Source organism: Triticum aestivum, chromosome 1B (assembly GCF_018294505.1).
Source record: "Triticum aestivum cultivar Chinese Spring chromosome 1B, IWGSC CS RefSeq v2.1, whole genome shotgun sequence".
NCBI classification, from domain to species: Eukaryota; Viridiplantae; Streptophyta; class Magnoliopsida; order Poales; family Poaceae; genus Triticum; species Triticum aestivum.
This window is the reverse complement of record NC_057795.1, coordinates 75,269,802-75,341,348: the sequence shown is the minus strand read 5'-3', so window position 1 is coordinate 75,341,348 and position 71,547 is coordinate 75,269,802. Positions and strand designations below refer to the sequence as shown.

The following is a 71,547-nucleotide window of genomic DNA, read 5'->3' as shown; positions in this document are numbered from 1 at the left end:
AATGGCAGAAAAAGCTACAAGGATGCCAACTACTGAAGAGGCATCTCAAGTGTTCTTGAAGAGCAAACAAGATCAACTTGGATATCTGATCCAATCTACTTTGAGGATTGAGAAGGGCTTGGCCACCCTGACTCAGAATCAGGAGAGTTTGAAGAGGATCATTGAACAAAAATTCTATGATCTTGATATGAAAGTAAATGAGATACAGATAGTAGTTGAGCAGCTCCAGGAGGAAGCAGAGGAGAAGAAAGGGAGGGCAACTACAGAAGCTTTTCAGCGAGTGCCAAGAGGTCAGAGGTTAGCTGCAGTGCCAGTACCTGATACTAGAGCTACTACATCAGCACCAGCAGCTACAGCTTCAGTGACACCTCCAGCAGCCACTCCATCAGCTCCAGCTACAACGACAGAAGCTTTCGTCCTTGGAGTCATCTCTACACCACCTCACGAAGACCAAGCCTGAGAGACGCATAGCACTATGCACATTTGAACTTTTTGGTAACTTGTTGCCAAAGGGGGAGAAATATGTATATATCATAGGCTTCGAGAGAGAGAGTTGTTTTTTGTCTCTCTTGCACTTTGTTTGGTTGAACTTTATTGTGTGCTTGTTTGATACCTTATGTCCTTGTGTGAGATACTTGTATGATCATGTGTTTGATCATGTGCTACTTTAATGTTTGCTTCGATGATATTATCTCTTATATCCATACATGATAATTCACTTTGCTTGGTGATGAGTGCATGCTTTTAATTGCTATCATTTTGAGCGGTCCGCCAAGATGTATGTGACATGGAAGAGTAACCCATGATACTAATCGATTGTGCATTTGCATTCAAATGCAAATCTTAAATAATGCACAAATTTAGTGGGAGCTCTTGCTTATCACATACTTCTCAAAGCGATGATGTATTTCAATCTTATTATCATTTGTCGAAGCTTTGATCTATATGTTGTCATCAATTACCAAAAAGGGGGAGATTGAAAGTGCAACTATCCCTGGGTGGTTTTGGTAATAATTAACAATATATAGCTCATTGAACTAATGCTATTTCAAGATGAGTATTTCAGGAAAGTTCAATGATTGGCATGGCATGAACAAGAGGATGTGGAACCCCTTCAAGATGATAAGGACAAAGGATTGGCTCAAGCTCAAAGCTCAGTGTCGGTGTCAAAACCGGTGGATCTCAAGTAGGGGGTCCCGAACTGTGCATCTAAGGCTAATGGTAACAGGAGGCGGGGGACACGATGTTTACCCAGGTTCGGGCCCTCTCGATGGAGGTAATACCCTACTTCCTACTTAATTGATCTTGATGATATGAGTATTACAAGAGTTGATCTACCACGAGATCGTAGAGGCTAAACCCTAGAAGCTAGCCTATGATTATGATTGTTTTTGTCCTACGGACTAAACCCTCCTATTTATATAGACACTGGAGGGGGCTAGGGTTATAAAGAGTCAGTTATAGAGAAGGAGATCTACATATCTGAATTGCCAAGCTTGCCTTCCACGCAAAGGAGAGTCCCATCCGGACACGGGACAAAGTCTTCAATCCTGTATCTTCATAGTCCAATAGTCCGGCCAAAGTATATAGTCCGGCTGCCCGAGGACCCCTTAATCCAGGACTCCCTCAGTAGCCCCTGAACCAGGCTTCAATGATGATGAGTCCGGCGCGCAGATTGTCTTCTGCATTGCAAGGCGGGTTCCTTTTCTGAATACTCCTTAGAAGATTTTGAACACCAGAGTCGTGTCCGGCTCTGCAAAACAAATTCCACATGCCACCGTAGAGAGAACAATATTCCACAAATCTAATCTGCTGACAACTTTTCATAGCGTGACATCACGCCATGGCCCGGTCATTATTCGAACCGTTCTTCAAAACCAGCTACTGCACATACTGTGAGGCGGTTTCCTTGGCACGTCTTGTCGAAGCAGAGATCGTGTCCCCTTATGGCGGGATTCTCATCAATAAGGGCGTGGGTAACCCAACCGCGCCATCAATCGTGGCGCTTGGGGAATAAGCGATTTTAACGGGCAAGTGGGGAGGCGCACAGTTTCTACCGCCTTTATAAAGAGATAGGGATTCCCCTTTTTCACCCACGCCTTCTTCCTCCTTCGCTCATCCATTCTCGCACTCTCGAGCTCCAGCGCCCAAGTTCTCTCCTTCTCCGTAAAGCCATTCCAGACATGTCCGGAGCGGGAGGCAAGTGGATGGCCTCCTCCGTTATGGAGGGGGACATCACAAAGCTCCGAGAGGCCGCATACTTAGCCGCAAACATCGCACATCGGCTCCCGGACGAAGGGCAGATCATCCCTACTCTGAAACCCCACGAAAGGGTTGTGTTTCTCCCCCACTTCGTCCGTGGACTGGGATTTCCTCTCCACCCATTTGTCCGCGGGCTCATGTTTTACTATGGGCTAGATTTTCATGATCTGGCCCCAAATTTCATCCTCAACATCTTAGCGTTTATCGTCGTGTGCGAGGCCTTCCTCCGCATCAAGCCCCACTTTGGCATGTGGCTGAAGATCTTCAACGTGAAGCCGAAGATAGTGGTCGTCCAGCAAGCGGAGTGCGGAGGCGCCATGGTGGGCAGGATGCCCAACGTTACCTGGCTCGAAGGCTCCTACGTGGAGACCATGAAGGGGTGGCAGTCGGGGTGGTTCTACATCACCGAGCCGCACGACGCCAACTGGGCGGCGGCCCCCGAATTCCGATCTGGCATCCCCATGCGGCTCACCTCCTAGAAAAAGAAGGGCTTAGCCTGGGGTGCACCTGCGGAGCTGACCGGACTCCAGAATTGTGTCAAAAATATGATAAGCAAGAAGATCAAGCTTGTCAACATGGTCCAGGTCATGCTCTTCCGCCGGATCCTCCCGTGTCAAAGACGGGCACTCAATATGTGGGAGTTCGATTCGGCCAAACACCAGACGCTGCGAGAGCTCTTCGACACGATGCATAAAGACGTCTGGAAGGTGTTGTTCAAGGCCACCGAAGTACCTCCTCCCACTATCGAGGACCACGGACTCAGCACAAAGCGCCCCGCCAATCCGGTAAGTTCTCTATATTTCACAAGATGTGCCTTTCCCAGTATGTTCGTGGGAAGAATCTAAGCCACCATGCTGATTTAACAGGACTATGTGGCGACAGCGGAGCGGATCGACTGTCCGGCTCCGCTACCTGAAGATCTAGAAACCGCTCTCCTGACGGAGATGCTGGTTCCGGCGCCTTACGAGGTGCCAGGGAAGAAGGCCACGGGGGTCGGGAAAGGTCTCTGGCGCAAGGCTGCATCGGACACATCGTCCGAAGATGCCGAGGCGCACTCCTCCAACGAAGACGAGGAGGAGGAAGAGGAAATTCCTCCCCCAACCAGGGAGGAGAAGAAAAGGAAGGTCGCCCCATCTGGGGAGGCCGAAGGGTCCAAGAAGGGAAGGACCCTTCCTCCGGACCAATCCACAACAGCCGCCTACAGCGACGAGGAGTGGCTGCCCAGGGGCAAGCCCCGAGCGTAGTCGTAAGTATTCGGACACTATAATGCTTCCGGTATGTTTTGCTTTATTGCTTCTTATCATGTCAAATGTGATTGTGTAGTCCGTTCAAAGCGCACATCAACGTATCCTCCTCGGATGGGTCTTTGAGTCAGTCGGAGATGAATAGCTATTCGCTCCCGACGGCCACCTCCCCCCGGCCCGCGGACGACATCGAGGTGTTGTCTCAGAGCATACCGGAGCAGGGGGAGATGGTTTTGGAGATGCCCCAAGGTGAAATCCCAGACGCCGTGCACATGGGCGGAAAGACCCCCATGGATCTTGACGACGGGGGCCACAGCAAGTCCGGCCCCCGGCCGGATACTGCACCGGAACCTCCAATGGTTCCGGATTCAGGTAGGCAGCCCCTCGCTAAGGAGGGTGAGCTGCCTGTTATGATGACCTCTGTCCAACCAGAGGCATCGGACAATTTTCTGGAAGCACTTTGCAGCGCTTCCATTGATGAAGAGCACCGTACTCTTATGTGTACGGTGATTGAGAAGGTTCGGTCCGCCAAAAGCGGATTGACCGAAGCCTGCGCCAGCCTCCTAACAGGTTTTGAGGTAAGTAATCACATTACAAGGAAATATCATAGCATAGATAGTAGCCCCTGATGCTCTGTTTGGTGTTCGGAAAGAAAGGCCAAAAAGAGGATCAAATAACATCCATAGGAGTCTAATCATATTTTGTGTATGTGAATAAGCAGGCATCGCTACTGGCCGCTGCCGCCCATATTGCGGAGGTCTCCGGACTGAAGCGGGACCTAGGGCGGGCTGAGGAAGAGCTCGGCCTCGTGAAGAGGCATCTCGAGGAGGACAAAGGTAAGTGATACCCCATCCGTGTGTTATAGGAAAGCATTATCCGAGGCTGAAGACAAGGCGGCCAAGGAGCGCACCGAGCATGAGAAGCAGGAGGCTCGGGTAAATGAGGTCCAGCAAGAGCTCCAGGACTTTGTCAAAAAATTCGAGTCCTTGGAGCGTAACTCCAAGACACAAGAGTCCGAGAGCGCGGAGGCCCTCCAGAGCGTGCAAGACACCAAGGCCGAAGCCCAAAAGGCCCTCCAGGAGATCCACGCGGCCAAGAAGATAGTGGTGGGTAAGGCATTCATTATGCAAAGCAAGCATGTGAAGGAGACTTTCCTTTTACTTACCCGAATTCGGAGCTCTCCAGGAGCATTCACAGATCTGCCGCGCAGCATATCGGATGTTGCGGAGTTCTACCGTGCTGAGGAATGGAGAAGATGTTCTGGTCCCAGTATATTGGGGTCGAACATCTGATGTCCTTGAGCGACCAGCTGAAGCAACTGGTCGAACTGCACAAGGCGGCCGAACTGGCCATGAAGGACCTTATAGTCCGGCTATGGCCTGGCGAGCCCATGCCCGGCAGCTACTTCGGCCTTGTAAAGCAGATGGTAAATGTCTGTCCGCGGCTTGAAGTCATTAAGCGGTCCGTCTGCATTGAAGGTGCACGCAGGGCCTTCGCCCGTGCAAAAGTGCACTGGGCGAAGATGGACGCCAAGAAGCTGGTGACAGAGGGGCCGCCGAAGGGCAAGGAGCACCGTCACCCCGAGAAGTATTATGAGGGTGTCCTGAAGGGTGCCCACCTTGTGGCGAGTGAATGTGCTAAGGATGTAATATTTGAATGAATGTACTCATGTCATCCTGTAATAACGAGTTCATGTGCATTGTATAACACTTGTTGATTTAAAATATTACCTTCTGTGCGGCTGTTTATAAAATCTGAGAGTTGGCCAGTCGTCGGCTTCTGCCCCCATGTAGCTAGTACCGGGGTGTTTGGGATAAATCTAAACACTCTTTATCCAAATTTTTGGTCCTTTAAGGAGGTGTTTAGCGCAGCGAACAAGGCAATCAGACTATACAACTTTATCACTCTCACTTAGCCATAGAAGTTTACAACTTTAAATTTTGGCTAAGCCCCTAGTATTCGGAAGGCCGAACTTGGGGCGCTATGCACGCCTAAATCGGACAAGGCCGATTCCTTGCCCGAAGCAGAAAAAATCTTTAAGGATTTGAGACCTCTCGAACAGCGACCAACTCTCTGATGACCCACAAGTGTAGGGGATCTATCGTAGTCCTTTCGATAAGTAAGAGTGTCGAACCCAACGAGGAGCAAAAGGAAATGATAAGCGGTTTTCAGTAAGGTTTTCTCTGCAAGCACTGAAATTGTAGGTAATAGATAGTTTTGTGATAAGATAAATAGTAACGAGCAACAAGTAAATAAAGTAAATAAAGTGCAGCAAGGTGGCCCAATCCTTTATGTAGCAAAGGATAAGCCTGGACAATTTCTAATAATGAGAAAGGAGCTCCTGAGGACACATTGAGAATTATCGTCAAGCTAGTTTTCATCACGCTCAAATGATTCGCGTTCGGTACTTTGATAATTTGATATGTGGGTGGACCGGTACTTGGGTACTGCCCTAACTTGGACAATCATCCCACTTATGATTAACCCCTATTGCAAGCATACGCAACTACAAAAGAAGTATTAAGGTAAACCTAACCACGGCATTAAACATATGGATCCATATCAACCCCTAACAAAGCAACGCATAAACTAGGGTTTAAGCTTCTGTCACTCTAGCAACCCATCATCTACTTATTACTTCCCCATGCCTTCCTCTAGGCCCAAATAATGGTGAAGTGTCATGTAGTTGACGTTCACATAACATCACTAGAGGAAAAGACAACATACATCTCATCAAAATATCGAACGAATACCAAATTCACATGACTACTAATAGCAAGACTTCACCCATGTCCTCAGGAATAAATGTAACTACTCACAAAGCATATTCATGTTCATAATCAGAGGAGTAATAATATGCATAAAGGATCTGAACATATGATCTTCCACCAAGTAAAGCAATTAGTATCAACTACAAGGAGTAATCAACACAGCTAGCAACCCACAGGTACCAATTTGTGGTTTTGATACAAGATTGGATACAAGAGATGAACTAGGGTTTTTAGAGGAGATGGTGCTGGTGAAGATGTTGATGTAGATTGACCCCCTCCCGATGGGAGGATCGTTGGTGATGATGTTGGTGATGATTTCCCCATCCCGGAGGGAAGTGTCCCCGGCAGAACAGCTCTGCCAGAGCCCTAGATTGATTCCGCCAAGGTTCCGCCTCGTGGCGGCGGAGTTTCGTCCCGTAAGCTTGCCCACGATTTTTTCCAGGGTAAAAGTGATGATATAGCAGAAGATGGACGCCGGAGGCACACCAGGGGGCCCAGGAGATAGGGGGGCGCACCCCCTGTCTCCTGGACAGGGTGTGGGCCCCTGGCCTATTTCTTTCGCCCAGAAATTCTTATTAATTCCAAAAGGTTGTTTCGTGGAGTTTCAGGACTTTTGGAGCTGTGCAGAATAGGTTTCCAACATTTGCTCCTTTTCCCGCCAGAATTCCAGCTGCCGGCATCCCCCCTCTTCATGGTAAACCTTGTAAAATAAGAGAGAATAGCCATAAGTATTGAGATATAATGTGTAATAACAGCCCATAATGCAATAAATATTGATATAAAAGCATGATGCAAAATGGACCAACTCCCCCAAGCTTAGACCTCGCTTGTCCTCAAGCGGAAGCCGAAATCGCAAAATATGTCCGCATGTTTAGAGATAGAGGTGTCGATAAAAATAAAATACAAACATGACGGCATCATGATCATTCTAATAACAGCAACATATATAGATTTTGTCATATGATTTCCTATGCTCAAGTAACAAGCAATTCACAATGTCAAGTATGGTTCAAAAACTTCATTGGGAACTAACAAACTATAATCTCAGTCATTGAAGCAATTGCAATTTATCGTAAGATCAGAAAGAGTCAATAATAGAGCTTTTCAGCAAGCTCACATACTCAACTATCTCGTAGTCTCTTACAATTGCTAACACTCACACAGTACTTGTGGTTATAGAGTTTCAGCCGGACACTGAGAAAGATAGGGGCTTATTGTGTTGCCTCCCAACGTATTCACCTTTAGGTGATGTCAACAATAATAGCCCATGCTAACTTACATCCAATTGGATATATATATATATCATGATCTTTCAAACACGAGGAGCTTGCCAAAGGATAAAAATAAAAAGGAAAGGTGAGGATCACCTTGACTCAAGCATAAAGTAAAAAACATAAAGTAAAAGATAGGCCCTTCGCAGAGGGAAGCAGAGGTTGTCATGCACGTTTAAGGTTGATGCATAAAATCTTAATGCAAAAGAATGTCACTTTATATTGCCCCTTGTATGTGGACGTTTATTATGCAGTTCGTCGCTTTTATTACTTCCACAACAAGTTCGTACAAAGCTTATTTTCTCTGCACTAATAAGTCATACATATTTAGAGAGCATTTTTTATTGCTTGCACCGATGAAAACTTACTTGAAGGATCTTGCTTAAAAAAGTTCATGCATTTTTTAAAAAGTGTTTGCATATATTCTTTTATAAAACTTAGTGTAACTTTGTATTAGAAATGCATCCGCCTCCGCTATAATCCGAATCCGCCTCCTACTCTGCTATTAGTTCCCGCGCTCAAACCAAAGCCTCGGCCTAGCCTTTTTTTTTGTGAGAAAATTTCCGATCTATTCATCTTCAATCATGACAGTACAACGAATACTAGGAATAATAAAAATTACATCTAGATCCATATACCACCTAGCGACGACTACCAGCCCTGAAGCGAGCCGAAGGCGCACCGCCGTCATCGCTCCTCCATCGCCGGAGTCGGGCACAACTTGTTGTAGTAGACAGTCGGAAAGTTGTTGTGCTAAGGCCCCGTAGGACCAGCGCACCAGAACAGCAACCGCCGCAGATGAAGAATAACGTAGATCAGAAAGATCCAATCCGAAGACACGCGAACGTAGACGAACAACGACGAGATCCGAGCAAATCCACCAAAGATAGATCCACCGGAGACACACCTCCACACGCCCACCAACGGTGCTAGACGCGCCGCCAGAAGGGGGACTAGGCGGGGAGACCTTTATTCCATCTTCAGGGAGCCGCCGCCGTCTCGTCTTCCTGAGCAGAACACAAACCCTAGCAAAACTGAAAGAAACAACTAAAAACGGAGCCCTCCCGCCGGCCCTTACCGAGATCCACCGCGCCCCCATGGCCCTAGGGCCACCGGAGAGGAGGCGGACCTGCGGCGGCGACGGCGGGAGGCAGAAACTCTAAGCTTTTTGTGGAGGAAGGAGGAGGCGGCGGCTAGCCTTTCCGAGGGAAGGAAAGAACTTGTAAGGTTTTCTAGCCTCGGCCTAGCCTTTATAGAGTGTGGCTAGGACTCATCTAGATGCGACATAACTATGTCACATCTAAGCATGACATCACACAACATCAGCAAAAAAAACAATTAAAAAAATATTTTGTACAAATCTTGAAGATCCTTATTATGTGATGAACTACTTAGATATGACATCCTTGAAAAACACTTAGATGTGAATTAGTCATTCTGGCCTTTATAATCTCTCAATTCAAGAGCTAGGTGTCAGAAAATAAACCACGAGGTTGTCATCGCGCATGAGTCCGAGCTCGTGTTCGCGTCCAGCGTATAGGTCCAGGATGTCAGTGGCTGTAGAAACGCATCGGAGACTCGCATGCATGGCCAGAGAAGGACTGCTTTCGTTTGTGCGAAGAGGCAGGAGAGATGGCCGGGTCATCTGGTAGTGGCCGGTGCGGTGCGCGTACATGCAGCAGGCTATGGTGTTTTAAAAATATTTATGTAGTCTATGGTGTTTCTTTGATTTTAAAATGTTCGTATGATTTTTGAAATTATGCACGCATTTTTAAAAATACTCATGTAATGTAAAGTAGTATTACCCTTATAGGAATGTCCGTCTATTTCCAGAAAAATTCTTGTACTCTTAATTAATATTTGATGAATTTTAAATATAAAATTACACTAAGTTTTATACAAAATATGCAAACAGTTTAAAAAAAGCATGAGCTTTTCTAAAAAAAATACATGCAAACACTTGTTAAGAGTTGCATGAAAAAAGATTTCACTGTTTTGGCACAGTTACATAATTTGATAAGACGAAAATAATTTTTTAAATATACCTCCGTCCGGAACATGTGCATGTTTTACTTCTGAGAATTGCTTGTGTGAATTGCATGGATTTTACTTTATAAAATAGAGCACCTACAAAATGGACAAGTCGGTTCAGCTAGTCCAGAGGTTCATCTTTTGCGCATTACGCGAGAGTGCTTAGTTTCGATTCCCCTCGTTGTCGCGCACTGTTTTTGTTTTTGTAATTTAATAATAATAATTTCTTGGCCCACTAACAAACAGGCCCATTGCAATATTTGCGATTGTTTGACCGGTCAACAAAATGCCATACGATGTAATACGACAAGTCAGTGACCGTACAATCACGGCTTTGCATATATGATAACCGTAACGAGCGTATTCTAAAGTTCGATGACCATATCGTGCTTTTGTTTTAACTACGGTGACCATGAGTGTACTTATCTCAATAGGAAATCCCCCCCCCCCACCCCCCGCGGCTGTCACCACCGGCTGGGCTGGCCCATACTCTGGCCAAACAGGCCAGCAGATCGTCTTCCAAAACAGGCCCTCACTTCGATTTGTTTCTTTCTTTCTTCCCGACGCGTGCGGTCGGCCCGCCCCTATTGTTACCCTCGTCTTAACCCTAGCGCCACCGCCGCCGTCCCGCCCCCGTCAGGTTGTCTCGCAGCCGCGCCGCCTCCTTTCTCTCATCTCGGCAATCGACCCGCCGTCTCCCCGTCGTTCCCGGCTGCCTCCATCTGCACCTGGTGTGCCCAACGGGGCCAAGCTCCTCGCGAGAAGCTAGCGCGCGGAGTGCGGCGCTGGAGCCACAGAGTGCACCAAGCCGTGTGGCTTCCCAACAGGGCGTCTCCGCTCCTCCCGGCCGCGCTCGCGTCTCTCCTCCCCGCACAGCTCACCTTGCGGCCGTCGCGGTGAGCCTCCGCCTCATGCTATGGCGCGGCTGCCGCTGTCGCCATCTCCACCGGCTTTCACCCCCGTCAAGGAAGAGCCCGACGTCGACACCACCACCGCCGCCGCTCGCACTACGCGCCCACCGCCCCGCAAGAAGCGCCGCCGGGACCACCTTCCGGTAACCCCAACCCAGCCGCTGCTCACGCCCCAAACTATTCTGTCCGGGATTTCGAAAGCCGATTCCTTCCATGTCAAGCGGTGCGGGGAGCTGGAGGACCTAACGCCGACGACAGCGCCCGCCTCCATAAAGAGCGAGCCTGACGCTGACGACGGGACTGGCAAGGATGCAGGAGGGGAAACATTGGGCGCACCACCGCACAAGAAGCGCGGCCGTCACTCCCTGCCGGCAACCCCAATCCATCCCCTTTTCACGCCCCAAGCTACCCTGCCGGGCATTTCAAGGGCCGATTCCTCGGTGGAGCAGCCTAGCGCAACGCCAACTGGCACCGTCAAGGGCGAGCTTGATGCAGACACTGGAAAGGATGCGGGAGGGAAGGTGGTCCGGAGACGACGACCCTACCCCCAGAGGCCCATTACAGATCAAGGCCCGACCATGTGGGCCAATCGTGGACGCCTCGGCCGTCTCCTCCACAATCTAGTTTGCACGCACCAATGGCGAGATGCCGCTGGGGTCTTCTCCGTGCTCCTACCTGGCATCCAGCGCCCCGACTCCTTCGAGGAGGCCCGCAGCATTTTAGTGGTAAGCAGAACATGCTGGGTGTAATTTTTATAGTAGCTTGTTCTTTTGGTAGAGTTAGCGTTTTCTAATGAAGGCTTGTTGCTCGATCAAGGATGCGATGGATATTCATAGACGCCTTGCTCAGGACAGCGGTGGCAGGAGAACCTACTACCACAGGACACAGAAGGTTTTTGATGTTTGGATACAACGGCTAATGTGGTTGCCTACTTGTGCAAAAGTAGGTTCCTAATTTGTTGTCAACTTTAAGACTAATACAATCTTAAATTAGTTAATTATCTTATTCTTATATATACCATGATTGAATTTGTCAATACAACCATACCTGAACAAACCCTGAAAATGGAGCCAGGGGTTTGTTATAATCTGTATTGTTACCAATCGATACTATTCAGAGCCTAATTGGATTAAAAGTGTTTCTGGGAATAACATCGAATTCCAAATCCAATAGGAATTAGCACTGTTCATTCGTTTGGGTATAAGCATGCACATCAAAGTTCCTCATTGTACCTTTCGTTGGTTTTTGGATGAATTTTATGGGGAAAGGGCATTTGCTGTGAAGTCTGGTCAGGAATCTTCTGCAAACAAGTGTGTATAGGAGTGGTTCCGTTGCTATAGTCGAGATTAAGCCCTTCTGGTGTGTGCGCATTGCCCTGCAGCCCGCGCAACTGTGAGCTCTGCCTTCTGATGCACCTATATTTTGTTGCTACCTGGACTGTTTCCAGTTGCTCAACGCCGCCGGTATTTTATAAAACCATGGGTGGTCCTTCAGTAGAACAACATAAACTTAGGGTGAGGTAAAAGCTGACACAGGGCAAAGGAATCGAAGTGTATTTTAGTACTCCTGTTTAGGTTCTTCAAAAGTATACTACGTCTATTCTTTTATTTTGTCATTCTGATATTCCAAACGTCCCTCCTTTTGTTGATTTCAACATCACATATGCAGTTTTGTGCACATGTTTTTTTATTCCATTGTGGCTTTGCTAGCATTGTATAGTTAGGTTGGTTGTAATTTAAACCCCTGCATATCATGGCTAAATTGGATTCAGTGGATCAGAAACATTGAATCTTACCTTAGTATGTTCATAGACTCACTGGTTGTTACTAAGGTCAGGGGATTATAGGTTAATAAAAAGACCGTGTTGCACATCGTAATCTTCAGTTCTAATTGTGGTCTGTTTTCTATATTACCCCTGATCTAATCGTTTTTTATGATACGTTAATAGATGTACAAACATCATGCTCCTTTGTATTTTCTTAACCTTGTTAATTTGTTTGGCAGAAACACATGGTTAAACTCGAATTGGCTCTATTTTATATTTCACAAGGCAAGATCGATGATGCACACAATGCAACAAGAGTGTGAGTTACCAGCACAGTCTGTTAGTGTTTACATTTATCGTGTCTTATATACACTTTTTTATATGTCGTTTCTGGGGAATTCGCTGATCTGTGATAGGCTTATAGCCATGCCACCTTGTTGGTTGTTACAATTTACATGCCTAATTCATTACTTCTTTAATGAAACCAAGTATCAGTCTATCATGTTAAATCCAAAGAAATTATTTTTCGACATGTTATCAGGTAATAGAGACTTTATTACCTGCGAGATACTAGGTAACTTCTCATTAAGACTTAAGAGCACAATCCATTTTGGTCCAGGTAATTGTTACATAGAGGTTGAACCACCTTCTTGTTTCTTCACTTATGAATCAGATTTTGCACAAAACATTCCACTTTGAACCACATTTACCATTTCAGCTTTTGAAGTGGGTCTGACATGATTGCCCCATTTGCCAGGGTGGTGTGGCATTCACAACTTGACACATTGCAGGCCAATTGGGACATGCATTTCACAGATACTCTCTGACGTGGCATAGGCTAGCCGGCAATATGGCAGAAGCTAGCTAGAGGTCCGATGTCCGTCATGGCAGAGGCTAGCTTCACTGCCCAACGTAGGCACGTAGCAGAGCTTGGGTTATCATAGAGCAGTGATAGCTAGCGGAGAGTGCTGTTGGACCTTCGGTTAGCCTCTGCCACATTGGTGCATGTTGCAAAATGTACGCCACAGTTCTGCGATGTGTCAAGCAATAGGTGACTGTGTTACATCACCCTGATGAGTGTGGCCATCACATCAGAACTAACTCAAATGCTAAAGTGTTTCTCAGGATGGAACAATTTGTGCAAAATCTGCTTCAAAGTGTCACCAAAAACTAAATGTGGTTCAAACTGTCACTGTATCACAAATATCTGGTCGGGTGTGGAATTTATTTATTCTTTCATTAACCGAAATAGGCACCCAATTCAAGTACATGGGTGGTGGTGTACACTCTCACCTCCCACCAACTGAGCGGCTCATGAGACATTTGTGTGGTATTCATATGCGGCAATCTAGGAATTTTGTTATGACGAAGAAAGGAATCTACAGATACTACAAAAGTATGCATCTGTTAAATGCAGACATTGTGTTAAGATATGTGTAACGTCTTAATTCTGGTAACTGAAATACTTTTCAAGTGTTGAAGCTTTTGGATAATTTAGTTTCTTGTTTTAATTTTTTATTCCACAGACATGTCTTCTCAGCACTGAGATAAAAGAATTGAGAACTTCTATTCCTTTTTTCAGCCTCATCGCGAAGGACGGACTAAAGATGGAACCAACTCTAAATCTGATACATGGCTTGATATCATATGATAAATGGTACTCTGGTTTGCCCAAAGACATGCAACTTGAGAGATTTGATGTGTACAATGAATCATGCAAAATTTCTGTGTCATCAAATGCCTGTGGAGAAAATGGTCTCCAGGATAGTTCAGATGACAATTGCAGCATTGATGTTGATGATGCTAGTTTTCCTGCTTGCTCTTCAGAAAGTTCTATCAATAATGGGAATATAGACAAAAAATGCAAGATTACCAAGAAATCTCATTTTGTTTATCCTGTTAAGGAAAATGATTCAGTAGATTCACAAGTGAAAGGAGTGGTTTCTGCAGATTTTCGAAGCGTATTTTTAGTTACCTCTGATGCCCTTACCTGTGGTTAGTGACATTCCATCTACTTCTCCAAGATGTTCATCTTTTTTTTTTCCTTCCACTAAGTACTATGCAGTTTAGAGTTCTGGGGTATCTGTAGAAAAATGACACTGAGTGATTACATTACTAGAACATCTAGAGCAATCATAAAGAACCATTGGTTTGATGTGATATACCTTCTAATACATTTTGTTCTTCTACCATCCACTTCAGCATGCAATACTGCAACCAGTTTTAGCCTTCATTTACTTTTATTTGATACATCTGGATCTAAAATATGAGATTATGACATGAATTTTCAAAGAGTGCTCAGCAAGCGAGGAGTAAAATCATGAAGAGTCCATAGGGTATATAAACAATGCTTGACAACTCTAAAGTTTGGTACTTCTTTTTGCATGTGGCAAGTCTGAAGCAGCTTTTGATGAAGGTGCTGGAAACATTGTGTTGATTTATCCTTTTTTTTTCTAGAGTTGGATCAATCCTTCATCCTTGGTAGCAATGTATTGCATGTAAATTGTAGCTTCGCGGCTGCCCCTCATCAGATCAACTAGCCTCGTTAATCTGAGCATCCGTTTATTCATTACTTTTGTTATCTTTATCAAGCTTGTTTTATAGCTCCGCATACTTATGTATTAACATGTTAGATGTTTATTATGGTACTTGAAGGATTGGAACAAACCTTGTTGCCGCTACGTCTAAAGCATGCTGCTGGGACTTCAAGTGATTGCTTTGATTCGTACTGGAAGTACAAGTCAACACCTAATACCTTCTACGCAGATGCAGAAAGATGTCTAAAAGTGGCTCTTCATTCGTCACCACCAGTAATGGCAGCCTTATTGCCATTAATACAGGTACTTGTCAATCAAACCAGTACCCCATGTTTTGCATATAACCATACAATTTCTTGTATGGATTTTGTTTTCATCTGTTGACCCATTTTAGCTACCTTTACTATGGTGTAGATCCTGCTGCTTGGTGATAAACTGAAAGATGCACTTTGTGAACTTGAGAAGACCTGCCGCAGTTCTACTACAGCGCTTCCTTTCAGGTTGTTAAGCCATCATGTCGTTGGTTATCATTTAAAGCAATTTGTTATCTTAAATCTCATCTCTCATTTTATGTTTCTAAAACATCTTTTGAATATGGTAGTTTCTGTTTTTTGTTCCTTGTCCGTACTGAGATAAGCTGTCATGAGCTAAGTGGCTGAAGTTTAGTTTTTGTAATGCAGATTGCGAGGCAGGCTGCTAGAGTATTTTGACCAAAATCAAGTATCAACTATATCTTCTTGCTATGAGGAAGCTTTGCAGAGAGATCCTACATGTAGCTACTCGGTTGAGAGGCTAACTGAAATGCACAGAAAAGGTTTTGGCTGAAGACTTTTTCTCCCATGGTGCTCTACTATTTGATCGATTCTAGTTTAGTAGTCTACTCATTACATGGTACTGCTACATGCATTCTAGAAGAAAAAAAATGGTATCAGCAAAACTGGAATAAAGTAATAAACTATTTCTAAAGTCCATATTTCCCCTGCAGTTAGGCCATTTGTCAAAGGAATAAAATAAACAAATGGACTATTGAGGAAAGAAGTGTTATTGTGTTAAATTGATGTGTTGCTATTACTTGACAATACCTACCTTCGACATCACGGAAACCTGTTGTATGAGAATTATAGTGGTTTAGGCTAAGGTGTTTACTTGGATTGGTTTCACCAATTGGAAGGTCTAAAGCAAGGGTTTTAGAAGTTAGTGGTGGCTGGTTGGCACTATAACTACTCACCTTCTGTTGTGGCACTAAATTTGGTAGAGAGTGGAAATATTGCTATTGTGTAACTATGCTCTTGATTTCATCACTGGAAAAGTAATTCGAAACTACAACCCCGAAGAAACCGAATTATTCTTGCTTGTTGCATGTCAAGTATTCTAGTCTCAAGAAACCCATACAGTTATTACTGATACTGGTCATTTTATTAGTAAAGTGGAAATGTCATTAGTTTGTTACTAACTCTATAAGTTCCATGCTGTCTTTGCTGCTAGTATAGAAGATCGTGCATGAAGTATTTTACAGGACATCGTAGAATGTAAGCATGTTGATCTTTATATGAAGCCATTTTTGTGATCATCAAAACAGAATATTAGTAGTGATATCAGAAGAGAAAATTAACTTCAATGCTACTCGTAGTTTCCCAGTTTCTAAAGTTTATTACATTGCTTATCTATGCGAACTTAAAAAATGTTAACGGTTTGATTATATTGCTAGTGGCAATGGTTACATTTTCTTAACCTGTCGTTGGTTCCCCCAGGATATTATAATACCGCCCGACTACTTGAGAGAATTGCTTTGCATCTAGACTCTGTGAACGGGAAGCCTTTGATCTGGGAGGAGCTTGTATCATGCTTCCTTCGGCTTTTTTCTGATCGTACTACTGACTACGAGGATCGTATTTCATGTAATGTTGAAGGAGATGCATCGATTGATGCTTTTAGTAGTCTTTCTTCAGTCTTCTTTGAGCAACGTACAAGGGAATCATGGAAGCTCCGATGCAAATGGTGGATGAACCGTCATTTCAGCCAAAACATCTATATGTCAGAAACCGCGAAAGGTAACTTTGCTTGTTCCTCGAACTCAGTTATTGCTGAAATACAATCACGTGGTGCTCCCCTTCATTTGATTAACTTTGGTAATAGGGCAATCACTAATCTATACTTTGAGATAGTGGCATTTAAACTCGTGGTTTTCTTGGCAGCCCATGTTTTAAAAAAGGCGGCAGATATCTTTATAACGTGGACCCTGGTTGGCTCAATTTAATAGTATTAGATTTTATGGGTTTATAGAACCAGCATACCTTATTACAGCTGGATAAGGCTATCACTTGTTAAAATAATTTTTAGGTAGCTGCTAGTAATTGCCAGCTGTATGATGCAATGCCTATACCTTGAAATATCGTCGCATCACGAGGTTCTCCTGTAGGGAACATGGCAATGCTATGGAGCTAAGTGTAGTAAATTTTGCACATACCGATAAAGAGGTGGCTACAGATATTAACTGTAATAAAATCTGCATTGTGCAATATAAAAAATGAAGAGATGTCAGCTACACCAGAATAGTGTGCTCACTAAATTCTACTAGACACTCACGATTTTCTGTTTCTTTTCTGCAACTCCCATTTTTACGCTCAGTGCAGCAGATACATATGTTCCCCACTCGGCATGGTTTAAGTTTCACTGCTGTCACAGATAAGGTTTTCCGTTTTGTTGCAGGTGATTGCAAGCTCCTCGCTTCCAAGGCATCTTGTGCTTGTCACATGCTTGGGCCCAGATTCCCATATGTCAAAGCAGCTAAGAGCTATCTTTCCAAGCAAGAGGCAAAGGATGAATCCAGATTCCTCTCCAGGAACACGGAAAATTCTGTCAAGTTATTACAAAGTTTGGAGAAACTAACGTGATGGCTCTGTTTAGTTTAATCTTTTCTTTTTGATAGGGTAGTTTACAAAGTTTTCTGGCTAGTTTGTCTCCTCCACCGCCATGTTGTTAGTTCCGCAGCCAGGGCACATGTAGCGCTTCTGCAGCTCCTCAGTGAGTGAATTGTGCACATTCTCCAGTTCGGCCATGCGCTTGCGTCGAGTCAAGGAAAAGCTTCGGCGAACACACACGGAGGAAGAAGCAGCAGGAACATATGTATATATAAATATAGTAGTTGCGCAAACGAAGTGATTTCTGGACAGCTGAAAAGGATATCCTCCGAGCTCCTGCAACTTCGTCGTCTCTTTCATCACAGCCTCCACAAGAGCAACTATTATATTTCTTTGCAGAGGGAGTACTACTATATTCTTGTTAAAATTATGAGAAGCGCTATAACTTGGAACTAGTTCTCTCTCCAACAATGCTGCAGTGCCTCAGTACCTGCATGTTACCCCCGACCGGTTGGAATTATGATGGTCCTACTGTTTTATCATACAAATGTCTTTGGAAACATTTAGCACAACAAATCTTTATCAGCATAAACTACTATATTTTGCACCGTGATGAATAGCATCGGCATTATTTTCTTTGACTTTTGAAAAGGACAATGCAGATAATACACACATGTGTCTAGCACATTAGTTCACATCATGTAAAACTAGTTGAGTGATACACGGATGGTTCTATCTGTTATTCAGACATGCTGTGTCCCTCACACAAGTATTTTTATCACCAATTTTCTTGTGAGCAATACAATCAAGAGAAAACCAAACAAGTGTATCGCATCCATTGAATAGTTGACTAGTTAATAAATAACACATTTTTATTGAAAGTAAAATAACACAATATTGGGTGAAAGAATGGAGAGAAGAACCTTTTCAAGTTCAAGCAGGTCCTTCCGATACTCTTCCTCCAATACATGCACCTCAGCATTCATCTTGTTCATCCGATCAACTGAATCTGTCAACGTGCCTTCTGAGTCCATAGTTTCATTCACGTCGCTCACATTTTGACCTGCCAAGGTGAACATTTCAGTCCAAGAGGAAACAAGAAAGTAGCAATGTAGAGCACAGTACTTTATGACGGGAGATTCATAAGAGCAAATGAGAGAAGTATCATGCAGCTCATATCCTTAGCACATTGCAGAGCACATAGTTAACGAAATGATCGCAGAAAAACAAAGCCAACAATAGCTTGCATCACAATAACAGAAATTATATCTGTAAGTGCATGTACAACACAGAATGAAACACATTTCCAGCTTACACAACACCGAATGGAACACATTTGAAGACTATTTATCTTATTAAGCAATCACATATTTATCTTATTATGGAGGATAGAATACAAGAGCAGCTTATCAGCCATTACTTTATTATGTGCACCCTTACTCTTGTACGCCACAACAAAGACATAGATTGATCTAGCTAAAAATAACAAGCTTTTGGGTACAGACATAATAAAGAAGAGCACAGAAGTACAACTTATAATTCCGATTACCCTTCAACTATGCAAAAGGAATCAAACATAAATAATATGGGGACTGCAAAATTACCGAAACCCTTCTCGAGGTATTCAGGAACCGAAAGTGTTGTGTATGCACTGCGAGTTGGCGTGCTTACCCTCTGCTGACTTACCTTGCTTACCATCTGTTGACGGCAGTCCAGAGCACCTCTCAGCTAATCCTGCAGAAGCCTTCTGTTGAAACTGCCTGCGGAGGAGGAATGAAGTTTATCTCGAGATAATTAGCAAATAAGAAACTTCTGATGTAAGTTTCAGCTAGCAGGCAAAGAAAATATACCAAATAGACATAATAAAAAAAAGATAGATAAGTGATTCTATTCCACTATTTTGAAGAATAAAACAAAACTTAGTAGTATCCGCTGACACCATCTTCATAAGGTTATAGGCATGAGGTTGGCGGGTTCGGCTCCTCTGCAGTACAGTTATAACTGCAGGGGTACTATAGAAATAGGTATCCTCCGTCCATTTCAATCTCATGGCTCTCATTTTTTGCATTCAATTATGTTTTTATTAAATGGAGATTCTTTCTGCTGCAACGGCGGCGCCAAGGCCGACAGCTCCCCGATGGCGAGCAGCGAGGTCGCCGAGGCGAAGGAAGCGGGCGGCGCGGCAAGGTCGACGGCGGTTCGGGTGCACAACCTGCGGAGGGCGTCGTGCGGCAGGAGGCCGTCGGGGCAGGAAACGGGCAGCCTGGCCTGAGAAAGACGAAGGCGTCGGGTGGTGTCCATCGAGGTTAAGGTCGTCGGGTGGCGCAGCCTGGGGAAGGCGGGTGCGGCAGCCAGCAGAGCTCCTCAGTTGCTTCCGTCGACGACGTCAGTAGGTCAGGCCAGCAGACGGCATCCTACCATGAATCCTGGGAAAGGCGCGCATGGAGGTCCAGCCGCCGCACTGTTTACCGGGGAGATAGCGGGCTTGGCTGGAGAGCCTAATCCTTGGCGGCGGAGAGTTCATCTGCTCGCTCCTCCCTTCCTCTATCTCTCCGCTCTCCGGCCAAGAGTTCAGTGTGTGTGCGGCGAGCAGCGAGCTGGTTCGTTCTCCTTTTTTTTCTTCATGGTAACAAGCTGTTTCTTATGGGCGTTGGATTGGCCAGGGACGGCTGATGTTGTTGCTACAGTACATGTGCAGTAACACTAGAACTGCAGAGGAGCCGAACCCGAGGTTGGCAGGCTGATAAATAGCGGCGAATTCGGCTTTGGCTGCGGTTTGGTTTGGGGTTGGTGGTGCTCTTCTGGACTGGACCGACTGGGTTAGGTTGGGTGTGGGTTAATCTTTCACCATTAGTTCCCAGTCATACTGTTAGCGACGTCTCTATAAATTTGAAGTAAATTGCAAAAAACCACTACAATCGAGGACTCTAATTCAGAAAACCACCACCATTCAGTTTTTTTTTTCAAAAAACCACCATAATTGTATTGACAGTTTTCAGAAAACACTAATCGAGCTATTAGAGTCGTCTAATGAGAAACCTGATGGCTGGGTCCTACCATAAGTGATGACGTGGCATGAAAATAACTCACACCCGTTGACTCAAATATTAGACAGGTGTAGGGCCCACCCGTCATCCTCTCCTGCACCCATCTTCCTCCTCTGTCCAACACGAACTCACGGTATGAACAGACCCGTGTGCTCGCCAGTGTCGTCCCAGCCACGGGTTCTTGCTAGGAGACTCAGGAGAGCAGGAGAAGTGGGAAGGCGGAGCTCACGAGGAGCTTGTAGTCAACGCGGGTGTGGCAGGGGAGCTCGAGGACGGTTGATTGGGGGTGCGGTGGCGGTTGCCGGAGCAGGGTGATGACGGGACTTGGCAGGAGGTCGCGTGGCTCATCTTGAAGATGTCCCGCGACACCGCCACATAGATGAGAATCCTCTGGGGGAGACGGCGAGGGCTGAGGCTCGCCGGAGGTCGAGTTCGGGCGGTGGCGAGGTGTGGTCAGAGGTGGACATCACGGCCATGACGCGGCTGATTCTGGGCCTCTTAGTCCAATTCCTTAGGTGCGAAGAGGGAGGAGGCCGTGGCGGGGCTAGCTGTCATGACGGCATTGTGAGACTCGGCCGTTGGCCACGAGCTCCATGCGAGGGGGGCGATGGGCGTGGTGGGGCGTCGCTGCAACCTGCAAGAGAGCATAGATGAGAGGGGGGTGGGGCGTGGCGGCACAGGGAGGGCGGGTCAGGTTGAGAGCAGGGCGCGTTGGGCGGCTACTGCCGTCGCCGCCGGCGTCGTGCTCCTGCCACTGGCTACATGGGCGGCCGAGGAGATGCCTGTTAGATGTTTGTGGAAATTACTAAGAGACAGAGAAGAGGCAATGGGACCTACTTGTCACGTTGCCTGCAAGGCTTATTAGTTTCGTAGTGCATCATCCCACGACTAACTCATTAGTCACATTGCTTGCAAGGCTTATAGTGATGTGCATTATCGAGAGGGCCCAGAGATACCTCTCCGACAATCGGAGTGACAAATCCCAATCTTGATCTATGCCAACTCAACAAGTACCATCGGAGACACCTGTAGAGCACCTTTATAATCACCTAGTTACGTTGTGATGTTTGGTAGCACACAAAGTGTTCCTCCGGTATTCGGGAGTTGCATAATCTCATAGTCATAGGAACATGTATAAGTCATGAAGAAAGCAATAGCAACAAACTAAACGATCAAGTGCTAAGCTAAAGGAATGGGTCAAGTCAATCATATCATTCTGTAATGATGTGATCCCGTTAATCAAATGACAAATCATGTCTATGGTTAGGAAGCACAACCATCTTTCAACGAGCTAGTCAAGTAGAGGCATACCAGTGACACTTTGTTTGTCTATGTATTCACACATGTACTAAGTTCCCGGTTAATACAATTCTAGCATGAATAATAATCATTTATCATGATATAAGGAAATATAAATAACAACTTTATTATTGCCTCTAGGGCATATTTCCTTCAGCTACTCCATGGCAAGAGCTCCTGCCCTCACAGTACTGAAATCGATTGAGCCAGGACCCAACAATGCTCCTCCTTACAATCAGGCTGGAGGTGCCCAGAGCCAGGGCCCAGTCCCGGCCATGCTCCTCCATGGGAAACCTTGTGTCCTTGTCCTTCATTAGAAGAGTTGGGAGCATTCGACCGGCTCCTTTGGACACAAGTAGAGGAACACCGATTGATCCTGCTAGAGCATGCCGAGGATTTTTTTAAGGACAACGAATGCATGTAAGGTGTGAGTGTTTTATTCGTTGTTGCAGATGAATTTTTTTCTGTCGTAATAGGGGTGAGACAGGTGTTGTGGCAAAATCCTTTTTGGTAGATATATTTGGAGCAATAGTATTCTACTTTGGTTGTGGTATCAATATTTTGTTGTTGCAGGAGTGTAGCGAAAATATTGAAATCACATGTAAGTATGGTCGATAGGCAACTCTCTCATGGCCTCAAACGACGTTGCCATGTGATCACATCTCTCGGCATGTAGGCTTTGGTCCCAACCGCTACCTCGCAGATGAAGCTGAGAGCATCTAAAACGAGACTTGGCAAATCTGGTCTCCTATATGTCCGCGGATGCGCCAGACATCTCTCAGCATGTAGGCTCTGGTCTCAACCGCTATGTCACACACAAAGCTGAGTGCATCTACAACGGGACTTGGCAAATTCGGTCCCTATACACCCGCGGACACATCCGGACACCTCTCATATCTCATGCCCGACAGCCACATGCTTCAAATCCGGACTCTCAAATCCATGCAAATCCATGGACGTTCATCATACACGCCAATGTCCCACGTAAATAACAAATGTTGGTACCGAAAATACACAGTTCTTACATATTTTTTTAAATGTACAACTCAAACATTAGCTTATTGGTTTCTATTGTGGGTCCACATATGCTCCACAAGATCACTGAGTAGCTGCGCATGCACCTAATGATCTCGAAGATTCTGATGCATTTGCAGAAAGTTCATAAGATGATTTGCATTTTGATCTTCAGGGATTTGAACTTGTTCTCCAGACGCTTCAAAATCATTGGTTTGGGCAACACCATCACATCCTCGACAATCATATTGTGCAAAATGACATAACATGTCATCAATTGGCACAATTTTTTTGATTCCCACATCATTGCAGCTCCACGAACAATTCCCCAACGAGCTTGAAGCACTCCGAATGCCCTCTCCACATCCTTCCTAGTTGCTTCCTACATTGTTGCAAAGTGGCTTTGCTTCTGGCAGATATGGTCTTCTCAAACGCCGCCCATTGAGATAGATGCCATCAGCAAGATAGTATCCCATGTTGTAGTCACGGTTGTTGACAATGAAGTTGCACGGCGGCAATTGCCCATTACAAAGCCTCCTAAACACGGGAGATCGTTGAAGCATGTTGATGTCGTTGTGAGAACCCAACATTCCAAAGAAAGCATGCAAAATCCATAAGTCATGTGATGTCACTGCTTCCAGTATGAAGGTGGCCTCTTTGGTGTGACCTTGATATATTCCCCGCAAATCTTTGGGGCAGTTCTTCAATTGCCAATGCATATAATCAATTGATCAGAGCATTTCTAAAAACCCTTTGGCCTCTCCAATAGCCAAAAACTTTTTTGTGTCCTGCACATTTGGTTCCCTCAGATATTTGCTCCAAACGCCTGCACCACGGCACGTGCAAACTTGACCATAGTCTTCAAACATGTGCTCTCCCCCATCCAGATCATCTCACCAACGACATCTGTGGCAGTACCAAGTGCAATCATCCCTAGAGAAGCCATGCATTTCTGCTTAACAGAGAAAGAAAGTTGGCTGCAGCAATCCCTTGTGAGCTTGAACTAGTCATTGCGTGCCTCCATAATGCGCAAAAACAATGGTTTCCGCATATGGGAAAACGGCGACGAAACCATGGATCATCAGGAAAAGTTGGGTCCAGAGCAAAATAGTCCTTGTGTAGTAGCCAGTAGCCATGCTCCGGAGACCCTATTCCGATTGATCACTCTTCTCCCTTTGATTTAGCCCTTGAAGTTCAGAATATGCTCCACATGCCTGTCCTCTTGCATGCTCATGAGCACGATAATGTCCACTTCTTCGTTCGTATCCAAAGAATCAAAGAACTTAGCTTTAATCATTTTATCAAGTAACGCCGGTCCATACTCTTCGCCCGACAAAACATTAGAATTCATCGCTTTCCCTGCAAATAAACCACAAAAACCCGGGTCGGGCATTCTGTTGAACACATATAGCGCAAAGGGGCAGCCCGAGAGTTGTCGGACGTACATCGGTGGCGTCCAGGCGGCGAAGATATCTGCGGCGGCGAGCACGAGAGTGAGGATTGTTGTGCCGGTCCTGGCGGCGATGAGGCTCGGAATGGCTGCAAAGCAAGGGTGGCAGCGGAGCTGCGAGACGTTCGACGCAGAGGAGGAACAACAGAGGGGAGAGCATAACAGATCTGGTAGGTCAAGGGAGTGGATTTGGTGCAATTTGTGGCAGGGTAGGCCCGTCGGGTCCTACATGGCGGACGCGATCGGCCATCCCCATATTTGCCCCACATTTGGGCTTGACATGAGGGTATCGGTCAGCCCGATCATTTGAGGCACCCGTCTGGATCTCTTTTTTTACCGGTCACTGACCGGGGCGCCCGCCCGGACGTTTGATGTGGGTTTGGGGCACCTGACTATAGATGCTCTAAGCTCTACCTTCTTTCTCTTCTTACTTGTGGCCTCCTATGGCTTCTATCCCTTTTAGTAGCACTTATCCTCACATCTCTCTAAAGATGCAGCCTCCTTTGAGTTCTTTAATAAGTTCTGGGAAACTCTCGGGCGGCCAGATCTGGACCCGCTCTATCTTTTTCTTCACTGGCTTGGTGCTGGCTAGAGAGCAAGAGGTGGATCCATTTTCTGCCTTTATCGAGCTGACTTGTGGATTCAACGTATTATTCAACCCGTTCAATCGACCTCGCCCACGAAAGCTGCAGATCAGCAAAGGGATTGCTTTCCCGTGTGGCATCTTCATCCCCTTGCCCGTCGTTGGCAAGGTTTGCGTCGGAGATGGAGATCATAGAATCTCTGACAGAGGTTGCTACTTGCGTTAAGACTCTTTTTTACGAGGAAACTTGCTTTAAGACTCAAATTGTGTTCCTTTTGTATGGTTTGAGGTCCTATCATTATTTGCAAAACGGGATGATCATGTTGTATTTATCTGTTTCTTTCTAGGCCATGTGGTCTTGCGTTGCATTTGCTAACCCAAAAGAAAAAGATTGGACACTGAACCCTGGCACAGTATTCACTTCCTGCAAACTGAACCAGTGAACCTGTCAACAACAACACGAGTAGAAACAAGCCGTCGAAGTAGACGGCGCAGGGGGTGGGCGGCGGACCGGTGGAGTGGGTTTCCGGCGCGGCGGAGGTAACTGAGCGCGGAGGCGGCGCTTGGAGGACGAAATCTTCTCGCCATCTCGCCAGTAGGGAGCTCGCCGCCTCCGCCTCGGGGGCAGCCTGGCTGCCTCATCTTGGGCGGCGGAACCCGATGCCTCGCCTCCACTCCACCAGGCCCATGTCCCACATCCGCCTCCGCCGTCGGCTGTCCTCCTCCTCCACCTCTTCGCCCTCACCCTCCTGGTGTGGTATCCCCATGCCGCCTTCGCCGCTGCCACAAAGCGTGTCGGCGCGGGGACGCTCGGTCCGGAGCACGCACACCACCTGTTCGACAAATTGCTTCAGCAGGCCACTCCGGTCCCTGAGCGCTCCCTGAACGGCTTCCTTGCCGCCCTCGCGCGCGCGTCGGACTCCTCCACGTGCAAAGACGGCCCCGCCCTCCTCCTCGCCATCTTCAACCGCGTCTCCCGAGAAGAAGCCGGCCTGCGGGTGGCCACGCCCATGATCTGCACCTACGGCATCCTCATGGACTGCTTATCGGGTCCTGGATGATCTACTGGTTCATAGGAACGATTTGTATGGAAGAATTTCAGAGAATTGCGAGGAAAAGGGCCCCAATCTGGGCATATATTACTGTAAGCTATTCCGTATGAGTTTAGGGTTCATCCTCGAAGGGAATTCTAGAAGATTCGATACTCATCTCAGCCACAACCCGGCTGTTAAGTAGGTGGTGGCCTCGTTGTAAACAGGGACACGTGAAAAGTAACAGTAACGTGAAGCCAATCTAACGGTTCACGACGCAAGTAACTTGAGGAGTCTTTTGGACCGTTGGATTGGCTGAATCGTTATGTGCCGGAATTGCCACAGTTAACTGAAGACTGATCTTCAGATATCGCGGCCTGGCATTACCCCCTCCTGAAGAGCCGGCGTGTCCTCATGGCGTGTTGTTGTTGGTTCTCCAAGCTTCAGTCGTGCTTCGAAAGAATGCAGGAAAGGTGTGTTTGATGAACTCCGCGTCTTCCCAAGTGGCATCTTCGGCTGTCAGATTTTCCCATTGAATCAGCCACTGTACCACTGGCAAGTTCTTACGAGGAATTTGCCTAACTTCCAATAATTGAGCTGGTTCTGTTTTAATTGTGCCATCTGCATTTACCATAGGTAGGTGTGGGCTAGGAATGTATTTGTGACCCAAGTGCTTTTTCAACTGACTAACATGGAAGACTGGGTGTATTTGCACATTATCTGGGAATTGCAATTTGTAAGCATTGTTGCCAATTTTCTGAATAACCAAGAATGGACCATAGTACTTGTTGTGGAGTTTGAGTGCTCCTCTGAACCCAAAGGCTGCCAGTCTGTAGGGGGCCATCTTCAGATATACCAAATCCCCCACTTGAAACTGTCTTTCCACTCTTTTTTGGTCTGCTTACTTCTTCATTCTATTCTGAGCTTGAAGCAAGTTTTCTTTTAGCTGGTGCAACATGTTCTGCTTGGCTGTTAAGAAGTCCTGTGCTTCTTCATTATCAGGTCCAGGTATTGCTAGTTCAGCAATGAATGGAGGAGGAAATCCATATAATGCTTGAAAAGGGCTCATTTCCAGTGTTGTGTGATAACTGGTGTTGTACCAATATTCAGCTAGTGGCAACCATGCTAACCACTTCTTTGGCTCTTGGGTAGTCATACACCTCAAATAGGTTTCCAAGCACTGATTTATCCTCTCTGTTTGGCCATCAGTTTGTGGGTGATATGCTGAACTATATCTCAGTTCACTTTTATAGGCAGCAAAAATGTCTCTCCACAATTGGCTTGTAAAGATTCTGTCTCTATCAGAGATAATAAGTGTTGGAGGACCATGGAGCTTGATAATGTTATCTACAAATGCTTGAGCTACACTCTGGACTGTGTAAGGATGTGATAGTGGTATGAAATGAGAACATTTGGTGAATCTGTCAACTACCACTAATATCACATCCTTTCCTTGGGAATTGGGTAGACCTTCTATGAAGTCCATAGAAATATGCCGCCATGACATATCAGCTACTGGTAAGGGATCTAGGAGCCCTGGCTGTAAGCAATTATCATGCTTTGCTCTCTGGCATATTGGACAGGTAGATATGAACTGTTCCACAGCTTGTTTAAGCTCTGGCCAATAGAAAATTCCTTTTACTCTTTGATATGTGGCTCTCATTCCTGAGTGTCCTCCCACAGGTGAATTATGTAGGGCAGCAATCAGTCTCTCCCTCAATTTACTGTCGTTCCCTACCAGAATCTTCCCTTTAAATATGATAATACCTGCATGTATAGTGTAATCAGATTTGTCCTCAGGTGATTTCAACAGCAACTTCTCTTGCAATTTCTTTGAGATTGGGTCAGTTTCATAACTAGTAAGTAGTTCTTTGGCCCATTCAGGAGTAACAGTTGACATGGACATGCATTTTGGAAGCACTCTGGACAGAGCATCAGCTACTCTATTTGTAATGCCCTTTTTATACTGAATTGTGAAATTGAACTCCAACAGTTTCATAATTAGTTTGTGTTGTATTCCTTCAGTAATCCTCTGATCAGTAATGAACTTCAAGGACTGCTGATTAGTTTTAATGATTACAGAATTTCCCAATAGATAGTGCCTCCATTTCTTTAAAGCTTCCAAGATTGCTAAGGCTTCTTTTTCATAAGTAGATAGAGCAGCATTTCTGGGACAGAGTGAAGAGCTGTAGTATGCCAATGGTCTCCCCTCTTGCATGAGTACAACCCCAATGCCATATCTAGATGCATCAGTTTCCAGTGTGAAAGGAACATTGAAATTGGGCAGAGCTAGAACTGGAGCAGTAACCAAGGCCTGTTGCAGTTTTCTGAAAGCTTTATCTTGGTCCCCTGTCCACAGAAATTTCCCTTTCTTAAGGGCATCATGTAATGGTTTACAAATTGTCCCATAATCCTTGATGAACCTCCTGTAGTAACCAGCTAGACCCAAGAAACTCCTTAATTTGGTGATGTTAGTAGGTGTAGGCCAGTCCACAATTGCCTTGATTTTGCTAGGTTTAGTAGCTAGTCCTTCACCAGAAACCACATGTCCCAAATATTCCACCTAAGGAACAGCAAAAGCACATTTGGACATTTTTGCAAATAACTGATTTTCTCTCAAGATTTGTAACACTTGCTTTAAATGTTCCACATGCTCCTCTAGGGTAGTGCTGAACACTAAGATATCATCAAAGAATACCAGTACAAACTTTCTATTATATTTAGCAAATAGAAGATTCATGAGAGCTTAAAATGTTGCAGGTGCATTAGATAATCCAAAGGGCATCACTAAATATTCATAGTGTCCCAGCAAGGTTCTGAATGAAGTTTTATGAATGTCTTCAGGGTCCATTCTTATCTGATGATATCCTGACCTTAAGTCAATTTTAGAGAAGATCTTTGCTCCATGCAACTCATCCAACAAATCCTCAATTACTGGTATAGGGAATTTATTCTTCACTGTCACAATGTTCAGCCTTCTGAAATCAGTACAAAGTCTCATGGTGCTGTCTTTCTTTTTAACTGGAAGAACATGAGCTGCATAAGGACTTTGGCTAGCTCTTATGAGTTGATTATCCAGTAAGTGTTTAATTTGTTTCTCCATTTCTTCCTTTTGATGATGAGGTACTCTATATGGTCTGACATGGGGTGGTTCAACTCCTGGCATCAAGGGAATTTTATGATCTAATTCCCTTTTTGGAGGTAATGTTGTTGGTTCTGCAAAAACATCCTGATATTCCAACAACAAGTTGCTTATTGCAGCTGGTATGCAGTGATTATCAGGAGTTTGGGCCACTATATTGTGAATTTGGAGAAGAAAAGTGTCCACACCCTTGTCCAGTAGTTTAGTAACTTGTTCAGCTGGTATCTCCAAGATTTCCTCACTGGAACTGTAAACTGCTGTTGTTACTGTTGTTTTACCCTGAAGGGTGAAGCTGAACTGGTTGTGAGGCACATCAAAGGCTACAGGACTGACCAGTGAAAACCAATCATAACCTAAAATCATATCATGACTAGGGAGATTGAGAATCCTGAAAGAATGTTCCAACTTCAGTTTGGCTAGCTGAAAGGCACAATTGGGAACTACAGCAGTAGAAAGCAGCAGGCCTCCTCCAGCTACAGAGACTTTTCTAGGCCTGACAGGGAGTAATTGACAGTTTGATTTGATAGCAAACTGTTCACTGATAAAAGAGGTTGAACTCCCTGAGTCCAGTAATGCAACTGCTCTTTTCCCATTTACATGCACAATTACTGTAGGAGACTACACAGCAAGTTGCTGCCCCATAGCATGTGCAGAGATAAACATTGCTTGTTCTTGTTGTTCTGCCCTTTCCTCTATTACTTCCCGTTGGTCAGTATCTGTCTCCTCAGGACCAGTTTCTTCCATTTCTTGTTGTAACATGTGCACATTAGGGATTAGAGTGCATTTGTGGCCATGGACCCACTTATCTCCACATCTCCAACATTCCCTTGCTTTTCTAATTTTCTGAATTTGGATGTTCACATGTTCAGTGCTCTGTGTTACTAGCTGTTGGAACTGTTGCAGTATTGATCACCTGCTTTCCTGCTGTAGGTACTGCATTTTTCTGCCAATAGTTAGTGTAAGGAGTTGTTGACTTCTTAACATATGTCACTGGAGGAGGGTGACAGGGCTCAATTTCTTTTGCCAAACAGTAGGCATCAGTTAGAGAAGTTGGTCTAAGAAGTCACAGTTGGTACTTAATTCCATCTCTCATCCCATTGACATAGCACTTTATAAACCAAGGTTCAGATAGTGTAGGGTTTTCCTCCTGCAGTTCAGCCATTAAATCTTCAAACAGCTTGGTGTACTCTGACACTGAAGTGCTTCCTTGTTTCAGAGAAGTAAATTTTTCAGTCAGATCATAAGAGCCTTGGGCAGAAAATCTTTTGATGATTTCTTTTCCAAATTCTTGCCAAGACAATTGCTTCTTGAGTAAACCAGATCTCCTCAACCATACATCAACATCTCCAGTCATGTACATTTGAGAGAGTAATACTTTGTATTCTTCATGTGTTGCTGCCATTTGAAAATACTTGTTGCATTGCCGAATCCAGCCCACAGGATCTTCACCAGAGAAGCGAGGGAAATCCATCCTTGGACCTTTTGTCATAGCTTTCATGAACCGAGCCTGCATATCTTGCTCATATGTTCTGAAATAGCCCTGTCACAACTGTCTGTCTCTCGCTGGCTGCTGGTACTGCTGGAAAACAGGGGTTTGGCCTTCCCTTCTCTGTGTTACAGGTGTTCCAGTGGCACTTGTTGTTTCCACATTAGCCTGAGCTCCAAATCCAGGTGGTGCTGCAGCTCTACGAGTTCTGATTTGAGGTAATTGCTGCATGTGTAACTCCTCTAACTGTCTGGTCTTTTCCTTCTCTGCTTCTAACTGTTGTCTCGGTTGTTCAGTTCTGCTAGGTGGTCTGTCCTGCTGTTGCTGTTGCAAAGCTGGTGATCGAACCTCATTGTCAACTTCAGGTTGTTGCTCAGCTCTAGTTCCTGATCCCGATGGAGCCACCAATTTCTGCAAGACTGAACTCATTGTGGACAATTGTTTCCCCAGATCTAACACAACCCTTTCAATCCCTCCTACTTGCAGAGCTATTTCGCCTTGTTTGGAACTGATCGACTGAACATCTCCCTGTAATTTGGACACATCTGTTCGCATCGCTGCGTTTTCCTGTTGAACTGCGCCAAACTCGTCGCGGAGAGAGAGAACCTCCTGCCACTCACCCTCATCGACTGCCTTCGAGCGCCCCATCACCTTGATCCAAAGAAGAGAGGGGGAATTTTACCACCGCAGGTGCGGCAACCAGCCTCTCCAATCCGGACCCTGCCGCCGCCAAAGCTCCACGCCTCCCAAGGTGCACGGATCAGCGAAGGACGTGGGATTTTACTATGCTGGAAGTGGTCCAACACAACCACTCCGCGCTACTGATCTGCACCTGAATGATCACCGCCACCTGCGCCGCCCTGGATCCGCCGCCGCCTAATGTCGCAGTGAAGGAACACCTTCACCGCGCGCGTCAATCGCCGCCCGCCATCACCACACAACTCAGGGGAGGGAATTGGGTGGGTGTTCTTATCTCTCTTGAAAAAAAATTGCGATCCGATCGGAAGCTACCGAGGAACCACTGCTCTGATTACCAATTTGTCGGGTCCTGGATGATCTACTGGTTCATAGGAGCGATTTGTATGGAAGAATTTCAGAGAATTGCGAGGAAAAGGGCCCCGATCTGGGCATATATTACTGTAAGCTATTCCGTATGAGTTTAGGGTTCATCCTCGAAGGGAATTCTAGAAGATTCGATACTCATCTCAGCCACAAACCGGCTGTTAACTAGGTGGTGGCCTCGCTGTAAACAGGGACGTGTGAAAAGTAACAGTAACGTGAAGCCAATCTAATGGTTCACGACGCAAGTAACTTGAGGAGTCTTCTGGACCGTTGGATTGGCTGAATCATCATGTGCCGGAATTGCCACAGTTAACTGAAGACTGATCTGAAGATATCGCGGCCTGACACTGCTGCTGCCGTGCGCGTCGCCCGGACCTAGGGCTTGCCTTGTTCGGCCGCCTCCTGAGGACGGGCCTGCAGACAAACCAGATCGCCGCCAACAACCTCCTCAAGTGCCTCTGCCGCGCAAAACAGACTGACGAGGCTGTCAGCGTGCTGCTTCATAGGATGTCCGACCTCGGCTGTGCGCCTAACTGCATCTCATACAACACAGTTCTAAAGAGCTTGTGCGAAGATAGCAGGAGCCAGCAAGCGCTCGACCTGCTCCAGATGATGACAAAAGAGGAGGTGCCTGCTCCCCTAGTCTGGTCACATATAACACGGTCATCCAAGGCTTCTTTAAGGAAGGAGAAGTAAGTAAGGCATGCAATCTATACCATGAAATGATGCAGCAAGGGGTTGTGCCTGATGTGGTGACGTATAACTCGATTATTGATGCGCTGTGCAAGGCCAGAGCTATGGGCAAGGCAGAGTTGTTCCTAGGGCAGATGGTTGATAACAGTGTTCGACCAGATAACGTGACGTATACTGCAGTGATCCATGGATATTCCACTTTGGGCCAGTGGAAAAAGGCGACTAAAATGTTTAGAGAAATGACAAGCCGCGGTCTTGAACCAAATACTGTCACTTGGAACTCATTCATGGACTCCCTCTGCAAGCATGGAAGAAGCAAAGAAGCTGCAGAAATTTTTCATTCCATGGCTGCGAAGGGCCACAAGCCTGATGTCGTCTCGTATCGTGTTCTGCTCCAAGGGTATGCTACAGAAGGGTGCTTTGCAGATATGGTTGATCTCTATAATTCAATGGCAAGAAATGGTATTGTACCCAATCGCCAGGTTTTCAACATATTAATTGATGCATATGCTAAGCGTGGAATGACGGATGAAGCTACGCTTATATTTACTGAAATGCGGGGACAAGGACTGAGTCCAGATGTATGCACCTATTCAACTCTTATATCTGCACTTAGCAGAACGGGTAGGCTGGCGGATGCCATGGATAGATTCAGTCAGATGATTTCTATTGGCATACAACCAGACGCAGTTGTTTATCAAGCTCTAATTCAGGGTTATTGTACAGTTGGTGATTTGGTGAAAGCAAAGGGATTGGTTTCTGAAATGATGAACAGAGGTATTCCCCCTACCGACATTGTGTTCTTTAATTCAATAATGAGTAGTCTATGCAAAGAAGGAAGGGTTACAAATGCACACAGTATCCTTGACTTCGTTATACACTTTGGTGAGAGGCCTAGCATCATTACATTTAATTTTCTGATTGACGGGTATTGCTTAGTTGGCAAGATGAAGAAAGCTTTCGGAGTACTTGATACCATGGCATCAGTTGGCATTGGGCTTGATGATATTTCATATAGTGCAATCATTAATGGCTGTTTTAAAAATGGAAGGATCGATGATGGATTGACCATATTCCGAGAAATGCTGAAGAAAGTTACACCTACAACTGTTACATATAACATCATACTGGGCGGGTTATTTTGTGCTGGGCAAACAGTTGCTGCACAGAAAATGTTCCATGAGATGATCGAAAGTGGAATAACAGTGAGCAGTTCCACATACAGGACAATCCTTGGAGGACTTTGCAGGAATAGTTGTGAGGACGAAGCGATCACCCTGTTCCAGAAATTAGGAGCAATGAATGTGAAGTTGGATATTGCAATACTCAATACCATGATCAATGCAATGTTCAAGGTTCAGAGAAGAGAAGAAGCTATCGATTTGTTTGCTGCAGTATCATCCAGTGGATTGGTACCTAATGCTTCTACCTACGGTGTAATGATAAAAAATCTTCTAAGAGAAGGATCAGTGGAAAAAGCTGAAAATATGTTCTCATTAATGGAGAAGAGCGGTTGTGCTCCGGACTCTCGTCTTATAAATGATATCATCAGAATATTATTACAGAAAGGTGAGATTGTCAAGGCTGGAAATTATATGTCTAAAGTTGATGGCAGGAGGATCTCACTTGAAGCTAGAACTACTTCATTGCTGATACGTCTCTTTTCAAGTGAAGGGAAATATCGGGGACAAATAAATTTGCTCCCTGTAAAGTACCAAAATTTTGATGGATTTAGTTGAGCACTAGACAGAAAATCATTGGTGTGGTTTGGAGCTCCCTCTCAGTGATGTTGATATGAGTTCTGTTCCATGTGCTCACCAAGATCGAACTTGGCGTTGGTGGCTTGGTTCCACCATGGTGTTTTGGCCCAACGTGTGTGGCTGCTGGGTGTGCATCCTATGGACATTGCCCCTAGTCTGCACGCCATTTCCATGCTCAAGGTTCACATCCTCTCCCTGAAGCCAGGGGTGTTTGTACCCCAGGGCCTTTTATTTTTTATTCTACTGTTGCTGTTTTAAGATCTTCATGTTTATAGTTAGTTGCATGTGTTCAATATCAAGTTGGATATATCAAATAATCTCAATACATTTTCTTGGTGCAGGTGTTTATGTTATGATGTATGGTCTTATAATCTGGAAATAGCTCTTGCAGGCATGCCTTGATGTTGTTCTTCCTCGTGTTTGCTAGAGGGAAAATGTGGCCATCCAGTCAGTGAATTTCGTAATTTCCTTATCTGCTCAACTCAAGTTGCAGTTCACTTAAAAACCTTCAATTCATTCCATATGAAATTGTGTCGCATGTGTTGTTCTTTTTTATGATATATATTTATTTGGAATTCGATCAAGTACTGTAAAATGTCACCCTTCATTTGACAGATAATAGTTGACTCTCAAGTTCTGCACCTGCGTCATCCAAGCACTCTCATTTTTTCTTCCTTGGGCAAAGTTCTTTTTACAATATGCACTTGTGTCATCCAACCACTCTCAAGCTTCTTCCTTGAGTATGCACCTGTGCCATCCAAGCACACTAAAATGATTTCCTATTGATCACATCATGTTCTCCCCCCCCCCCCCCCAAGCATGTGGGCGACCCGGGGGTTTCCCAAAACCCTAGAAAAAAGTCCCTTGCCACCAGCTTCCCCTACTCACGGTGGCTCAGTGGCATCTGCTGCCGCTGGCTGTCTGGTGGTGTCACATTTCTAGGTGGGCTCCATCATTCTCTTATTTGTAGGTGGTGGTGCGGCTCTCCTACACTGGTGTCACGTTTTGGCGGCGAAGGAGGTTCGGTGGTGTCGCGTTCCGGCGGCGAAGGAGGTCCGGTGGTGTTGTGGCTGTTCGGTGTTGGCCCTGCTCCAGCGAGTCCATGGCGAGAGGGTTGTGCGGTGTCCTGGTCACTGCTCGGCTGCGGTGCTCATTTTGTCTAGCCTGATTTGAAGCGGTCTGGCCTCCTTTGGGGCCCGACGTTTTGCCACCGGGGGGGGGGGGGGGGGGGGGGGGGCGTCTTGCCGCTAGGGTAGCAGCCCTGGGAGCCCTGGGTAGGTCGTGGCGGCCGGTAGTCGCACGACATGAGCAAAGTGGTGTGGCTGTGGGACGGGAGGTGGCGTTGCCGGCTGGCACGACTGGATCGAGTTCGCGGAGGCTGCCCTTGATCGACTCATGGGGCTCTCCTCCCTCTGGTGGTCACGAGGTGCCGCCACCTTTTTTGCTCAGTCACTAGCCTGCAGAAGGGTATGCCACTACGGTCAGCTTTCTCCACGGCTTCGCAGACAGCAGCCAATGGTGGTGACGCGCTCCCTACGCGGTGGGCCATCGTGGCTGGGTGTTGAGCACCGTCCGTCTTGCTACCAACGGTGGGGGACACTGTTTCGGCCGTCCTGGAGAGTTCCATGGCTCTGCAGATGGTAGATATCCCATCAAAAGTAACAGCTGAAGCCCCTTGGAAAATTCCATTCTCATCTCTGCAAACTGCACTGACGGCTCCTTCAGTTCAGACTTTGCAACTGCCCCATCACAATTAATCTTCATGAACCCTTGACGAGGAGCGATCCACTTCGGAGCAGGCGGCCTAACCACTTGATCCGTTTTCTTCTTCTCCGTCAGCTGTCCCTTGATCTCTTCAAGGTACCTAGAAATGAAAAGGTGTGTTGACAGCGGACTTTGAAACTGCTCTTCATAGATTGTTTTCTGCGTGCCCACCAAATAGCCCATAGGGTCGCAAGCACTTCAATGAACTGGTCCTGCTGCATCGATTGAGTGAGTGAGAAGAGCCACAGCTTTGCATCCGTTGTGTCGTCCCCGTATACCGGCAAGACGGAGTCATCATCCTTCAGAGCCCAAACGCATTTGGCCATACGACAATCAAGGAGAGAATGCCTCCAAGAGTCGGTCGCAGCGCTGCATATCCCTGATAATGGGCTTTACCTGTTGTTCAAACATGGATTTTACCTAGCAGTCAGAAAGAGATCTGATCCAGGCATATATTTCAAATAAAATCTAACTAGGCATTCTAAATAGGGAAGTATACTTTTGGAGTGCAGTACCCATATGTGCCCGCCAAGAATGCTGAGGTCTGTATATTTTTAACCTTTTCTTCTTCCTTTTTTCCTTTTAATTTTGTGAACATTTTTCATACCCGTGAATATTTTTTGAATTCATGATTTTTTTGAATTCGTGAACATAATTTTAAAATTTGTGAACATTTTTAAAATTTGCAAAAGTTTTATAGAATTCATGGAAATGTTTTAAAACTCACAAACATTTTGAATTTGTGAATATTTTCTTTGAATTAGTGAAAAATAATTGAAATTCATGAATACTTTTCGAATTCGTGAACATTTTTACACTCACAATCATTTTTTTGAAAGTCGTGATCATTTTTTAAACTCACAAACGTATTTTTAATCATAATAGTTTTTGAATCGCATTTTTTTTAAAATTCATGAACATTTTTCAAACTCATGAACAGTTTTCTTTAATTCATGAACATTTTCTGAATTCATGATTTTTTTTCAAATTCACAAACATTTTTTTAATACATGAACATTTTAAAGAAGATTCCAATTTGTTTTGAAATTTGAATTTTTAAAATCCTGAATTATTTCAAGGAAGAACAAAACAAAAACAGAAAAGATAAAACAAAAGGCAAAAAAAATCACAAAAACAGGGGCGTCCGGCCCTACACATGGGTCGGCCAAAAAACGCGTGCGGGGAGCGGGGGGTGCGCGTTTCCTCCCTATTCAGCGCGTTGGTCACTGAATAGGAGCACCTGAGGCAGGGGTTCGATGGAGAGTTTTTCTAGGTCGAACTTAGCATGGACGAGCAGCGAACCTGCATCAACATGTTCCATGTGAGCATGGCTATTGGACTGTTTCGGTATGAGGCGAGCATGGCTAAGGGAAGTTCATACATCCTACCAAACTCTGAAAAGTGGGTTAAGGAGATAATAGATGAGGGAATGCAGGCTATCAAACACACCTACATCTCTCTTGTGCAGGAATAATGGCCCAGGCGCTGTCAAGCCAGGATCGGCTTAATTTAGGTGAAATATTATTTATGTGGGCTCCTCCTAAAATCTCTCGTTCCCTTTTCATCATCTTAGGATCATCTTAGTTTAGGGAAAATATTATTTGTGTGGGCTCCTTCTAAAATCTCTCATTCCCTTTTCATCATCTTCACATTCTACAACGCGATCTTAAGCCGATGACGTCAATGTGAGAAGGACCATAAAAAAAAACTCACGACGTCTTTGTTGAGCCACTCACAATTGGTATTTTGAATCACTAAAATATGTTTGCCTCTGTTACAACGTGCATGCAATGAGCTAGTACATATAACTGTGTAGTATATGTGTATGAATTTCCAGCAACATACATTTTCATACGTGAAGTACACAAAAAAGACAAATGTGTGTATAAAAATGGGCCTTCCTTTTGTTCTTTCTGGGCAAGGATTTTTTTTCTTTTTTGCATACAGGCATGAAAAAAACATCTATATATATCCTTGCAAATAAATTGTATTTTTCTAAAACTTCTAAATAGCATTTTTTTGTCTTCTTCAAAATACCGGGTTCCCTGGAGCCCGGTCTCCAACACGCCTCACTCCAATGTAGCAGGGCCTAAGAAGTAAACATAAATTCAATGGCATGTACAATGAACCTGTGGCACTGGCAACTGTTAATTCACAGTATCGCCGACAGGGCGAGAAATGACAATCATACGCTTTTTGTTCCCATACATCCAAAATTATTACAAAATTTTGGAACTTCCTGAGACAAGTAATAACAGAAAAAGGAAAAATCATATGTGGATGGCCTTGGAATGGGTTTGCAAGCAAGCCTCCTTGAGGGCTTCACTCACAGTGGGATGTGCATGGCATATCCGGGCAACATCCTCGCTGGATGCTCCATACTGCAGGGCAAGCACAGCTTCATGGATGATCTCTCCAGCATTCTGCGCCATTATGTGCACGCCAAGAATCTTGTCGGTTTCCTTGTCAGCCACCACCTTAACCATCCCCTCGGCATCATCAATAGCCTTCGCACGGCTGTTTGCCATCAGCGGGAATTTGCCAACTCGGTAGGCAATTCCTGAGGCCTTCACCTGCTCCTCCGTCTTCCCGACGGATGCCACCTCTGGATGTGTGTAGACCACACCAGGCACCAAATCATAGTCAACGTGACCTTCCTTGCCAGCAAGGAACTCGACACATGCCACGCCATCCTCTTCAGCTTTGTGGGCAAGCATGGGCCCAGGGATGGCATCGCCAATCGCATACACTCCACTCACATTGGTCATGAACCGCTTATCGACGAGGATCCTGCCAGCCTTGTCCATCTCAACCCCAATGGCATCCAGCCCGAGCCCGGCGGTATATGGGGTCCTTCCAGCAGAGACGAGAACGATGTCTGCTTCAAGGATGCTCTGCTCACCACCAGTTGCAGGCTCAAGTGTTAGCTTCACCCCGTCTCCAGAGGTATCAACTCCGACCACCTTTGTCTTGAGCATAAACTTCATCTTCTGCTTCTGCAGCATGCGCTGGAACTGCTTCCTGATTTCACCATCCATTGATGGGACTATGTCTGGAGCAAATTCAACAACAGTGACCTCTGTCCCAAGACGGTTCCAGACTGAACCCATTTCCAGGCCAATGTAACCAGCTCCAATGACAACCATTTTCTTTGGGATACCCGACAAACACAGGGCACCAGTGGATGAGACAATCTTCTTCTCGTCAATTGTAATCCCAGGAAGTGATTTTACATCAGACCCAGTGGCAATGATTATGTTTTTTCCTTTGACGACTGTGTTGCCACCATCAACCAAATCAACCGAAACTTCTGACGGGGAAGTAAGTTTCCCAAAGCCTTTGACATATGTCACTTTGTTCTTCTTAAAGAGGCCCTCGATTCCTTTTGTTAATCCGGCCACAGCCTTGTCTTTCTGCGCCATCATGGCTGGGAGATCCACTTCCAGATTAGAGATTTTCACTCCATGGTGTGCAAAAGAAGTCTTTGCTTCATGGTACATATGAGAAGAGTGCAACAGAGCCTGGTGGATCAGAAGCATGGAAGGAAGTTAGAAGTGTTCCCAATAAGTACATCTGCAAGGATATATCACCAACGTAGATAATTCTCTAGGTGCACTTGTTCACATAGAAGAAATACATCAAATGTTTAGCTTCCAGATAAAGATGTTAATCTTATGCCAAGAGAATCCTAAGCTACAACATAAATCTTATGTAGGAGCTATACAGATGATAGGCCTGTAAGAAAGATGTTGTAGACATATATTAGTAATATCCAACCTTGCAAAGTTGCAATAGTGTATCCAACTATGCTAGAGTTTGTACCCAATTAGGAGTCCTTGTCTTGGGAGTCAAATTATGCTGTTGACTTTGCATGTTAGGATATGGTTCCAGCTGTTACAAAGTGGACCTACTGTTCCGTGTAATCGACTTAGAAGGTCTATATGGGGGATGTATCCCTATTGTAAGAGGGAATCAAGAAATGCACTCTTTCCCTTCTAGTTGGCTAGTTGCTATCCCTACCCATCTAACTTCTGTGTCTATCCCCACTACGTCTCTTCCTAGCCAATCTTCCTACCTTATGAGAAGTTGAATTACCGTGTAGACATTTATCTCGAACAAGAGCAAGTTTAGCTTGTATACGAGACTTGATACTTCTTTTTGCAGGAACAGTATTCTGGTCAACTCTTTGGGGGAAAACTGCAGAAAGCCCTTTGCCCATTTATGACGTACTCCCTCTGTTCCATAATTTAGTGCATATAGATTTTTTAGGAAGTCGAACTTCATCAACTTTAACCAAGTTTATAGAGAAAAGTATCTACGTATATATTATCAAATTCATATCACTACATAAAACACAAGATAGATTTCCGTATTATATCTATTTTGTATTATTATTGTTGATATTTTCTCAATAAACTTGGTCAAACTTTGTGATGTTTGACTTCAAGAAAAAACTATGTACACTACAACGTGGAATGGAGCGAGTACTATATTGTTAGCAAGGTTAAAAAAATTAGACACATTTTAACTGATTGCAAATGAAGTCCTTACAAGTGTATACGGAAATTATAAGGGTACAAACTACAAAGTCTAACTGGAACAAAAAATAGCTATAAAGAAAACAAAATTAAGTTACTCCGATGATGCTTGCAAGTTGGAATAACAAACTTTGTGGCCTAAGCTTAATGAAAACCAACCAAATCTCGCGGTGGAAGAAATTTACAAACACATAATAAAACTGAATTTGACGTAATTTCAATTCTGGGTCACAAAAGATAATGCATAAGACCTCTAATCATGGCAGTATATGGCAAAAGACCTCTAATCAAGCGAACTCAAACCCTAGTTTCATAGTCCAAAATGCTACCCCGCTGCAAGACCATAGTTGATGCATCACAAACAGGCGCCTCATAATCAAATCATCAATCAATTAATAAAAGCAACGCCACACGAGCTACAACGAACGACAAGAACCTAGTAATTAATAGCCACGCATCACAGATCTAAGAACAGTCGGCGTCACCTCGCATCGCACCGCGAATGAACGGGACAGCAAACAAACGGAGAGGGCGTCACCAGTCAATCAAAATCAATCACCTTGGAGGGGATGCACCCGACGTTGAGGCAGGTCCCGCCGAGGGTGCCCCGCTTCTCGATGCAGGTGGTCTTGAGCCCCAGCTGCGCCGCCTTGATGGCCGCCACGTACCCTCCCGGCCCGCCGCCGACCACCACGACGTCGCTCTCCTCCGCCGCCGCCGCGTACGCCCTCCACGCGGACAGCGCCGCCGCACCGGGGGCGTGCGCCCGCCGCGCCACGGCCTCCGCCGCCCTCCGCCTCGCCAGGATAGCCAGCGCCATCTCCCTGCCTTCCTCTGTTTCCTTTCTTCGACAGGAGAGGATGGGAAGCGCCTATGGCATCTGGTCGATAAAAGTTATTTGTTCTCTACCGGGCCGGGCCCGGGGCCGGACGTGGCGGGAATGTGTGTGCTGCCGTACGTTGGGCCGAGAGGGATGCTGCTGGCTCACAGCCAACACCCAATCCTGCAAAGGATGGATATGGCCTTGTAGACCACTGGGATCCTGGGGAGGCTCTGCCCTCACAAGTCAATTTATTTTGCTATCTCTACTTCTCTTTTAGAGCCACTGAAAACCATGGCATGCTTCTCATTCAATCAATCTGTTTCAACACCAGCATTTTCGCCGAATCTACCATTCTCAAGTTGAAAATTTTGAGTTATGCATGGTTTATTTACCATTGAGTTTATCGCTGGGGACAAACATATGAAAAGCTCAAGATCGCTAATTAGCAATATGTTTCAAAGTCTCATTTAAGAACAACATCCATATTTTACATGGATCGACACACTCTTCCGTGAAACGAAGCCGTTGATCGGAACAAAAGAACGATGATCGCCGGTTGTTACAACCGTTACACACAAACTTCCCACCCAAGTAAAAATGCTGGATGCACACCACCACCGACAACATCACCACCAGCAGCAACAACAACAGCAACAACAACAACACTAACTAATCTATCACGTCCTTGCACGGCCCCTTGCTGACGCTGATTCATAGTTATTCGCAGCATACCGCTTGAGATTCCTTCTGGAGCTTCTCCCACAAGCACATCATGAGCCTCGGGCTTTGATAGTGGGCAAGGACGTAATCAGAGTCGCATCCTTCGTTGTAGAAGCGCTCATCGTTGGCATAGTTCACTTGCTGACCACTGTCTTTGTATTGCTGGATCCATATTCCCATGGCCACATCTTCAAGTCTAAATAGCTGACGCAGCATACGAGACCAATCAAGAGATTTGTCAATGGGTAAACACAAGAAGTTTACGAATGTATTGTGAGATGATTTATCTTCGAACCTGAAGTTTTCGTTCTTGGTGACCTTGAACCACAAATTTAGCAACATCCCTTGAAATTATGTATCCGGGACCATGAGCCCACGGCGGATATGTTTCAACAGGCCATTCCTGTGTTCCTCGAGGGTAAGAAAAGCAAATCTGCGTGCAGGGCAGGGTAACTGGAAACATGTCGTACCTTTGGACTGATAAACCACTTGCTATCCTTGTCTCTGTGTGGTGAAGACTGGAAAGACATAAGACCATACAAAAGACCATGGGGGTTGGCCTTCTTCAGGCTAGAGATGACTTCATCAATCCTAACAAAAGCATCATCATCTGTTTTCATGATGTACTTTGCAGGCATAATTTTGGTCTGCAAATTTGTAGAGAAAATATAAGCTTATGTTGCCAGGATGTGCATATATCACTGTAGATATAGGCTATAGCCCACATTTGGAATTTGAGAAGGCGCTAAACCCATGGTGATTTCAGGTTTACTTAAAATATAGAAGAACATGTATAATAAGGAAACCATGACAAAGGTGTTTGTATCCAGTAAATAACATAAGTCAATAAACCGTGGTTTTCCAAAAACCATGGTAATTTTGGAGTATTAAAAATCTAGTTATGGTCTACAGAGAGCAAGGAAAATGAAATTCTTATAAGCTGCAAACTTGAAAGAGAATACATACCCCAAACGTACAAATTGCAACAGTCTTTAGAGTGATCAAGGTATAGTAGTCAACAAATGGCATAAACTGGATATCACCATACAGCTGACCTTCTCTCCATAATTCCATATTGACCTGCTCACTCTTATGCTGCATTTTAGATCAAAAAAATGACGATCACATTGGATGAAACCAGTACTAGGTTATAGTAACACTTGAGCAGCTTATTTCTCATGGATAAAGAGCTTAAAAATATTTGTTCCTTCAATTTAATCTTGTCATGTTATTCTTCGCAGAAATTCACCTTGGTTACCCAGTGTTAATTTAAGCTTTATGACTGCCATGAATTAAAAAAACAAGGAAAAAGAAGATCTGCATTGTTGGAATATAGCTGGAATTTTAGTAAACTTTCAGCATTTTAAATTTTATCTGCAACAACTTAACTACTGAACAAGGTGCTAGCTGGATTGTTAAGGCTATATAAGCCTACTTCAAATGTAGAGGTAGGAAACAATGAAATATATATTCCTTTAACATAGAAAGTAATAAATATATAAATGGCCTAATCTATTCATTGGTGTAAAATATAACAAGATGTTAGTCCAATACGAAGCAGTGTAAGGGTCAATTTGCATCTTAGGTCCAAAACATTCCTATACAGGATTGACTCCCAAAAAATATTCTATTATCTTCCCCTTCCTTTAAAGCTTTTTTCTCACAGCAATCAGCTTTGAAGAAACTACATAAGCAACTAAGTGACAACCCATCTGTCAAAACGTGTGGATATGGTAACTAAACATTCCTCAATCCAAAACAAAAATTTAGCAAGTTATCAAACACACTGTGATGTTGTTTCACTTTCATCTAATATTCATATTATGAAGAAACATGTCAGCCTCTCCCAGAATGGTACCCTCTTGAATGGAATTGGTGTTCATGTACTACTACGTAGAAGCTAGTCTGTAGATATAATAACTGCTACGGGAAACTGGAGAAACAATTAGGATTAGGAAGATCCAAGAAATAAGCAAGTGGCGCTCAATCCAATAAGCAATCAGAACTGTACAGAAATATTGATGCAAAAGAAAGAACCTGAAAAACTGTAACTGCACTCAAGGCGATTTAAGTAAGCTTACAAGGCCAGTGAAAAACCGCACAGCTACTTCGCCTGAGCGGACAGACTCATATTGCATCCATGTTCGCCTCAAAGCCATCCGGCGCTTGAAGTTGTTTCCAGTAGAGAAAACACCAACGAGAAGAAAAATTCGCTTCTTTGGAACAGGTGGGGCCTTCAGAAGCTCAACACTTGCCATGTCTACATCTTCTGAAACTGGCAATCCATTAGCCAAGATTGATAGGAGCTCCAAATCCCCAGAGAGCCTGACGTCTGCTACTGACCATGGCTCCAACCTCTATCAAAAACCTAACAGCATTCATAAATATCCAATACTCATGAACATTGATGAATGCAGTCTTATCACTTAGCGTAAGCTTACCTCTCTGTATGCAAATGATGTCTCGTGCCTCCCATTTACTGTCAAATGGAACCCTTCAGCACCAGCCCACAGTGTTGCTGTAAAAGGCTCTCCTTCGACAATTGCAGTACTGCCACTGAAATGTGCACGTCCTTTGAGCCTCTTTTCATCTTCAGGCTGGTTCGCACTAACATTCTGTGTGGTGTTGCTACTCCCCTGAATGTTATTCACACTTACTTGCTGATTGCAACGAACAAGGGCATCGACCGGACTGATCAAAAGGAATTTCGTTTTATCATAACCACCAGAAACTATAAGAACAAGAAAAATATTACATAATTCAAATATTATATACAGATACATTTATATTTGTTGAGGGAATGGCTAAATTATACAAGGGGTCCCGCTTAAGTCCTACATGGCATCCACATGGATGGTCAATGCAAGTACAAGACGGTCAACACAAGTCCAAACAAGTTACCATGGGCACTTGCTGACGGCACAACATGGCATCTAATGGAGCTATTATGGCGATGGCACCCATTTGTCGGTCGCTCTCATTGTTAGCATACATAATTATTGTGTGACTGTTATGATGAACTGAAGATCAACACAACGTTAAACTCAGCGATCCTAAATGCAGTCAATCATATCAAAAGTGGTGCTCGCATACTCCAGGATGATACCACAGAGAAATACTGCATTATCATCTTGCATTCTTGCATACCCAGTCAAAGTCGAACCACTAATATGCACTGATGCAACATACCAGTCTTTTAATGAAATGTAAGTATTCATTAACAACCTGAGTTAATCATCTGGACAACACTATTCAAGCATAGCACAATGTTTAATAGTATTAATATAATCTCTGCATTGAGTTGGCTGCAAAGCAACAGTAACTGTAAGATCAGACACAGGACCACAGAGGACAATCTATATGTAGGGAAGAATCTATGTTAAGCCACAGGGACAATCCATATGTAGGGATCCTTGAGCATTAACATAGACGATGCAGGTATGTCAACCATGGCACCAGGCTAGATCGAACTCTGACACTGTCAATATACCAACACACCCTGATACCTCTAGACGCCATCAACTGAAAGCATGATAACTGGTGGTAAGAGCGTTCCTCAAGAGTTCAAATTTGCAGATCTCAGCAACACTGACGAAAAAGTATCACCTTAGTTGCCAACTGCTATTGCTGCCGATGTGACCAAGCGGCGGGCAGCGCTCCCACTCCCCCCAGCCGTCCTCGCGAGTCCAAGAACTCTGCTCCACCACCATCCCAGAAGGCCCCAGACTCACATTGAAGCACGCCACCACCTCGCCGCCTCCTCCCACCAACTCCGCCTGGAACCTGGCCGCTCCTTGCTTGGGCACCGCCACCACCGTCACCGCGGCGCCCTCCGCGAGCCCGCACGGGATCTTGACCCCGCGGGCGCGCAGATCCCCGCCCACGGACGCCCGGCAGCTCGCGTTGCGGGTCTCTTGGTTGCTGCCGGCTGCCGCCGCCGCGACGGCGGCGGTGAGGTTGCGCCAGGCGGCGGCCGCCTCGAGGACGCCCGCGGCGGTGCCTGGGATCGCATCGGAGCGGGAAAGGATGGGGCGGAGGAGGTGCCAGGAGAGGTGCGCGGTGGAGTTGGCGGGCGCCGGGTAAAGGCCCGAGAGCCCGGGGAGGGAGGGCAGGAGGTCGGCAACTGAGCCGGCGGGGTAGGTGGCAGGCTGGTGGGTGGTGAGGGGGGACGGCGAGAGGAGGAAGAGCAGGGCGGCAAGGGAGAGGATGAGGATCACGCCGGAGCAATTCCTCATCGGAGCGACTAGTCCACAGAGTTTGGGGAGACCTCACTTTCCATAGTTTGAGCTCGTGTTGTAAACGGCGCCTGCTACACCCGTTTTTTGTTGTTGAAATGCTGCTAGACCCGTTTTTTTGTTGAAATGCTGCCTTTGGCGTACTCTCGAAAAAAAAGGTAGCTTGATGATTCATTTCCTCCCGAAAAATACTTCATTGAACTGTTAGACTGATAAGTGGGTTTAAATAGGATTAAATGGGATGTTTTATTAGAGAGAGAAAAATCACATCATCGAAATGGTGGCTTGCTTTTTTTTTTTGCAAGGAACTTTGAGAGCTTTATTCATATAAGAGCATTCTCTGGGCAGTCAGCCAATAGGCTGCTTACCAGGAAGCTAGGAGTAACTTCTAGCCAGCTTTCCGTCACAGTCACTGTGCAAGCATGCTTAGTACATAGATGAGCTGGATAGGTAGCTGACCGGATTACATGCTGAATAATGAAAATAGAAAAATTACAAAGTAGCTCTTCAATTTCTGAAAGAAGCGGAGCCACAACCGAAAGGGAGTTGTGGCGATTTTTCCAGAGTTATGTAACCTCTAGACAGTTTGTTTCGATGATCACCTTTTGGAAGCCTCTAAGATTTGCGAAACGCACGCCTTCACGTACCGCCATGGTCTCGGCTATAAGTGGACCTGTAACACCCAATAGAGGTTTACTCCATGCTCCCAAAAAAGTGGACATCGATCGGGCTACACCACCCGCACCACCGGTACCTCCGTCCAAATGAATAGATGCATCAGTGTTAATTTTTACCATGTTCCCATCAGGGGGTCGCCACCCATATCCTGGCAGTATTTTAATGTGCTGCCGAGGAACATCAAGAAGCGCAAGGGCTTCTTTTGTAAGACTCACCGAGTGAGCCGGGTTGATTGATTCCTGTTCATGATTGGTACGGCTCCGCGAGTGCCAAATGGACCACATGACAGTAACAGTAATCGCCCGTTGTCGCTCTGTGAATTGTTGGTCACAAAGAATATCTTTAGACCAAGTGTTTGGGTGAAGACGAGGCAGCCGAAAATCAAACAACGATTGAGCTTCAACCCAAAAACATTTTACATGCGAGCACTGGAGTAGAGCATGATACAAGTCCTTATCCATTGCCATGCAAACTCTGAATCGTCCCAGATTTTGGATATGACGATTTCTCAAGGTACATTCATCAGGTAAAATATGCCTTTCAGAACACGCCACCAAAAGACCCTCACCTTGGGGATAACATTCAATTTCCAAAGAGCACACTACAACTGCTATTCATCAATGGAGGTACCGGTACTCGCCCCTTCATCTCGAGACAAACACTCTTTTTGATTTATAAGAGAACGGTACGCCGACTTGACATGCATGTGCCAGATTTTTCATGAGCCCAAGCAAAGAAATCTGCACCACCTCCTTGACACAAAGGAATGTTGAGGATCGCGTCGGAGTCGAGAGGGATGAACAGGTCACAAACTAACTCCACTTTCCATGTCCAGTTCTTAGCATCAATCAGGTCACTGACAAACTCGATATTAGTATTCTCAGGCTTGAACATGGGAGTCATAGAAATGGTGGAGGGAATCCACCGATCATTCCAAACTGAGATGGTCGACCCTGAACCCACTCATTTGATCAGTCCAGTATCAAGTGCCGCCCTTCTTGCCACTATGGCTCGCCAAGTGGCTGATGCAGTTTCGGGTACAGTGGCTAATTGGAACTTGGTATCTGGTAAATATCGCCCTTTGAGAACTCCGGTGCAGAGGGAATTGGGGTTCATCATGAAACGCCAAACATGGTTCCTGTTGGGGATATTACCACTAGGCGTAAACCGGCCTACTTGGGTCGGGTTAACTTCATTAGTGGCGTAAACAGATGAAGGCCCAAGGCCTGTAGTCGGTTAGAACATGTAGCCGTAAACCGGCCTGATGTATGACTTGTATTGTAAGTAAGGAATAGAGAGATACCAACCGGAATACGAGTATGAACCGGTTAGGACTCTATGGACCGACGGGCGTCACCCGTGTATATAAGGGGACGACCCGGTGGCGGTTCAAGAGGGACGACCACAACTCGAGCCTAGGCGAAGCTTGTTTGCTCCCTAGCCATCGAGATCATATCAATTCCATCACAACTAGACATAGGCTTTTACCTTCATCGAAGGGGCCGAACTAGTATAAAACCCTCGCGTCTCTCGATTCCGCTCAACCCCTCTCAAGCTACCACGTAGATGCATTGGCCTCGCGACTAAATCCTCACACTAAGGACATCTGACGTGTTAATTCCACGACAGTTGGCGCCTACCGTGGGGCCAGCGCACGGTGGTGTTGAGTTCTTGAAGGGATCTTTTTTAGGGTTCGAGGGACTCATAATTTTTTCTGATGAAGAAGAGCCGGTTTGAAAAGGCCTGCGTCAGCTTCAAATTCGTCGGACCATGTTTACAATCTGTGAGGTTTAAAGGTTAAAATCTTAGGGCTGGATGCGTCGCCGTCGCGTCATCTCAATACGCCGAGTCCGAGACGAGATCTTCTGGATAAGATGATTTATCTGCCATGTTACGACTCCGAGGCTGATTGGAGTTCAAGTGATCCGTCCGACCATAGATTCCGCGAGTTGCCGCATCCGCACTCATCCTTGCTGTTCCACCGCATTATCTACAGATTCTCAGTTTTTCGCGAGTTGTCGCAGCCGCGCTCGTCCATAATGGCTGCCGCTCACAAGGGGATCAAGTCCCGAAGGGGCCACCAGTGATTACGCGATTTTTAATCAACGAGTACAGCCACTGCTCTTGTGATATGACAAGGTTTCGTTGCTGCTGTTTTTTCCGTCAAGCTATCGAAAAAGGTAGTAGTAGTTCTCACGTGGTGGTCAAGGCTGGTTGGCAAGAGTAGATCTTTTGTCTCACGTGATACAGATCAGACTTTTTGGATCTTCAATCATTAACCAAGTCGGTCAAATCAACCATGACCCGGTGGGGGTTTGGAGGTAGCCGCGGATTCATGTTGCCTTCGAGTCAGCCTCACCTCGGAACCGCCGTACTCACTGCCGCGTGTCGAGGCCGCTGCTGTCCGTCGTCGCTTCCGAAGCCCGGTCGCCGCTGGCGCACTTGCCTTCTCCGCCAGCACGGGCGCACGGCCCAAGTCCCGTCGCTACTACACTGCCGTCGCTGGCCCTGCCTCTGCGTCGTCCGGGCCGCTGTGCCGCTGCGGCCTCCCTGAATAATTCGCTGAGTTGCTTGCTTGAGCGGCCGACGCCATACAGCCGTGCTAAATCGCCGTCTTGTTGCGACTTCGCAAGCCGTCTCTACTGCGCCGCCCTGACTCTTGCTTTGGGCCACCTCGCCTCTGCCTTGCTTCGCCGCAAGTCGCTCGTGGCCTCACACTGGAACCAGCTGCCGTCAAGCCACCCTGCGACCCCACAAACTGGCCAAGTCGCCGGGTTGCCTGGTTGCCTCTGCCGGAGCTTGACTGCAGCTGCGGCCTTGCGCCACCCAAGCTATGTCCTGAGCCGCCGTCGCGGCCTCAAACCACCGCCTCCGCCGGCTCAGCGCCTTCGCTCGCCCGCACCGGCTCTGCGTCCGCGCGCTCTGAGCAGTCTTCAGCTTATGGTGACTCTGGTGTTTTGAACCGCCGTGCCTCGAGCCGCCTGCGCCCTTCACGTATGTCCTGAGTCGTCGGGTGCCTCCTCACCCGCAGCCATACTGAACCGGCGCGGCTGAACCACTCGCCTACGTCTTCACCTCCGCTGCTGTGAACCGCAGCTTCGCGTCAAAACCGCCGTCACCAGCTTACCTGGTCTCACTACCGCGGAGAGCTGCTGTTGCCAAATCATCATCTCCCACCTTGTTAAAGATGCGTCGCTTCTGCGGCCTTGTTTGGAACCAAAAAGGGAAGGCAGAAGCATATAAGAGAGAAAACCTGTTACGTGCATGGATTATGCGGCCAGAATGCTAATGACATGCATATAATATTCACTTTCCATGCACTTCTAGTGCCTCACACACGGTTCAATCAGCAACTTGATATTATCCAGCGACGTGGGTGTTCAGTGATACATTAGACGTGCATCTATCCGGTTATTTCTGATCTAAGCACATCCACCATCCGTGATCACCCGACAAAAAATACCAGGTGCTATCTTGTCTATTTATTTTTAGTGCATATTGTTTTTATCAAAGAACAATTACACCGGTCTGTGACATTTTTTTCGCAGGACTATTATTTATTACAAAGGTGTCGCACAAGGGGCATGTACCAACATTATTTTTTGGCACTAGCACTTGTCCATGCCGTGCTGTTCGATGACCACGTACGCAGGTCGCCGCCCCCGCTACATCAACACGACGCGGCTGATTGGCCTGTCCGCGCGGTTTACTGCGCCTGCAATTGACTTGCCGGTTTACGCGGTTTACCACGACTGCGATCGACTCGCCCGTCCGCGCGGCCTTACAGTGCCACGGACGACTCGCCCGTCCGCCTTCGGGACCGGTTTACGCGTCCGCACCGGCTTACAAACGCTGCGGCTGATTGAACCGTCTGCTCTCGTGGCCGACTCACCCATGAGTGATTTCAACTCCACCAAGTGGTCATCAACTTCATGGTGGATAACTTCTGGCCTAACATATGAGGTGAAATCCATCCGGTATATTTTTATATATTATGTATTGTTTTCTCTTTAAAAGAGCAATTACTCTAGTTTGCGATGTTGTTGAGGCAGGACAATTGTTCACTACATCAACACGACGTGGTTAAATCGCCCATCCGCGCCGGTTTACAACAACGCGGCCGGTTCATCTGTTTAAGCCACCTCTAATATTGTGGTCATCTTTTCCGTCCGCCTCTCGCGACCTGGTCTACATCAACATACCGGGCCGCACCTGTCTGCATGAGCTATTTATTGAGTATGAGCAAGTCACTGCTTGGGTAGCCCGGTTTTTCTTTCAACAAAATGGAGGCAAATTATCATATACTATCAACCGCCGTCTGCACTGGTTGGCTCAATAGGCAGGCAGACAAGTCGCCGCCACTACAGTTTGGTTAACTTCAAATCGCCAGTTGGAAGGAACCATTGGCCGAGTTGCTGACATGGCTCATACGTGATCATTTATAACCCGCCGCAGTCACTTCAACCTTCTGTGGATTCACATCGTGCTATCCAAACCAATGATATACAAGTTATGCCGGTTTACATCACAGCCAAATATGAAGAGTCTCAAGCTAACTCCTTGAGTCACCTTTGAGACTCGGGGGCTACGATGACATAACTCAGCAAATCTTGCCAGTTTCAGCAAATTTAAGAACCCCAGGACGATGGAGTGAAAGATAACCCGATCCTGGAGGCTACTGTTATATTGATGAAAATTTAAAGGCTGTCTGAAAATTTCCGGCTTAGAAAGTATATAACGGTTACAAAATCCCGGTTTAATGAAGAAGTTCCAGATCATCAGAAAGGATCTGGTTTATAATCCGGTTCAAGGGAAATCTATTCTCCCACAAGGCTCTGAAGCGTTCAAATCCGGTTTAAAAAGGTCCGGTTCAAAAAGGAATTAATTTCTCGCAAGTTGAGTTGAAAGGCCATCAGGAAATTTCCGTCTGAAAATGAAGATTCCGGTTTAATATCCGGCTTAAGGGAAAGATGTTTCCCACAAAACTTTGAAGCTCTCAATATCCGGTTCAAAATCCCGGTTCAAGAAGAATTTATCTCTTGCAAAAAGTTAAAGGTTGCCGAAGAGGACCTGTCGCCATGATGCATGGTTCAAACATGGGTATTCTGCCTTATTGGCTTATCATATTATTGGTTACATGGGGGCTTCAGCTGACAAAGCGGAGTACTGCCTGTTAAACCGGCTATCACGCCACAACAAAGCTTGGGAGCTTCACACCCAAGGGGCCAAAGAGAGTTTGGATGCTATGCACAACTCAAACATAGGCACCCAATGAGCACAGCTCATCACGTTACTTGGGGGCTCTTTGGTCAAATACCAAGGAGTTTGAATGGACCCTTGTAGCTGGGTATCGACCCACGGCTTGGAAGCCTGGTACATTTACCTAAAACCCCGGGTTAACCTGCCTTCATCAAGTAACACACTCCTATCCAGGTCATCCTGGCACGGCCCTCCGAACGTTTGACAGTTACTGTCCTTGAGACCCTGAACTTGTCAAAGTTAAAACGGTGATTGGCTAGTTGGAGGTCTATCTTAAAAGGCTTTGTTAAATGGTTCAACTCAGTGGCCTGGCAGCCCACAAAAAGCCTCGCATTTGGGCCTGGCAGCCCCCAAAAAGCCTCGACTACACGGTTTCCATTTGAACTTTGGCTGAATTTTAAACCGATTTTTTGGCTTGTTCAACCGTCTTCTAAGACCGGCATTTCTTAAACTGGCTTGGTTTACAGCTTTACGTTGACAGACCTTAATTTTAAACCGGAGTTTCTTAACCCGGCTTGGCGTTGACTCCCTGTCAACCGCCCGGATCATCTGGCGTGAATCATCACCCAGTATGACTTAATCTACGACACGGTTTTATTACAAACCCGGCAAAATATGAGGGGAGTTATCATACTCAAGATTTTGGTTATCACCCTTACTACGAAAAGTTGGTAAACCAATGATGTGATTCAATGTCACAGGACACTTTAAACTTGTTGTATGCAGAAACAAGTTGTCAGTGCATATAATCCGGTGTTTAACCCGGCCTGGCTTTGGACTATAAGTCGCCAGCATATATTTGGATTGCGCCATTGGAATTATGCGCTTATAAATCATTGGGTATATTATTCAAATAGCCAACATGGCTGGATTTTTATTATGGTTATCAATAACCAGTATTATGATCAAGGTTTTCAAAAGTCGCTTTAGCGCAATGGCTATCATATTATCAATGGATATGATTTATTCTACAATTCAAGGAATAGTCCCGAGTCGCTGCAGGCTTACAACCCGGCACTTGGGGGCTACATTATTCAAATTGAGATTACATCAAATATGCAAGTCTCATGTCGCTGCAAGCATGCACCATGACACTTGGGGGCTAATGCAAAGTCATTTTTTGCTCATCTTATTGAAGACCCGACTCATCACATTATAATGAGCCAGCCCTTGGGTACTACCAATTGCTCATGTCAACAATTCAAGGTACAAAACTTTTTATCCATTATATTGAAGGGTACATTCCTCAGTTGGTAAAGCACAAGGCTCTTAACCTTGTGGATGTGGATTCAAGCCCCATGATGGGGATTACATCATATGAGGTTATTTTTATTGAAGTATATATCAAAGTCCCAGCTCAATATTATCTTACTGACCCGGCCCTTGGGGGCTACACCATTGCTATTCAAAGTTTACATGATTATATTTACAAAGTCCCCGCTCATTATTGCATAATGACCCGGCCCTGCTCATTACACTGGTTGAAGTTTTTATGAGCATCAGGAAAATACAAGTCCCAGGTTGCTGCAAGCATGACAACCCGACACTTGGGGGCTACATATGCGGAATACTCAGTTCTGACTAGTGATTCACATGAACAAACTGGATTTCTTCAAGCTTGTGACATTCAGATTGAAGCAAATCTTAAGCTGTTACTACGTTACCTTCTTAAGATTTGAGGGCTACAAGTGATGGGTATATAAGAGGTATATTTTCAAAATCTGATGTCAACAAACAGTTATGATCTTGTGCCATCAATATTTGTAAACCGGCCAAGTTCTACATTCTTAAACCGGCTGAAGATCAGATGAGTATTTCAAGGACCAATATTGTTTTTAAGCATTGGGAGTTGAATCAAAGGAGTTATTCTTCACAATACATTTTCTATGAGAAACCAATGTCGGCAAGTTGATTATGAAGCTGGCTTATTAAACCGGATTTTCTAGAAGAAGGAAGTGACAAGGATTCAAGGATAATCAAGTGCCGGTCTACAAGAATATTTAAATCGGAGCACAACCCGGCAAATTTGTCCTTGTATTTATGTTGCAGATCATTTTAACATGGATGAATCCAAATTAAACTGGGGGCTAATGTCGGGGATACACCCCGCGGTATAAACCGCCGGATGTATGACCCGGCTAGAGTTTGGCGGTTCACTAGCGACCCACTTGGACATGGCAGTTTACGATTCATTGGTAATCTGGCAGGCGGGTCAAAGGAGCGACAAGACCCGGTGGCCCAACAGGCGGTTTATGGAAGGCCGGATCATGCTATGGTGGGCCGGTTTAAGAGAAAAGGCGTGAGGAATGTTTAGTTTACAAGGAAGACCCGGACTTGTATCCGGTTTGTATTAGAAGGGAGACTAGTCCTAATCCTAAAAGGACTCCACATGTAACCCGCCTCTCTAACTTATATAAGGAGGGGCAGGGCTCCCCAAAAGAGGGACAAGCAAGCAAACAACAATCTCTAGGGCTAGACACAATTAGAGGAGAGCCGGTTTATGGCGACTCCCTCGTGATGATAATGAGATCTAGCCTCAAACAACATGTAGGGTTTTTACCGGATGATGTTTCCCGGGGCCCGAAGCTGTCTAAACCCTTGTCTTGTGTTGCGTCTCTCGATTCCGCTCAACCCCTCTCAAGCTACCACGTAGATGCATTGGCCTCGCGACTAAGTCCTCACACTAAGGACATCTGACGTGTTAATTCCACTAGGCGTAAACCGGCCTACTTGGGCCGGGTTAACTTCATTAGTGGCGTAAACAGATGAAGGCCCAAGGCCTGTAGTCGGTTAGAACATGTAGCCATAAACCGGCCTGATGTATGACTTGTATTGTAAGTAAGGAATAGAGAGATACCAACCGGAATACGAGTATGAACCGATTAGGACTCTATGGACCGACGGGCGTCACCCGTGTATATAAGGGGACAACCCGGTGGCGGTTCAAGAGGGACGACCACAACTCGAGCCTAGGCGAAGCTTGTTTGCTCCCTAGCCATCGAGATCATATCAATTCCATCACAACTAGATGTAGGCTTTTACCTTCATCGAAGGGGCCGAACTAGTATAAAACCCTCGTGTCTTTGTGTCCGCTTTAACCCCTTCAAGTAAACTCGTAGCGATGGCTCCACGACTAAGTCCTTTCGCTAGGACATCTGCCGTGACAAATCCACGACAGTTGGCACCCACCGTGGGGCTATCGCACGATGGTTTGACGATCTTGGAGGGCAAGCTCAAGGGACTCGAAGGCTATGTTGTGGGCCGGATGACCAAGAGTCGTCGGGGCAGGATCTACATCGACGATGCAGGATGGGGTCCCGAGGCCGATTCGATCGAGTACGGGTACCGGGTCCCCTTTGGTGGCATACACGTTTTCATTGGCAAAATCGGCGAGCCTGGGCCTGAGCCGGACATCTGCACCAACCTCATCGAGACGGCTCAGCGTGCAAGATTTACCTGGGCTAAACCGGCCGTGAAGCGTGTCTTCGTTGGAGTCGTCCACGAAGGAGAGCGTGAGGACGAATCAGAACACGGTAGTGAGACCGTCGTCTATTCCGATGACGAGTCCTCGACTTGAGAGACCGATTCGCTGTACCAGTTGCAAGACGACCAGATTAGGGGCTGTTCCGATGGCGACAGTATTCCGGACCCCCCGCGCCAGGTCAACCGGGTTGGAATATTCATGGCTGGCACACAGGCGGCGAATCACTCTTCGTCCGCCGCAGCAATGCTCTCCGGATCAGCAGCGGCAGCGGCAGCAGGGGCAGGAGGCCTTATGTGCCCGCCGGTTCAAGTCCTATCCGACCTGTTTGACGCACTGGCCGCGCTTATGGTGGAAGCCAATCCGGCAGATCAGGGAGGCTCATGATGCAGAAATTGCAAAGGTGAAAGAACAGATCACGCGAGCCAAAGCGGATCTGGCGGCAGAGAAGGACAAGATGGCGACAGAGCGGGCCGCTTTGGACGCCCAGGCCTATAAGCTCATGCTTGACCAGAATGCATCACAGGAGGTTTTGAAGCGGAAGCACAGATCACGCCTGCCGTTAGGGTTTGACCCTCGAAATCTCTTTCACACTCCAGGAGCTGGACCCAGTAATCCGCCACAGTACCCGGAGACAAACCGGATTGAGGCACCAGGACCAGGGGCGACGGTCCAACCTCGCCTGATGGAGCTGTTGGGGAACTTTGCAGAAAACAAAAATTTTCCTACTCGTTTCACCAAGATCATCTAGGAGTTCATCTAGCAACGAGTGATTAGATGCATCTACATACCTTTGTAGATCGCGCCAGAAGCGTTCAAAAGAACGGTGATGATGTAGTCGTACTCGACGTGATCCAAATCACCGATGACCAGCGCCGAACGGACGGCACCTCTGCATTCAACACACGTACGGACGGGAGACGTCTCCTCCTTCTTGATCCAGCAAGGGGGAAGGAGAGGTTGATGAAGATCCAGCAGCACGACGGCGTGGTGGTGGATGCAGGGCGTCACAGCAGCAGGGCTTCGCCGAGACTATGAGGGAGAGACGTAACGGGGGGAGGTGGAGGCGCCAGGGGCTGGTCTGAAATCCCTCCTCTCCCCCCCACTATATATAGGGGTGCCAGGGGGGGCGCCGGCCCTAGTAGATGGCATCTACTAGGGGGGGCGGCGGCCAAGGGGAGGTTTCCCTCCCCCCCAAGGCACCTAGGGGTGCCTTCCACCACATGGACTCTTCCATGGTGGAAACCCTAGGCGCATGGGCCTATAGGGGCTGGTGCCCTTGGCCCATCTAGGCCAAGGCGCACCCCCTACAGCCCATGTGGCCCCCCGGGACAGGTGGCCCCACCCGGTGGACCCCCGGGACCCTTCCGGTGGTCCCGGTACAATACCGATAACCCCGAAACTTGTCCCGATGCCCGAAATAGCACTTCCTATATATAATTCTTTACCTCCGGACCATTCCGGAACTCCTCGTGACGTCCGGGATCTCATCCGGGACTCCGAACAACATTCGGGTTTCTGCATATACATATCTTCATAACCCTAGCGTCACCGAACCTTAAGTGTGTAGACCCTACGGGTTCGGGAGACAAGCAGACATGACCGAGACGACTCTCCGGTCAATAACCAACAGCGGGATCTGGATACCCATGTTGGCTCCCACATGCTCCACGATGATCTCATCGGATGAACCACGATGTCGAGGATTTAATCAATCCCGTACGCTATTCCCTTTGTCTATCGATATGTTACTTGCCCGAGATTCGATCGTCGGTATCCCAATACCTCGTTCAATCTCGTTACCGGCAAGTCACTTTACTCGTACCGTAATGCATGATCCCGTGACCAGACACTTGGTCACTCTGAGCTCATTATGATGATGCATTACCGAGTGGGCCCAGTGATACCTCTCCGTCATACGGAGTGACAAATCCCAGTCTTGATCCATGTCACCCAACAGACACTTTCGGAGATACCCGTAGTCTACCTTTATAGTCACCCAGTTACGTTGTGACGTTTGGCATACCCAAAGCACTCCTACGGTATCCGGGAGTTACACGATCTCATGGTCTAAGGAAAAGATACTTTGACATTGGAAAACTCTAGCAAACGAACTATACGATCTTGTGCTATGTTTAGGATTGGGTCTTGTCCATCACATCATTCTCCCAATGATGTGATCTCGTTATCAATGACATCCAGTGTCCATAGTCAGGAAACCATGACTATCTGTTGATCAACGAGCTAGTCAACTAGAGGCTCACTAGGGACATGTTGGTGTCTGTTATTCACACATGTATTACGATTTCCGGATAACACAATTATAGCATGAATAAAGACAATTATCATGAACAAGGAAATATAATAATAATGCTTTTATTATTGCCTCTAGGGCATATTTCCAACAGTCTCCCACTTGCACTAGAGTCAATAATCTAGTTACATTGTGATGAATCGAACACCCATGGAATTCTGGTGTTGATCATGTTTTGCTCTAGGGAGAGGTTTAGTCAACGGATCTGCTACATTCAGGTCCGTATGTACTTTACAAATCTCTATGTCTCCATCTTGAACATTTTCACGAATGGAGTTGAAGCGACGCTTGATGTGCCTTGTCTTCTTGTGAAACCTGGGCTCCTTGGCAAGTGCAATAGCTCCAGTGTTGTCACAGAAGAGCTTGATCGGCCCCGACGCATTGGGTATGACTCCTAGGTCGGTGATGAACTCCTTCACCCATATTGCTTCATGTGCTGCCTCCGAGGCTGCCATGTACTCCGCTTCACATGTAGATCCCGCCACGACGCTTTGCTTGCAACTGCACCAGCTTACTGCCCCACCATTCAAAATATACACGTATCCGGTTTGTGACTTAGAGTCATCCAGATCTGTGTCGAAGCTAGCGTCGACGTAACCCTTTACGACGAGCTCTTCGTCACCTCCATAAACGAGAAACATTTCCTTAGTCCTTTTCAGGTACTTCAGGATATTCTTGACCGCTGTCCAGTGTTCCTTGCCGGGATTACTTTGGTACCTTCCTACCAAACTGACGGCAAGGTTAACATCAGGTCTGGTACACAGCATGGCATACATAATAGAACCTATGGCTGAGGCATAGGGGATGACGCTCATCTCTTCTATATCTTCTGCCGTGGTCGGACATTGAGCTGAGCTCAATTTCATACCTTGTAACACAGGCAAGAACCCCTTCTTGGATTGATCCATATTGAACTTCTTCAATATCTTATCAAGGTATGTGCTTTGTGAAAGACCTATGAGGCGTCTCGATCTATCTCTATAGATTTTGATGCCTAATATATAAGCAGCTTCTCCAAGGTCCTTCATTGAAAAACTTTTATTCAAGTAGGCCTTGATGCTGTCCAAGAGTTCTATATCATTTCCCATCAAAAGTATGTCATCTACATATAATATGAGAAATGCTACAGAGCTCCCACTCACTTTCTTGTAAACGCAGGCTTCTCCATAAGTCTGTGTAAACCCAAACGCTTTGATCATCTCATCAAAGCGAATGTTCCAACTCCGAGATGCTTGCACCAGCCCATAAATCGAGCGTTGGAGCTTGCACACTTTGTCAGCATTCTTAGGATCGACAAAACCTTCCGGCTGCATCATATACAATTCTTCCTTAAGGAAACCATTAAGGAATGCCGTTTTGACGTCCATTTGCCATATTTCGTAATCATAGAATGCGGCAATTGCTAACATGATTCGGACGGACTTCAGCTTCGCTACCGGTGAGAAAGTCTCATCGTAGTCAACCCCTTGAACTTGTCGATAACCCTTAGCGACAAGCCGAGCTTTATAGATGGTCACATTACCATCCGCGTCTGTCTTCCTCTTAAAGATCCATTTATTTTCTATGGCTCGCCGCTCAACGGGCAAGTCAGTCAAAGTCCATACTTTGTTTTCATACATGGATCCTATCTCGGATTTCATGGCTTCTAGCCATTTGTCGGAATCCGGGCCCGCCATCGCTTCTTCATAGTTCGAAGGTTCACCGTTGTCTAACAGCATGATTTCCAAGACAGGGTTGCCGTACCACTCTGGTGCGGAACGTGTCCTTGTGGACCTTCGAATTTCAGTAGGGGCTTGATCAGAAGTATCTTGATCATTGTCATTAACTTCCTCTCTAGTCGGTGCAGGCACCTCAGGAACATTTTCTTGAGTTGCGCCATTTTCCGGTTCAAGAGGTAATACTTCATCAAGCTCTACTTTCCTCCCACTTACTTCTTTCGAGAGAAACTCTTTCTCCAGAAAGGACCCATTCTTGGCAACAAAGATCTTGCCTTCGGATCTGAGGTAGAAGGTGTACCCAATAGTTTCTTTGGGTATCCTATGAAGACGCATTTTTCCGACTTGGGTTCGAGCTTTTCAGGTTGAAGTTTCTTGACATAAGCATCGCATCCCCAAACTTTTAGAAACGACAGCTTAGGTTTCTTCCCAAACCATAATTCATACGGTGTCGTCTCAACGGATTTCGACGGAGCCCTATTTAAAGTGAATGCGGCAGTCTCTAAAGCATAGCCCCAAAAGATAGCGGTAAATCGGTAAGAGACATCATAGATCGCACCATATCTAATAGAGTGCGATTACGACGTTCGGACACACCGTTACGCTGAGGTGTTCCAGGCGGCGTGAGTTGTGAAACTATTCCAGATTTTCTTAAGTGTGTGCCAAACTCGTGACTCAAGTATTCTCCTCCACGATCTGATCGTAGAAACTTGATTTTCCTGTCACGTTGATTTTCAACCTCACTCTGAAATTCCTTGAACTTTTCAAAGGTTTCAGACTTGTGTTTCATTAAGTAGATATACCCATACCTACTTAAATCATCAGTGAGGGTGAGAACATAACGATAGCCACCGCGAGCCTCAACACTCATCGGACCGCACACATCAGTATGTATGATTTCCAATAAGTCGGTTGCTCGCTCCATTGTTCCTGAGAACGGAGTCTTGGTCATTTTACCCATAAGGCATGGTTCGCACGTGTCAAATGATTCATAATCAAGAGACTCTAAAAGTCCATCAGCATGGAGCTTCTTCATGCGTTTGACACCTATGTGACCAAGGCGGCAGTGCCACAAGTATGTGGGACTATCATTATCAACCTTACTTCTTTTGGTACTCACATTATGAACATGTGTAGCATCACGTTCGAGATTCATAAAGAATAAACCATTCACCATAGGAGCATGACCATAAAACATATCTCTCATAAAAATGGAACAACCATTATTCTCAGATTTAAAAGAGTAGCCATCTCGAATTAAACGAGATCCCGATACAATGTTCATGCTCAAAGCTGGCACTAAATAACAATTATTAAGGTTTAAAACTAATCCCGAAGGGAGATGCAGAGGTAGCGTGCCGACGGCGATCACATTGACCTTGGAACCATTCCCGACGCGCATCGTCACCTCGTCCTTTGCCAGTTTCCGCTTATTCCGCAGCCCCTGCTTTGAGTTACAAATGTGAGCAACTGCACCGGTATCAAATACCCAGGAGCTACTACGGGCACTAGTAAGGTACACATCAATTACATGTATATCACATATACCTTTTGTTTTGCCGGCCTTCTTATCCGCTAAGTACTTAGGGCAGTTCCGCTTCCAGTGACCGCTTCCCTTGCAATAAAAGCACTCAGTCTCGGGCTTGGGTCCATTCTTTGGCTTCTTCCCAGCAGCTTGCTTGCCGGGCGTGGCAACCTCCTTGCCGTCCTTCTTGAAGTTCTTTTTACCCTTGCCTTTCTTGAACTTAGTGGTTTTATTGACCATCAACACTTGATGTTCCTTCCTGACTTCTACCTCTGCTGATTTCAGCATAGCAAATACTTCAGGAATGGTCTTTTCCATCCCCTGCATATTGAAGTTCATCACAAAGCTCTTGTAGCTTGGTGGAAGCGACTGGAGGATTCTGTCAATGACCGCATCATCCGGGAGATTAACTCCCAGCTGAGTCAAGCGGTTATGCAACCCAGACATAGTGAGTATGTGCTCACTGACAGAACTGTTTTCCTCCATCTTACAGCTGAAGAATTTGTCGGAGACTTCATATCTCTCGACCCGGGCATGAGCTTGGAAAACCATTTTCAGCTCTTCGAACATCTCATATGCTCCATGTCTCTCAAAACGCTTTTGGAGCCCCGGCTCTAGGCTGTAAAGCATGCCGCACTGAACGAGGGAGTAGTCATCGAAACGTGCCTGCCAAGCGTTCATAACATCTTGTTCTGCAGGGAGAACGGGTGCGTCACCAAGCGGTGCTTGTAGGACATAATCTTTCTTGGCAGCTATGAGGATGATCCTCAGGTTCCGGACCCAGTCCGTATAGTTGCTGCCATTGTCTTTCAGCTTAGTTTTCTGTAGGAACGCGTTGAAGTTGAGGACTACGTTGGCCATTTGATCTACAAGACATATTGCAAAGATTTTAGACTAAGTTCATGATAATTAAGTTCAACTAATCAAATTATTAGTGAACTCCCACTTAGATTAGACATCCCTCCAGTCATCTAAGTATTACATGATCCGAGTTAAACTAGACCGTGTCCGATCATCACGTGAGACGGACTAGTCAACATCGGTGAACATCTTCATGTTGATCGTATCTTCTATACGACTCATGCTCGACCTTTCGGTCTTCTGTGTTCCGAGGCCATGTCTGTACATGCTAGGCTCGTCAAGTCAACCTAAGTGTTTGCATGTGTAAATCTGTCTTACACCCGTTGTATGTGAATGTCTGAATAAAACACCCGATCACCACGTGGTGTTTTGAAACAGCGAACTGTCGCAACGGTGCACAGTTAGGGGGAACACTTCTTGAAATTATTGTGAGGGATCATCTTATTTACTACCGTCGTTCTAAGTAAACAAGATGCAAAACATGATAAACATCACATGCAATCAAATAATAAACGTGACATGATATGGCCAATATCACATAGCTCCTTTGATCTCCATCTTGGGGCTCCATGATCATCTTGTCACCGGCTTGACACCATGATCTCCATCATCATGATCTCCATCATCGTGTCTCCATGAAGTTGCTCGCCAACTATTACTTCTACTACTATGGCTAACGCGTTTAGCAATAAAGTAAAGTAATTTACATGGCGTTTCTTGATGACACGCAGGTCATATAAAAGAATAAAGACAACTCCTATGGCTCCTGCCGGTTGTCATACTCATCGACATGCAAGTCGTGATTCCTATTACAATAGCATGAACATCTCATACATCACATATAGATCATTCATCATTCATCACAACTTTGGCCATATCATATCACAAACCACTTGCTGCAAAAACAAGTTAGACGTCCTCTAATTGTTGTTGCAAGTTTTACGTGGCTGAATTAGGGTTCTAGCAAGAACGTTTTCTTACCTACGTTAAAGCCACAACGTGATTTGTCAACTTCTATTTACCCTTCATAAGGACCCTGTTCATCAATTCCGCTCCAACTAAAGTAGGAGAGACAGACACCCGCCAGCCACCTTATGCAACTAGTGCATGTTAGTCGGTGGAACCGGTCTCACGTAAGCGTACGTGTAAGGTTGGTCCGGGCCGCTTCATCCCACAATACCGCTGAAGCAAGAAAGGACTAGTAACGGCAAGAAAGTTGACAAATCTACGCCCACAACAAATTGTGTTCTACTCGCGCAAGAAGAACTACGCATAGACCTAGCTCATGATGCCACTGTTGGGGAACTTTGCAGAAAACAAAAATTTTCCTACTCGTTTCACCAAGATCATCTAGGAGTTCATCTAGCAATGAGTGATTAGATGCATCTACATACCTTTGTAGATCGCGCACGGAAGCGTTCAAAAGAACGGTGATGATGTAGTCGTACTCGACGTGATCCAAATCACCGATGACCAGCGCCGAACGGACGGCACCTCCGCGTTCAACACACGTACGGGATGGGAGACGTCTCCTCCTTCTTGATCCAGCAAGGGGAAAGGAGAGGTTGATGAAGATCCAACAGCACGACGGCGTGGTGGTGGATGCAGGGCGTCACAGCAGCAGGGCTTCGCCGAGACTACGAGGGAGAGACGTAACGGGGGGAGGTGGAGGCGCCAGGGGCTGGTCTGAAATCCCTCCTCTCCCCCCACTATATATAGGGGTGCCAGGGGGGGGGCACCGGCCCTAGTAGATGGCATCTACTAGGGGGGGCGGCGGCCAAGGGGAGGTTTCCCTCCCCCCCAAGGCACCTAGGGGTGCCTTCCACCACATGGACTCTTCCATGGTGGAAACCCTAGGCGCATGGGCCTATAGGGGCTGGTGCCCTTGGCCCATCTAGGCCAAGGCGCACCCCCTACAGCCCATGTGGCCCCCCGGGACAGGTGGCCCCACCCGGTGGACCCCCGGGACCCTTCCGGTGGTCCCGGTACAATACCGATAACCCTGAAACTTGTCCCGATGCCCGAAATAGCACTTCCTATATATAATTCTTTACCTCCGGACCATTCCGGAACTCCTCGTGACGTCCGGGATCTCATCCGGGACTCCGAGCAACATTCGGGTTTCTGCATATACATATCTTCATAACCCTAGCGTCACCGAACCTTAAGTGTGTAGACCCTACGGGTTCGGGAGACAAGCAGACATGACCGAGATGACTCCCCGGTCAATAACCAACAACGGGATCTGGATACCCATGTTGGCTCCCACATGCTCCACGATGATCTCATCGGATGAACCACGATGTCGAGGATTTAATCAATCCCGTACGCTATTCCCTTTGTCTATTGATATGTTACTTGCCCGAGATTCGATCGTCGGTATCCCAATACCTCGTTCAATCTCGTTACCGGCAAGTCACTTTACTCGTACCGTAATGCATGATACCGTGACCAGACACTTGGTCACTCTGAGCTCATTATGATGATGCATTACCGAGTGGGCCCAGTGATACCTCTCCGTCATACGGAGTGACAAATCCCAGTCTTGATCCATGTCACCCAACAGACACTTTCGGAGATACCCGTAGTCTACCTTTATAGTCACCCAGTTACGTTGTGACGTTTGGCATACCCAAAGCACTCCTACGGTATCCGGGAGTTACACGATCTCATGGTCTAAGGAAAAGATACTTTGACATTGGAAAACTCTAGCAAACGAACTATACGATCTTGTGCTATGTTTAGGATTGGGTCTTGTCCATCACATCATTCTCCCAATGATGTGATCTCGTTATCAATGACATCCAGTGTCCATAGTCAGGAAACCATGACTATCTGTTGATCAACGAGCTAGTCAAATAGAGGCTCACTAGGGACATGTTGGTGTCTGTTATTCACACATGTATTACGATTTCCGGATAACACAATTATAGCATGAATAAAGACAATTATCATGAAGAAGGAAATATAATAATAATGCTTTTATTATTGCCTCTAGGGCATATTTCCAATAGGAGCCTCCTCACCAAAACATTGTGGTTCCTCCGCCGGTCCAGACGCCCCCGGGTCATTATTCGAATCCTATGGACAACCTTGTTTCGGCCGCGGCACGGTTAGAGGCCATCCCAGTCGAAGGGGATTCTCTGCAAGCGATAGAGACGCGCCGGGTTAAGGAGCTTCTCCGGACTGCGCTGATTCAGCAGGAGGCGTACTCATACAGCCGTGATCGGATTCATTCTACGCCCCGTCCGAGCTGGAGCTATAGCAGGCGCATGGATGAACCGGCCATATCAAGCAATGCGCGAGGCCGTGAAGCGGCCCGTGGTAATGACCCGGCAGGTGGTGTTGGCGATGCTCAGGATGTGGTGGACCGGGCCCGGGCACAAAGGGAGGCTGAGTTAGCAGCACAGGATAATGCGGGCCAACTTACACCGGTTCGTTCTACCACCTTTGCCGGACCAGGAATCACATCCGCTTTGGGAGTGCCTTGCTTAATCCCAGCTTTACGTAATGTGCGGCTGCCCAAAGATTTCAAGGGTCCATGCAAGGTGCCGAATTACACCGCTGATTTACCCCCTGAAGCATGGGTAGAGAGTTATGAGATGGCCATGGAAATGCTGGACGTGGATGAGGCCGCATGTGCAAAATACTTCACCATGATGCTTGAGGGCACGGCTCGTACTTGGTTAAAGACCCTACCACCCAATTCTATCAGCTCATGGGCCCAGTTGCGGGCCCGGTTTATACAGAATTTTAAGGATACATGTAAGTAGCCCAAGTCCATAGTAGACCTGGCGGCTTGTGTCCAGGAGGAAGGAGAATCAACGACCCGTTGGGTGCGCCACGTTTCGGAAATTTTGCACTCGTCTGATAGGATTAATGCTGACTCTGCGATCTTAACTCTGGAAGGCAACTGCCGGTTTGAGCCTCTAAAATTGAAGTTGGGACGCATGAAGCGGTTCTGTAATGACATGGGAACCCTCATGGCCGCTTTAGTGAAGTATGCCGATTCGGACAGTACCAAGGATCCTGAGCCTAATGATGATGAAGCAGGGAAGGGAAAGAAGAATAGAAACTCCAAACAGCAGCAGTATTTTCAAGGGCACCCCATCACAGTGGTCAGTTCAGCTCCCTTGGGTGATATTATACAGAACCGGGAGGCGACTGGCCGGATTGCCAAGTGGGCTATAGAGCTTGGGCCACACGGACTGAAGTACGTGCCTCGGACGGCCGTGAAGTCTCAAGCGCTTGTTGATTTCATCAATGACTGGACGGAGTTACAAGCACCAGAGGAGAAGCCGGATCACACATATTGGACTATTCATTTTGACGGATCCAGGCAATTGGAAGGCTCGGGGGCTGGAGTCGTATTAACTTCCCCACGAGGTGATACGTTTTGTTATGTTCTCCGCTTAATGTTCCCTTGTACTAATAATGCAGCTGAGTACGAAGCTTTGCTCCATGGTCTCTGGATGGCTAAGGAGATGAATTTAAGCCGGGTTAAGTGCTTTGGTGACTCGGACCTAGTGGCTCAACAGGTGTCTGGCACTTGGGATTCTAAGGACCCGCTCATGGCTGCATATCGTCGGGAAGTGGATAATATTGCAGGTTGTTTCAAGGGTTATCAAGTGGATCATGTGGACCGTCGGAAGAATGAAGCGGCGGATGCTTTAAGCCGGTTGGGCTCTCAGCGTAAACCGGTCCCGCCTAACGTCTTTTTGGACGTGTTGCACAACCCGTCGGTCAAGCTCCCAGGTGAGGTGGATTTGGCTATCCCTGATCCAGAGGCTCAATTGGTGGCAGCCCTGCATGTTATTCCGGATTGGACAGTTCCTTATCTTGCGTACATGAACCGGGGGGAGTTACCAGAGGATGAGATTCTGGCCAGGCAGATAGTCCGGCGATCCAAGTCTATGACGATTGTCAATGGTGAGTTACATCATTGCAGTGTATCAGGGGCGTTTCAACGTTGTGTTTCTCCTGAGGAAGGCTGTGAAATCTTAAGAGAAATCCATGAAGGGGATTGTGGACACCACGCCGGTTCAAAGTCTCTGGTGGCAAAGGTGTTTCGTCACGGGTTCTACTGGTTGACAGCGCATGCTGACGCGGAGGACTTGGTTAAACGGTGTGATGGATGTCAGAAATTTTCAAGGCGTGCTCATGTGCCGGCTCAGGAATTGAGGATGATCCCAATAACATGGCCATTTGCAACTTGGGGGCTGGATATGGTTGGGCCTTTTAAAAGATCCAAGGATAAGAAAACCCACCTTTTGGTGGCAGTTGACAAATTTACCAAGTGGGTTGAAGCGGAGCCTGTCAGCAAGTGTGATGCAGCAACAGCGGTGCAGTTCATCAAGAAGGTGATTTTCCGGTTTGGTTTTCCACACAGTATCATTACTGACAATGGTACCAATTTATCCAAGGGCGCTATGAAGGAGTTTTGTGAACGTGAGCACATCCGACTTGACGTGTCGTCAGTGGCACACCCCCAGTCCAATGGACAGGCAGAACGAGCTAATCAGGAAATCTTGCGAGGCATCAAACCCCGGCTTTTGGTCCCATTGCAAAGAACACCAGGATGTTGGGTTGAAGAGCTACCATCTGTATTATGGAGTATCAATACTACGCCAAACCGGTCCACAGGATACACGCCATTTTTCATGGTCTATGGAGCAGAGGCAGTTCTCCCTAGTGACATCCGGCACGATTCGCCTCGTGTGACAGCTTATGTTGAAGCAGACAATGAGACAGCACATCAAGACGCTTTGGACCTATTGGACGAGGAGCATGATATAGTGGCTGCCCGTTCGGCGATTTACCAGCAAGATCTTCGTCGCTATCACAGTCGCCGGGTTAGAACCAGAACTTTTCAAGAAGGAGATTTGGTGCTTCGACTCATCCAAGATCAAACGGATATGCACAAGTTATCCCCACCTTGGGAGGGACCTTTCGTGGTCAGCAAGAATTTGCACAACGGGTCGTACTATCTGATTGATATTCGAGGGCATCAAGACTCACGTACATCAGAGGAGGAGACCAACAGGCCGTGGAATATAGCTCATCTTCGGCCTTACTATACTTGAGCCATCGGCTCTATCTATATACATATCATGACAATGTATATATTATCTTTGATATATCAAACCGGAGCCTCAGCTAAAGCGGGGTCTCTATCTTTCTCATCATGCGAGGATACACGGAGTGGTTCTGTTTAAAGCGGCCTCCGGTTTACCCCTTGACATTTGTTTTTTATATATCACTGGGGGCCTTGGTCGTGTCCGAACCAATGAACACCCTTTGATAGGCGACAGCCACGAGATCATTTGGGGACATGGTCAAGTCTGAACCAGTCACGCCTCTTGGTCGGCCTAAGGCCACAAAATCACTTGGGGGCATGGTCGAACCCGAACCATTGTCACGCCTCTTGATCTGGCATATATGCCACGAGTCATTTGGGGACCTGGCTGACTTGAATCATTGTCACTCCTATTGGGGGCCTTGATCCTGTCCGACCATGGTAATACCATCTGAACAGCTCAGTATAGCATATTTTTGCAAATGGTTTTTATCATTGCCTTTGCTTCCATGTTGTTTTCATGGTTTGTTCGTTCTTTGCTTTTGTTGGATTTCTTTTATGTCAACAATCATATTTTTTTTCCGGTTCAGCCAATGATTTTTGATCCCCCTTTAAATCCGGAGGAGTCTGCCTGGTTTACCTTTTCCCTGTTAACATCATGGAGTAACCAGGGGGCTCGTATTAAGTCAGTACGGTTTGTACGGGAGCTACTTTCTCCCTTTTTGACGGCAATGGTTTATAAAACCACCGCTTCAGGCTTGGCTAAAGCCAGCTTTATGCTCAAACATGGCAGGAAATATGAATTAAAGTTTTTTCAGCAAAAGCTTCAGTACTTATGCACGAAGGCATATTCCAGGCAGAAGTTTTAACTATCCTATTACAAGGCAGCATGGTGCTCAAACAAAATCATTGTTTTTGTGGAAGGATGTTGCAAATAGCTCTTCAAACCGGCTTCCGGTTCAAGCCTGCTCCTCATCCTCCGCCGCTTCAGCTTCCTCGTCTCTACCCATTGGCTGGAAATCAACAGTGGTCCAGTCGATTCCCATTAAAGCTTGGAAAATAGCCTCTTCATGGATCAGGGAAGACGGTTCAATATCAGGGGCGTAAGTGTGCTTACGGATTGGAGGAATCAGATTCTCCGCTTCAACAGTTGGGGCCGGCACTCGCTTGTTTTTATTATTATATTGCGCTTGATAATGCGTCAAATCTGCCTCTTCAGCTAGCTAGTAAGCCAGAGGGCGCACTGCACAGTTTATGGCCCTTAAATCTTCTTCGTTGAATTCAGAGCCATCTTCTTTCACACTGGGATAGCCTTGAGCTGCTTCCACAGGATCAAAGTCGGGCACCCATGCCTTTGCCCGGATTAAGGCATTGATGGCTCCGGTTCGGGCAGCGGATTTTTTCAGCTCTTCAATCCGGGCTGGAAGCATTGACAACTTGCTAAGAGTATCCTGGATTAAAGAGGGCGCCGGGTTGTTGTGAGAAGCTGTGGTGATGATCCGTTGGGCTCCGGTATACAATTGTTCCACCAAGGTGTAGGCAGCTTTCAATTTCTTCCGCACATCATTTCCTAAGTGCCCAATACGTGTGCCTACAACAAGATTGGAATGGTCTCAAACCGGATTTACGATACAGCAAATTCAAATTTATCACAGAAGTTACAAGGAGCTTACCAAAGATTGCAGCAGTCATGGAGTGTATTTGCCACTGTACGGCCGTCAGTTCATCCACCACCGGTTTAAGGGCCGCTTCAGCATTTTCCGCTCTTTTGGTTAAACCGGCCTTCTCAATGGCCCAGTCAGCCCGCTCTTTCTTGAAGCCTTCTTTCAGCCGTTCAGCAGTGCTCAAACCGCTGGTTAATTCTTGCTTGGCCTTATCTGTTTCAGCCTGCTGGGTCTTCAAGGCCTCCTGCAAATCGGCAATCCGGTCCTCCTTGATTTTCACCTCAGCCTGCATACAGATGGCATTTTAAGCTTTGCACAGGCGATCCAAGAAATGGAAGTATCAACCACATAACAAAGTTATATGCCTGATACTTGGGGGCTAATGTACCTTCAATTTTTTGTATATTGCTAGATTACAAAGTCCCAAGCTCAATACAAGTATTCAACTTGGCACTTGGGGGCTAATAGCTATTTGATCAAGTTATGTTCTAAGGACAGCTTTTTATTTTTGAGCCCCGGTTTACTTATGCTAAGTTAGACCGGCCCTCGAGGGTTATGCGGACGGATTTCAAAAATGTTCAGGATCAAGTCCCGGTTTGACCAAGGTCACAAACCCGCCATTGGGGGCTACAAGGATGAATGCAATGGCAGAAAGGAAAGAAGGAATTTACCTCAAATTTATCCCTCATCATTTTGACCAAGCCAGCTTCACAGTCACGGCTAGTGTAAAGCCGGTTTAAATAGCCAGAGTGAAGATCTTGAGCATTCAGAGCGGCGTATGTCTCTAATTCAACATCCCATTTTCCTTTGTTCAAAGGGGAAGAATCCTCTTTGATGGTATGCCTGGTAAGGGTGGCAGGATTCCCGGGTTCAGAGCGGCCTACACCGGTAATCACAACATCATCATCTTTTGACTCGCCGGTTTGGGTTGGCGCGGCCGGTTTGTCAGCAGGAGTGTGGGATTTCTCAATCTGGACAGAGCTGGCAGGCGGATCAGCAGAGGCTGGAGTATTAATAAGAGCTTCTTCAGGGATAACGTCGTCTTGCAGAGGAGGATCATTGGGGATATCTTCACAAGTAAACACTTCATGATCCGGTGCTTGGTCATGTTCTGGGGCCACATCTTCTTCAGCCGCTCTATCCAGGCGGGCCTTCTTGCTTGGTTTCGGTTTAGCCCTGAAAGAAAAATAAAAAGTCAAGGAAAAGCGCAAGCCATTGCACAGTATACTGGAAGCATATGTTCGGTTTAACTTACCCAGCAACTGTTTTCAAAGGTGGTAGCTGGGTGGCCGATGATTCACCAGACGATGAATGAGAAGTGACCTGGTAATCGGAGTCGGATGGATTAAGAGGTTGACGGAAGAAACCCGCTTTAGGATTTAAATCAATAAAAAGGTCGGAGACCTCGGAGCGGTGTTTTCGAACCGGATTGTTCGGTAAACCGGCAGAAGTAACTACCTGGCCGCTGTGCCGGGTTGTGCGGCGAGCTTCGTGTTGCTGGGTCTTCATAAGAAAGTTGGGATCCAAATAAGCAAGAGGATGAGAAAATTTAACTTTCCGGTTTGTCCGGCAAGATTTTGGCAAAGGCAAGATTTCTGAATCAGAAGAGAGAATAGTTACCTCAACGAAGCCCGCATTGCTGGCCTCAGCGTCATCCTGACAAGCATCATCATC

General features: G+C 46.2%; 3 protein-coding genes across 4 annotated transcripts; 1 reads left to right on the top strand and 2 right to left on the bottom strand.

Annotated features, from left to right (window-relative positions):
• The first annotated feature begins 10,141 nt into the window (after positions 1–10,141).
• LOC123108115 (uncharacterized) lies at positions 10,142–18,213 on the top strand. Of its 2 annotated transcripts, XM_044529972.1 has the most exons (10): positions 10,142–11,215; positions 11,307–11,432; positions 12,495–12,574; positions 13,838–13,962; positions 13,993–14,250; positions 14,911–15,095; positions 15,207–15,292; positions 15,473–15,606; positions 16,544–16,843; positions 17,502–18,213. In XM_044529972.1, exons 1-10 carry the CDS (start codon positions 10,496–10,498, stop codon positions 17,684–17,686), a joined length of 2,199 nt encoding a protein of 732 aa, XP_044385907.1. In that variant the 5' UTR covers positions 10,142–10,495; the 3' UTR covers positions 17,687–18,213. The 2 variants fall into 2 exon arrangements, with proteins under 2 accessions (XP_044385907.1, XP_044385903.1); XM_044529968.1 differs by having other exon boundaries at positions 10,143–11,215; positions 13,838–14,250.
• Positions 18,214–38,081: 19,868 nt separating this feature from the next.
• LOC123108104 (dihydrolipoyl dehydrogenase 1, mitochondrial) lies at positions 38,082–41,428 on the bottom strand. The gene is made up of 2 exons (XM_044529960.1): positions 41,082–41,428; positions 38,082–39,505 (listed from the first exon to the last, which is right to left on the bottom strand). The coding sequence occupies exons 1-2, from the start codon at positions 41,340–41,342 to the stop codon at positions 38,255–38,257; spliced, it is 1,512 nt and encodes a 503-aa protein (XP_044385895.1). The 5' UTR covers positions 41,343–41,428; the 3' UTR covers positions 38,082–38,254.
• A 338-nt stretch (positions 41,429–41,766) lies between these two features.
• Positions 41,767–46,369, bottom strand: LOC123108092 (hydroxyproline O-galactosyltransferase GALT3). Its single transcript, XM_044529949.1, has 7 exons — positions 45,672–46,369; positions 44,507–44,756; positions 44,147–44,422; positions 43,032–43,160; positions 42,536–42,712; positions 42,361–42,468; positions 41,767–42,269 (listed from the first exon to the last, which is right to left on the bottom strand). The coding sequence occupies exons 1-7, from the start codon at positions 46,298–46,300 to the stop codon at positions 42,063–42,065; spliced, it is 1,776 nt and encodes a 591-aa protein (XP_044385884.1). The 5' UTR covers positions 46,301–46,369; the 3' UTR covers positions 41,767–42,062.
• Between the last annotated feature and the right edge of the window lie 25,178 nt (positions 46,370–71,547).

What these genes read in the sequence shown, in the direction of transcription:
- LOC123108115 (XM_044529968.1), top strand. Translation starts at nt 10,496, where the DNA reads ATGGCGCGGCTGCCGCTGTCGCCATCTCCACCGGCTTTCACCCCCGTC. An exon ending in GCACACAATGCAACAAGAGT is followed by an intron (nt 12,575 to 13,837) that starts GTGAGTTACCAG and finishes TCCTTTTTTCAG; the next exon opens with CCTCATCGCGAAGGACGGAC. An exon ending in CTCTGATGCCCTTACCTGTG is followed by an intron (nt 14,251 to 14,910) that starts GTTAGTGACATT and finishes TGGTACTTGAAG; the next exon opens with GATTGGAACAAACCTTGTTG.
- LOC123108092 (XM_044529949.1), bottom strand. Translation starts at nt 46,300, where the DNA reads ATGAGGAATTGCTCCGGCGTGATCCTCATCCTCTCCCTTGCCGCCCTG. An exon ending in CATCATTTGCATACAGAGAG is followed by an intron (nt 44,423 to 44,506) that starts GTAAGCTTACGC and finishes GGTTTTTGATAG; the next exon opens with AGGTTGGAGCCATGGTCAGT. An exon ending in TTGCAATTTGTACGTTTGGG is followed by an intron (nt 42,713 to 43,031) that starts GTATGTATTCTC and finishes ACAAATTTGCAG; the next exon opens with ACCAAAATTATGCCTGCAAA.
- LOC123108104 (XM_044529960.1), bottom strand. Translation starts at nt 41,342, where the DNA reads ATGGCGCTGGCTATCCTGGCGAGGCGGAGGGCGGCGGAGGCCGTGGCG. An exon ending in TCGGGTGCATCCCCTCCAAG is followed by an intron (nt 39,506 to 41,081) that starts GTGATTGATTTT and finishes CTGATCCACCAG; the next exon opens with GCTCTGTTGCACTCTTCTCA.